Below are 72089 nucleotides of genomic sequence, written 5' to 3' on the forward strand. Positions count from 1 at the left end.
CTTATTCCACAACTAAGCCTAATGTCGAACCCAATTCTATGTCAGTAAGACATTAAGCATTTACTATACACATATATGTACTTATATTATTACAGCATGTTTAGAGTATAGGAATGTAATTTGCACGGTGCAAGATTTGCATATATTTCCTCTTCTAAAATATGTCAGACCAAAACCCATGTATATTTGCGTCCAATGTCACGCAAAAATATAATTGCTACCCTGTTACCCTGTCTGCAATCTTGCAAGAGCAAGCGAATACCCCTAATATTATTTTATTTCAAATTCTTTGTCTATTATTTGACAGTCACAATTGTCCATTAGCTCCAAAAGATTCTAACAGATGGTGGTAATTATTGATTGGATTGAGTAAAAATTTCTTCTTCTTCTTTACTGGCGTAGACACCGCTTACGCGATTATAGCCGAGTTAACAACAGCGCGCCAGTCGTTTCTTCTCTTCGCTACGTGGCGCCAATTGGATATTCCAAGCGAAGCCATGTCCTTCTCCACTTGGTCCTTCCAACGGATTGGAGGTCTTCCTCTTCCTCTGCTTCCCGCGACGGGTACTGCGCCGAATACTATCAGAGCTGGAGTGTTTTCATCCATCCGAACAACATGACCTAGCCAGCGTAGCCGCTGTCTTTTAATTCGCTGAACTACGTCAATGTCGTCGTATATCTCGTACAGCTCATCGTTCCATCGAATGCGATATTCGCCGTGGCCAACGCGAGAGGACCATAAATCTTTCGCAGAACTTTTCTCTCGAAAACTCGCAACGTCGACTCATCGGTTGTTGTCATCGTCCAAGCCTCTGCACAATATAGCAGGACGAGAATTATGAGCGACTTATAGAGTTTGGCTTTTGTTCGTCGAGAGAGGACTTTACTTTTCAATTGCCTACTCAAACCGAAGTAGCACCTGTTGGCAAGAGTGATTCTGCGTTGGATTTCCAGGCTGACATTGTTGGTGGTGTTAATACAGGTTCCTAAATAGACGAAATTATCTACAACTTCAAAGTTATGACTGTCAACAGTGACGTGAGAGCCAAGTCGCGAGTGCGACGACTGTTTGTTTGATGACAGGAGATATTTCGTCTTGCCCTCGTTCACTGCCAGACCCATTTGCGTTGCTTGCTTGTTCAGTCTGGAGAAAGCAGAACTAACACCGCGGGTGTTGAGGCCGATGATATCAATATCATCGGCATACGCCAGCAGCTGTACACTCTTATAAAAGATTGTACCTGCTCGATTAAGTTCTGCGGCTCAAATAATTTTCTCGAGCAGCAGATTGAAGAAGTCGCACGATAGGGAGTCGCCTTGTCGGAAACCTCGTTCGGTATCGAACGGCTCAGAGAGGTCCTTCCAGATCCTGACGGAGCTTTTTGTGCTGCTCAACGTCAGTTTACACAGCCGTATTAGTTTTGCGGGGATACCAAATTCAGACATCGCGGCATAAAGGCAGCTCCTTTTCGTGCTGTTGAAAGCAGCTTTGAAATCGACGAAGAGGTGGTGTGTGTCGATTCTTCTTTCACAGGTCTTTTCCGAGATTTGGCGCATGGTGAATATCTGGTCGGTTGTTGATTTACCAGGTCTAAAGGTACACTGATAAGGTCCAATCAGTTTGTTGACGGTGGGCTTTAATCTTTCACACAATACGCTCGATAGAACCTTATATGCGATGTTGAGGAGGCTTATCCCACGGTAGTTGGCGCAGATTGTGGGGTATCCTTTTTATGGATTGGGCATAGCACACTTAAATTCCAATCGTTGCATATTTTGCAAAGAACCTGATGCATGCACCTTATCAGTTCTTCGCCACCGTGTTTGAATAGCTCGGCTGGCAATCCATCGGCCCCTGCCGCTTTGTTGTTTTTCAGGCGGGCAATTGCTATTCGAACTTCTTCCTGGTTGGGCAATGGAACGTCTGCTCCATCGTCATCGATTGGGGTATCGGGTTCGCCTTCTCCTGGCGTTGTGCGTTCACTACCATTCAGCAGGCTGGAGAAGTGTTCCCTCCATAATTTAAGTATGCTCTGGGCATCGGTGGCTAGATGACCTTGAGGGGTTCTACAAGAGTATGCTCCGGTCTTGAAACCTTCAGTAAGTCGCCGCATCTTTTCGTAGAATTTTCGAGCATTACCCCTGCCGGCCAGCTTATCAAGCTCTTCGTACTCACGCATTTCGGCCTCTTTCTTTTTCTGTCTGCAAATGCAGCACTTCAACTCTCGGTATCTATCCCATTCCGTACGTGTTGTGGTCGATCATAACGTTGCGAGGTAGGCAGCCTGTTTTCTCTCCGCTGCGACACGGCACTCCTCGTCGTACTAGCTGTTCTTTTGCACTTTCCGAAAACCAATGGTTTCGGTTGCAGCTGTACGTAAGTCGTTTGAAATGCTGTCCCACAGTTCCCTTATACCGAGTTGTTGACGAGTGCTCTCAGAGAACAGGAGTACAAGCCGAGTAGAAAATCGTTCGGCTGTCTGTTGTGATTGCAGCTTCTCGACGTCGAACCTTCCTTTTGTTTGTTGGCGTGCGTTTTTTGCTGCACAGAGGCGAGTGCAAATTTTGGCTCTAACAATATAGTGGTCCGAGTCGATATTAGGACCTCGGAGCGCACGCACATCTAAAACACTGGTGATGTGTCTTCCATCTATCACAACATGATCGATCTGGTTGGTGGTTTTTCGATCCGGAGACAGCCAGGTTGCTTGATGTATCTTCTTATGCTGGAATCTAGTACTACAGATAACCATATTTCGGGCCCCGGCGAAGTCGATCAGCCTCAACCCATTTGGGGATGTTTCCTCGTGGAAGCTGAATTTAGCGACCGTAGTGCCAAAGATACCTTCTTTGCCCACCCTGGCGTTGAAGCCGCCAAGCACGATTTTTACATCATAAGTGCGCTCCAAGCACTCATAAAGACATCTTTGGTCACATCGACCTTCTCTTCCGTCGGGGCGTGGGCGCAAATCAGCGATATGTTGAAGAACCTCGCTTTGATGCGGATTGCGGCTAGATGTTCATTCACTGCGGTGAATAGTATATTATAATAGTACTCGGCGACTGAGTCTCTCTCCCACCACGAATCCCACAACAAACTTACGCTCCTTTATATGGCCACTGTAGTAAATGTCACAAGGACCCACTCGTCTCTGTCCTTGTTCCATCCATCGCATTTCTTGAACGGCGGTGATGTCAGCCTTTATTTTCACGATGACATCAACCAGCTGGGCAGCGGCACCTTCCCAATTAAGGGACCGGACATTCCAGGTGCATGCCCTCAAATCATAGTCCTTAATTCGTTTGCCATGGTCGTCATCAAAAGGGGGGTCTCTCATCCGAGGCTGTTGGTGGTTTTTCATTGGGGGTGTTTTTTTACGTGGCGGGTCCCAAACCCAGCGCACAACCCTATGCAGGTGATGTTTCGCCTTCTCACTTTATTGCTGCTCACTTTAGCTCGCCTTCGAATGGATGTTCTTAGGCTTCCCAGAGGATACTTGGTCAAAGACCGGAAGTCGTGAGCTGCTTGAGTCTTATGTAAAAGAATCGTTTCTGGTCACTCCCAAGTGAATGGCGATCTGAGAACTTTCCTCACTTGCGTGAACACGCTCCATCCTCCAATATAATAACTACGTATTTCTAAAACTAAGGTATAAGCTAAATTTAATATGCAAATACAAATACAACTACAAATACAAAATAAATTTAGGATATAAGTATGTACTTTCTACGTTTACATTATTAACATAGCGTCATTTGTTGAGTACTTACTCAATCCAATCCACCATATGTTAGAATCTTTTTCAGCTAATGGATAATTGTGACTTTAAAATAATAGACAAATAATATACAAATAATTTGCAATAATGTAGTAATGCGTTTATAAATTGAGATATATAGCGGGATTCAGTAACCAGTCTCTAGTCTCTATTTGAGTCATTTTGAGGTAAAATCTCAATTTGTGACTAGTTACTATTCACTAAACAGTCTCTAGCGTTAGTCTCAAAATATTGCTTCAAATTTGAGACCTGCTAGTCACAAAGCTAAAAAGAACTCTTGTCTGCCATTTTGAATATACTGAATAGAGATCATCATAGATATTAATTGATTGTCGTTTCTTTATATTATGTAAGCAACTCAAACACGAAAAGGCTAAAAATAAATAAATTTTACATAAATTTCGTAAATATTATGAAACAAAGTCAACATATATTTTTATTGATAATTATGTTTTTTGACTATGTTAAAGAAAATTTAATATTTGTTATCGACATAATTATTTTCATTCAAGTGTAAAAACATCTCTGAATGATGAAATGTAATAGATTTTGTGACTGTCACTTACAGAATAGCTAAATCGTCTCAAGTCTCAAAAATTGTCTCTAACTTAAAATCTCAAATTTAGAGACTTGAGACAGTATCACAGTACAGAATCGCACGGTTAAAATCTCAAATTTAGAGACTTGAGACTGTCTCACATTACAGAATCGCACGGATAAGCTATCCTATCTCTTAAGGTTGATCAAATTCCACAGGGTGTGCAATCAAATTTAAAATCGGTTCAGTAGCTAGGAGTCCATCGTAGACAAACATTTTAATGAAATTGGGAAAGAGTATTTTTCAAATAACATTGTATCTTTGTATATAAAATTATATTAATGGTTTGACATTAAATATAAATTAATTGGCCTGGGTCTAAACCATCAACTCATTATATTAAAGTTAGCCTCTTCAGTTAGGATTACATGTTACATATGTATGTCTCATTTGACGATTTTTAACGTATAATTTTCGCTGAAAGGTACTAAAATAGAGTAATAAAACTAAGTGAGTTTATGACTATCAAAATAAGTTAATATGATACAAAATTAGACTGTAATCCATTCACGACTATTCATCAAGAAAAAAAGTTTGCTCAGCCGTTTTCCTCGACATTTCTAAAGCCTTTTATAAAATTTGCCATGACGGACTTCTAAGCCAATTTGCTTTTACCAAAACACATATTACAGTATCTTAAAATAGGACCGTTTTGTTCTAATCAAACATATAGTGTGTTAGGATCCTTCATCGCCCATCTTTTACCTACTCTTTAAGTGCGATTTACCAAACTGCGGTTTAGTTTGTCGGCAAAACACAGACTGCATCAGTTGCAACAACACATGTGAATGGACAGCTAAATGACGAATAAAATTAAACGAAACTAAAGCTCCATATTCACATTTCACTTACAACAATATTAGATATAAATAGAAAAGAAAAAATGACCAAGTCCGATTTTTGGAAATAAAAAAGACTACCCCCTTTTTTATATATCATATGAAACAACAGCGGTCGATGTAGCCTTAGATGGCTCATTATTTCCCACCGTTTCTACTTTATATCGACCGTGTTTCAATCATTTAATTACTTTTTATGGTCCTAAGAATTTAGGCCGGAACTTCATTCCGTTTCCAAATTGTGTCTTGCTGATTGCAACCAAATTATATATGTTATATTCGATTGCCTCTTTACGTTTCCTATTAAATTACTTCCTATTTTCTTGTTGAATTTTCCACCGCTTACTAACTGCTTCATTCTCTAAAATTTCATTTAAGGCAAAGTCTTCTTTTACCCACATGTAGCAATATGTTAAAATCTTAAATGGGGCCTGTTTTGTATTTCGATTTCGACAATTATTTATAAATTGATGACCGTCCCCGACATATGTACTTGTACCACTGTGAGGTATTTGGATGAGATAATTTAGCTAACATTGGTATAACTACCCTATGTATTCCTTCCACTTGTCCGTTCCTTTTCTTTAATGCGTTGACGATGGCACTTCAAGTTCATAAGAATGATAGCTCTCTTTCGCTGAACTTGTTTTCAGGCTCGCGAATTGCACTGGATGATATGTTTCATCCTTTGATTGCGTGGACTTAAGTGGTCAAAAGCAATCGCTTGCTCTCCCTCCCACTCAAAATGTTGATCTTTTCTCAGAAAATCTCATAATGGCTTAGCCATTAGCGCATAGTTTTGAATAAACCTTCGAAAGTAGGATGTTAACCCTAAAAACTGTTGTATGGTTTTCTTGTCTCTAGGTAGCTTAAAAGCTTTAACTGCTCTGGTTTTATCAACCGACGGACGAATTGTGCTATCTTTTTCCACTTAATTAGTAGTCCAGCATCTGTTGCTACTATAAGAACTTTCTTTACTTTTATTAACCCCTCTTCCTCGTCTATAGATGGAATATTTAAATCATCCATGTAAGTGACTACACTTCCCTTATCTAAAAGTCTTTAAAAATCGCATGGATAAATCTACAGAATACTGCTGGTGAATTCAAGATTCTAAACGGCACAAATTTAAATTCAAATGGATTTTTCTTCGACAGGAACATGCAAAAATTCGTTATCCAAATCTAGTATGATAAAAACTTTATATCCGTGGAGCTTCTCTACTACCTCGTCAATAAATGTCATTGGAAAATTATCGCACAAAATTTCCTCATTTAATTTGCGATAATCGCAACATAACCGCTTCGGTTTATCTTTTTTAGACAAAAATACAATCGGTTACGCGTAATCGGATATACCTGGAGTAATAACATCTTCACCTAGCTATTGCTTTACTTGGGCATCTACGATTAATCGATCTTGACATAATTCTCGCCTAGGTAGCTGACCCACCGGGGTATCGTCCTTTAAAATAATTTTCATTTCTACCGAGGAAATTTTATTCTTTTTGACAAGTATTTGCTTTATCCTTCACCAGAAACCTATCGCTCTCCTCTCTAACCATTAAATCGACTTGCCCCAAAATTGAACGTCCAATTAATGCCGGATATTGAAGATCCCAATTTTTGACAATATCAAATACGATATTTTTCTCAATATCATCTACATTAGCTCTGGTTTCGAAGCTACCTAACGTGACCACTTCTGAGTTACCGATTCCGACCAGCACTCATTTATATTTGTTTGGTTTATCTTTAAGATTAAGTTTTTAAACTGTATCTACCCCGATTAAACACAATCCACTGCCCGTATCAACCAGCGAAAGAAAAATTACGTGCCCTATCTTTACCACTTTCAACTTTAGTCCAAAGTCGGCCTCTGATTTCGGCAATTGTATTCAAATTATCGCTTTCACTTTTCGTTTGAACCGTCGGACATTCGTTGCGTTTATGGCAGACTTTGTTGCACTTGTACGAGTAACTTCTAATTTCTTGGTTTGTGCAATTCTTTGTTATATGCGAAATTTCGCCGCATTTGAAACGTGCGGTTTACAATTAAATGTTGAATATTTTCCTTCCTATCTTCCTTGAATTGACTCCATTTGCAACTTCGACCTTTAGTACTTTCTCATAAATCTTTACTTGCTCTTTTAATTCCCTTATACTTCTTGCTTGTTGAATTTTGAATAAGGAATCCCTAGTATAAATATTCCATTACGCCAGCTTCCTCCAGTTTTTCCCGCTTCCTTATTTACATTAAGGCATCTAAAAATTCAATAAAATTTATTGTTTTGTCTCTTTGGCCAATTCCTTAAAAGTCTAAGTGCCTCAGCTGATGAAAATGATATTTCTAATTTATCAATTAAAGCAGGTTTTAATGATATTCAATCACCAATACCGATTTGGCTTCGAATAAATGCCCTAGCTGCTCCTCTGAGAAGCTGTTTTGCATAAATAAATTTACGAAATTCCGACCAGCCCACTCAGAGAATATAATACATTCTTTGCCCCAACTACTCTCCTCAATAGAACATTTGAACTTAATTTTGTAAAACTCTTAAAGCAACCATGAAATGTATGAAATACTTACAAACTTATGACTTACTTTAGTTCGTTGCTGAACATTGATTGAATTATCCTGAACGCATAATAGCATTACAATATTTAGACAGAAATAATTTTCTTCTGACGATTAGTAGAAATGCGTGGAAAATCCAATTAGCTTTATTGTACTGCAAACATAAGTAATTGAAGAGTGAACGCATATCTATCCTTAAATTATGTTAGTCCCAGAGATAAAGGGTGATTTTTTAAGAGCTTGATAACTTTTTTTAAAAAAAAAACGCATAAAATTTGCAAAATCTCATCGGTTCTTTATTTGAAACGTTAGATTGGTTCATGACATTTACTTTTTGAAGATAATTTCATTTAAATGTTGACCGCGGCTGCGTCTTAGGTGGTCCATTCGGAAAGTCCAATTTTGGGCAACTTTTTCGAGCATTTCGGCCGGAATAGCCCGAATTTCTTCGGAAATGTTGTCTTCCAAAGCTGGAATAGTTGCTGGCTTATTTCTGTAGACTTTAGACTTGACGTAGCCCCACAAAAAATAGTCTAAAGGCGTTAAATCGCATGATCTTGGTGGCCAACTTACGGGTCCATTTCTTGAGATGAATTGTTGTCCGAAGTTTTCCCTCAAAATGGCCATAGAATCGCGAGCTGTGTGGCATGTAGCGCCATCTTGTTGAAACCACATGTCAACCAAGTTCAGTTCTTCCATTTTTGGCAACAAAAAGTTTGTTAGCATCGAACGATAGCGATCGCCATTCACCGTAACGTTGCGTCCAACAGCATCTTTGAAAAAATACGGTCCAATGATTCCACCAGCGTACAAACCACACCAAACAGTGCATTTTTCGGGATGCATGGGCAGTTCTTGAACGGCTTCTGGTTGCTCTTCACCCCAAATGCGGCAATTTTGCTTATTTACGTAGCCATTCAACCAGAAATGAGCCTCATCGCTGAACAAAATTAAAGCGCGAAACACATTTCGAACCGAACACTGATTTTGGTAATAAAATTCAATGATTTGCAAGCGTTGCTCGTTAGTAAGTCTATTCATGATGAAATGTCAAAGCATACTGAGCATCTTTCTCTTTGACACCATGTCTGAAATCCCACGTGATCTGTCAAATACTAATGCATGAAAATCCTAACCTCAAAAAAATCACCCGTTACAACAAAAGCAATTAGTTTCTTGTACCTTATTCCCACATGCAATTTTTATAAAAGTACGGTAATATATAATTAGTTTTAATGTAAAGGGCATCTTATCTATTTATTATGAGCAAAAAATGTACATCTTATTATATATATATGCAACAACATAATGGGTATGGATTTTTTTTAGAGTACGGGGGTAATTGGCTTAACATCGCGAATGTATTCTTCAAAATTTTTATCTTCTTGAAGCGAGGGATCCATTTCATTAATTAATTGTGGAAGCAATGGATTATCTAACATTGACGTATGGTTTCCTTCAATAACTTTTAAAACAATTTTTCCTTTTGTAATTTTTGATAGACAATAATCCTCTTCTATGTCTTGTAGAGATACTTCTGCTGGCCTTATTAAAACTATGGGTGTTGTTAGTATATCACTAGTATTTAGATCATAATTTGCCGTCATTCGTAAACGTCGAAACATTGCATGCACAATGTTTTTTGCATATTCTTCGCTATATAAATCTTGCTTGTTTACATATTCCACAAATTTAAGCATTTTGTTTGTTAGTTCTTCCCGTTCACTGAATTCTAAAGCCACTAATTCTTGGGTTTCTTCCGGAAATATTTGTTTCACAATACTTGAAAGGAGTAAATTATACAAATCGTTATCATTGAAGTCTTCCCCAAGGTGCGCTAGGGTTAATTTTTTTAGGAAATGTGGTGATCCATCGATGAGCAAGAGTTGTCCTCGAAAGCCAGCCTTTTCAAGCATTGCAGCTAATTTTAGTGCAATAAATGATCCAAATGAATATCCAATGATATAAAACGGTTCTGTAGATTTTAATTCTGCTTTTACGTCCTGAAAATAGTAAAACATAGGAAACATTAATAACTTTATCACAGAATAATGAATATTTGCATACTTCAAAACATGCTTCGGCAACTTCCTTAACTGTTGTACATTCACTAAATTTGTGGAGTTGTAAAACATTTGTATTATTCTTAATGTATGATCCGATATTATACCAAGCTTGGCCTGCTGTACCCTCTAAACCTGGTATTATAATGTTTGGCGGCATAGACTGTTTTGTAACATCTGCCGCTGTCTTAAGAGGTATCATAACTTCATTACAACGTGTTTCGTCGCCCAAATTTCTTAATAAGATTTCCATTCCTAAAAGATTAGTGTCTGAAGCAAATATCATTTTAACAGCGTCCGTACTCTCTCTGTCCCGGGCATCTGCATATTCTTGCAGTTTTTGGAATGTAAGGGCACGTAAATCTTGTGGTGTTAATATAAGATCGAAATCTCTCTCCAAAGTTTGCTTTATTTCGACAGCCATGAGGGAGTCCATTCCCATTTCAGAAAGTGTGGTTCCCAATGAAATTGACTTCAAATCTCGTATGCCCATAATATTCATGATTGTATCAAGAATGCTTTCATTACCTAAGCGGCCGGAACGTTTTTCAGCTACTACCATACTAGAAACTACTGCATCTGGGGTAGATAACAATGTGTCCAACTCATATAAGCAAGATGAAAGGCGTTGCTGCAGAGTTCCACCAATTTCCATGTCAATTTTATCTTCAGCCATATCTGCCACTAAACCAACTTCACCAACCGCTCCCCATTGGATTGCTTTTCCGGGATAACCATCTTTAACACGATTTTCAACTATTCGTTCCATGATTGAATTAGCCATGCCGTAATTAGATTGTCCAGCGTTGCCACGCCCGCATGAAACACTCGAAAATACAACAAAATATTCCAAATGCGGACAATGTAATCTAGATAGTTGGTCTAAATTTTTTGTTGCTATTGCTTTCGGAGCTAAGCTTTCTAAAAACTTTTCCTTGGTTTGGTTTGTAAATATTCCGTCTCTCAAAACGACAGCTAAATTGAAAATTCCAGCAACAGGTCCCACGTTTTCAGCAAGATTAAGGAGAGCTATACAGCCCTCAATCGTGCTAATATCAAAAGTGCTAACAATGACTTTACAACCGTAGCTCTCCCATAATCTGATAAAGGAAAAAAATTTAATATTCGAAATCTAATAACAGGAGATAAATATAAATCAACTGGTAACATACGCTATTCTGTAAGCTTGATAGTCTTTCGATATACCCCGACTGGAACTCAGAATCAATTTACGTGCGCCTCGTGTTACCATCCAATCAGCCAACTCTAAGCCAAAACCACCTAAACCACCCGGTATTATATAGCTAACGTCCGGTTTAAAGTAAATCTGTTTTAAGACTTTCACTGGCAGCGTTAGTTTCGATTCGGAACTCTCTCGGACTTGAATTAAAACCTTTCCAATATGTTTCCCTCCTATGAGATGCCTAAACGCTTCTTCAATTTCATGTGCAGGGAAAATCGTACATGGAAGGGGTTGAATAATTCCTTTTTCAATGTCAACATCCACCATATGTTTCAAATACTACAAATATACAAGGCACATGTTTACGGACGAATGTATTGCAATGAATTTAAACTCACTTCAATATCCTCATCTGAAGCAAATTCTAGTCTGTCGGCCAGAACACCATGGAACGTTATCTCTTTGAGGAAGCAGCTCATCCCAAGTTTGGTGTCATTTGACATATCAAACTTTCCAATTTCTAAGAAATGTCCACCATACCCCAAGCAGCGCACTGACGCCAATAATTTATCTTCAGCCAGAGAGTTTAGTACAAAATCAACGCCCTTGCCATTGGTTTCATGTTGTATCATAGTTTCAAAGGATGTATCTCGAGAATTGCCAATGTGACTTTCTAAGTTTTTATCAACATTTTTAGTACTATTTTTATTTGATATAGTTTAACAATTACCTTTTAATTTTGGGAATGTTTTTAACAAAAATTGTTTCTTTAGTTCTGTACTGCAAGTTGTGAATACTTCAAGATTGTATGCCAAGGCGACCCTTATAGCTGCAATGCCTACTCCACCAGTTCCAGCGTGAATAAGTATACTTTTTCCTTTTCGTATATCTGCGGTCATAAAAAACGCATAGTATACCGTAATATAGACAACTGGTACGGTAGCAGCTTCTTGGAGAGTCCAGTTATCTGGAACATCCCAAATGAATTTCGACGGACTTTCGTTATACGATGCAACACCAGCTTTTGCTACCATGCTCATGACACGTCTACCGGTCTTTGTATTTATTCCAGAGAATTCTAAGCCTAATACACATAACTGAGCAAGACGACTACTACCGTACAATTCAACAGCTAATCGACCAGTTGCTAACATAACGTCTCTGAAATTAAGCGATGAATACACAATTCGAACAGAGCATTTATTAATGTCCAAAGGCCCTTCCAACCAGCATAAAGTGGATAAATCACCCCGTTGCATAACGTTTCCGTAAATATGATCAGATCTTGGTTGTGGAGATTCATGACACAACAACTGTAAATGTCTATAAGAACCCCATTGACCCTATTTTCAATAAACATTTATGAAATACATATACGATTTTTTGTGAGAAAAATAAATACCTGATAATATACATTAATGGCAAGTCCTAAGGCGTATTGGCTGTTATAAAACGAATTTGCCAAATCAAAAGCTGGTGCATTATTATCGTCAATATAAAAGCACGAAATTAGATTTCCATCTGGCTCCTTACGTAAGCAGTTCACAAGTCCAATAATACCATTTGAGTTTTGGTTGTAGGAATATAGAACAACTGGTGTTTTGTTAGAAAGACATGTTTGTATATGGGTAATCCATTCAAATTCATTATCTTCTTCAGAAATTTGTATAACTAACGGCTCAAATGTCAGTTTTTTTCCAACCTTTTGCAATAATAACAGTTGCTCATCACCACACAAACGGATATTTGCTATTAGATTGAAATTTTCAAAAGTTGTTGCACTATGAGTAGGCTTGAATTTGTTTTCTCTCGTAACTAAAAAGCCTTTTTCAACTAAACTTTTATATGCTGCTTTTACTGTTGTAACGTTTTCCTCATGGCTTAGACCATTAGCAATTATAAAATGGCAGTTGGTTTGTTTGACAAATTTTGCATTTTCTATATGAACACCGGCTATATCATCAACTTGTTGATCTGTAAAGAGCAGAAAATCCCCTGTTACCAATGGTAAATCTTCAACTGCTTCTACAAATTTCGTTACGACCGGTTCTTTATTCTTCGCGCCTACTTCCACAATTTTTAGTTTTAATACTGGAGTAGTTTCAAGGGCTAACTGGACGCACATACGAACTGCTTCTGTTATATCCAGAGTTGGTGATGGAAAATGTGAAACAAATTGATATCTTTCGAGCACAGGTATTCCGGGAGCTTTACGTCTTTGAACTGGGCTAGCATGTAGTCCAATTAGTTCAATACCACCGGCAACAATGCGATCATATTTAGGCTCAACGTAAACATCAAAAACTCTATTTTCAGGATCCATTTTAGTCATGAGGTCAAAATGGTGAGAGCCATTAATCCTTAATTTCCGAATTTTTGTTGGTATTAGCAAGGCACGTGAATCAGTTCCCAAAATTTCAATTTGTAACATTGCATCCATAAATGTTACCCAATTATATTTCCATTCTACTTTTCCATATAAACCATCTCCACGCGCTAGTGTCACTGCGCGGAAAGCACCATTATAGTGATATCCTCTCAGCCTAAGCTCTTTGTAAAAGTCTTTCTTAGATAACATTGGGAATTCCGAATCCTTATATGGTTCGTGAATATTTGGAATTGCTGGATTTTCAATTTCTCTTATTCGCCCCGTCACTACCAAGTTTCCCGACTCGGTAATCTATAAAAAATAAAATGGGATAAATAAGAAGTAAGTTGGGCTAAGTTCGGATGTAACCGAACATTTTATACTCCATCAAAGCCGTCCCAAATTATCAGGTGTTCGAAAGCTTAATATAAAAAAGTGTTGCGAAAGAAGTCAATCAATCAAAGAAAACGAATACAGTACAATCATATTTAGTGTCTTTTAATTTATAGTAGTATAGTCCTAAGAGTCTAAGGCTTAATGTTCGAAATATTGAAATCAAGCTAATTAACTGAAATGAAATACATATGTACGCTCTGCCCAGAAAGTATCGACCATTCTTCATTTAAAACTCCCGCTTACATGGAAGACAGGTAAATTTTTTTCCTTGGTTTGTACAACTGTCCTTAATTATGATGACATAAACAGCTTCTGTAAACACCCTGGTTGACAGATCGCGCTGGTTTTCGGCGTCATAATTAAGGACAGTTGTACCAACCTATAGAAAAACCCAGTCTTTCATATAAGCAGGAGATGAGAGGGAGAAATGAAGAATTCCTGATACTTTCTTGACAGGGTGTATATGTAATGTAAAATCAAACAAAGAGGATAAATTTAATATTTTGTTAAAATATTTTATTAATATATGAAACATTTGATCATTTTAACGATTTAAGGTCAGATAGAAAGTCTGTATGGATGAAAAATATTATATTGGGTACATTGCATAAATAGGGTTATGGAAAAATCAATTGTTCAAATGTACTTAAGAACATGTTTCCAAGCAATTTTATGATGACAGCTCTCATGCAGAGAAACAATTTGTCGCAAAGTCTTTTAAAATAACGCAATTTATTAATTTATTATTATTCTTCTAATGGTCGAATCACTTCTTAAACTGGATTTTGGGATAGATTTTCGCTCTTTCAGCGATTTTCATCTAAATTTTTTTTCACGAACAATTTACTTGGTCTATTTCTTTTATCAAACAAAAATCGCCAAGCGTAGCAGCTGTTACAGACTTAGGCTCTTCAAACAAGCGAAATTTTTAATTTTAAAGTTAACATCACATTTTCTAAACACACTCCGGGTAACACTCCTACCGTTAATATTGAAGTCCATGGACCTATTTTTCTGTGTGAATTACATCTAAAATAATGCATTTAACCCATATATTTGGCAATAAAATAGTCAGAAATCGTTAAATGATTGACATATTTTGAGACTCGATATCATATTAACCTCAACATGCCCCTTTCTTTTACTAAAATATCAGACAAATATATCAGGTATAAAGTGAACTGGAATGTCGTAAGTCACTATATTTGACATATCAGGCATAGAGAAATCTCAATTCTAGCATATCTATATATTCCATCATTAAATGTAGTATATACATAGGGATTGGGATATTTCGCTGGCTAATTTCAGACATTTTCGGAAATGAAATATCTGTTTAAGATCTAAGATCACCGTGTTCTTTATCTGGGGACATGAAAAGTGGTGAGCGATTTGGATAACTTTCTATGTGGGATGACATATCATAGAAGCACTATTTGTGCAACATTTTTATTACGATACGATTGTCTTATATGGATTAGAAAATATTGATATGTGGGAAGCGGGAATGGTTGTTGTTCGATTTTGCCCATTTCTGAGTGTAACCGGTACCGTTTCCATCCCAGGTGTAAAATGTAATGTCTCCGAAGCATTTATTTAGTGATATATAAATCTTTTAATTGATTTAAGCATGAATGTTATATCGGTAGTGGGCGTGGTTATTTTCAGATCTTACTATTTTCACACTCTGTACAGAGATGCTAATAAAACTTGTCACCAGATATAACAGGAATACTTTCTGGAATATGTGCGTTAAACATATTATAAGGCAAGAACCATTTTTTTATTTTTAAACCACAAAGACTCATTTATACTGTGATTTCCATATGGTGCGAGGAAAAAAAGTAAATACTATTATATACATATGTCAGCCATGCTCTGTATTTAATTCTCACGCAGCAACGAAGGGATTCGAATAATTGAATTTGCCGGTTACAGAAATCAAATAATTTTTTTATATGATTTCGAAACGAAATGAATTGTTATGAAAACCGAATTCACATATGTAAATGTAATTAAAAACGGAAAATTTATATCGAGTGATTTCTTCTCTGCGTACATGACAATAAGAGATATCTAGGCGGCGGAATGTTGGAGGGATAGTTTGATTATATTAACTTTAGCTTCAGGATGATACCAAATCATTAAATTATTTTTCAAGCAGAACTAGCTGCAATTATGGTAGCAGAAGATGTTTTACTTTGAAGCCTCCAGCCTCTTTTAAAAAGGTTAGCATTCCCTCGGACAGCAGAGCGGCAATACCAGCTTTGAGCTCGCTCACTGTGCACTCAAAGTTAGTTAAAAAGTGTTTGCCTTCACTCTCAATAGCATAATTATATTTTATTTTTAGACTCTGTAAAGCCGATGAACTCCTATCAATGGGCATTCTTATCCCAATCTAATCAGAGTCCTTGCGCCGCAGCCTAGTGCTCCAGCACGGGCTCTGGAGACCTTGTGAAAGTTAAGGAAGCGTTGGTTAACAACCATTACCGTGGAAAATTTATATTTAAAAAGTCAATGCAAGTTTTTAAACATCAGATTAGCAACTTCAAATGGATTTGAAAGGCCTTGTTCTAATTTTCTGCAACGCGAAATCATTGTTTTGGAAAAATTAAATTCTTTGAAAAGTAAAACATTTTCAAACGGCAAACAAATGTAATTTGTTTCAAACAGCTGTTTCAATGTGGAATAGAACGCTTCGAAATAAGCAAAATCATTCGGTTTGCAAAATTGAAATCACTCGGTTTGGTAAAAAAACGAAACAACATTTCATTCGGTTTCTGGAACACACCTATATATTTATATATATGAGCAATACTATGTATCAAAATATCATTAAACCTACCTCGAATTGCCCTGTTCCATAGTGAATCATTACATTCAGTTCCACACTTCCATTCAAAGTCATATTTGTCGCACGTATGAATCGTACGTCCTCGAACTCAATCGGAACATCCATGTAGCTTGGACCATGATACATCAAAGAGAATGTTTCCCAAACATATTGAAGGTAGCATGTAGCCGGAATTAGTATTTTCCCATCAATAACATGCCCGCTCATAAATTCCTCATTATCGCTACTTAAGTTTATTTTAAATAAGCGTTCTCCACTCGATTTAGTTTTCATGTTCTCATATTTCGTCACAAACCAGTCTTCACTATGATCCCAGCGAATTAACGAGCTGATTCCAGGAGTACCCTTCGATACTGGGAATTCAATTTTCGAATATAAATTTTCTACCGGGAACGTTACCCCACTGCTAAACAATCTAAAAGCAAATATTTAATAAAATATTATTTATAATTATATATAATTTATGACTTTAGCATGCGAACTAAATATGCGTGTAATAGGTTTCTTTAAAAAAATGCAATTCTTTTTACGGCCTGGGATTAAAAAAACGTTAAGTCAACAATAAGAGTACTTACTTTCCTAATGCCGTGAGGAAAAACAGGGTATTATTGCTGTTGTTCCGTTGTGTGAGCGGAATATGAATACCATTGGGCATTGAACGTTTGAGTATTGCTTGGAGTAATCCGTGGGGTGCAATTTCAATAGTTAAAGAATTTTTGGGTAGCATTTCAAATGTTTCTTCAAATAATACGCTATTCAGAAGATTGTTGGTGTGATACTCTGCTGAACATAGATTACGTCCAAATTGCTCCCAATCTTCTTTAGGTACACTTGTACTCAACCATTTTGAACTTCTTGGTTTTGGATCTGGTATGATTTGTTGTAAATATTTAAACAAATCAGGACCCATATGAGCTATATAACGAGAATGATAAGCAATATTTGAGCAAGGTACTTCTTTCGCAAAAATATTTTTAGCTTTTAACTCTTCCACAAATTTTGCTATATCTTCAGCTGGCCCGGAAATGGTACAAGATTCCGCACTATTCCGACAAGCTACTTCAATGCCATCTGGAATTATATTAATAATCTTCCTATACCCCATTCCCACAGCTGCCATTGATCCTTTTATTTTCTCAATTTCCAGACTGACTTTTCCACGGTAATAAGCAGCTAGAATCATTTGTTCTGCAGTAAAGCATCCATCGGCATAGCCGCAGCCCAACTCACCTACTGAATGACCAATAATGTAGTCGGGCTCTATGTTTAATGAGCGCAAGACATCTACCAATCCGATTTGAATTGCGGCTATTCCTACGAAGGAGTGCATTATATTTTCGAATGTACTGTGATCTGCGGATGTGAGTATGTTCATTAAGTCAAGTCCTTTCGATTGTAGAGTCTTATGGCTCTGCTCAATGGAATGCAAAAATGTAGGAATCTGAAGCAATGATGCTCCCATTTCGGCCCACTGCGAACCCATTCCGCTAAACACCCAGACTATAGGACGTTTTATACCGGTGAAATGGTGTACATCTCTGACCTGTGTTTTCACTAGGTCGGTTCCATTTTTTACAAAAACTGCATATCCTCGAAACACCATGCCAGAAACTTCTTCCTTTTGAATATTATGTAATAAAGCAAAAAATTCGGCATCCAAGGGTTGATTTTCTATAGCGTTGAATACATAATTAACCGAATCCTCAGTCCTTCCAGCCCAAGTTAGTAACCTTGGTATATCATCATTTGGCACTCCGCAATTTATTTTCTTTTTGTCATAACCTTTCAAAAGTACATGGGCATTGGCACCACCGAAACCAAAAGAATTCACAGCTATATATGATTTCTCTAGGTCAACGACATCTTTTACGACAATCAGACGGCCTTCCGATAAAGCAGTAATTTCTGGTTTTACTTCTGTGAAGTTAATATTTGGAGCAATTTTCCCATTTTTAAATGCTAAACATGCCTTCACCAAAGAGCAAACAGCAGAAGCTGCCTCCGAATGACCTATATTTGATTTTACTGAACCAACTAATAGAGGCTTCTCACGCCGACTACATAATATGCTGTCAATTGCTCGGCATTCTTCGGGGTCTCCGACCACAGTTCCAGTACTGTGGGCTTCTAGGTAACCCAAATCATTAGGTTTTATATCAATTTCATTATAAAACTCAGCAATAAGTTGCTCCTGAAGTTTTCCAGACGGGAAGGTAATTCCTTCCGGTTTATACCCGTCGCAATTGGTTTTCGAGTAAACAACGCTAGCATATATACGTTTAGCATCACGTTTACGTTGTAAGAATAGACAACTTATAGCTTCAGATCGCGTATACCCAGATGCATTTTTATCAAAAGGTCGACAATAGCCATTAGGAGCAAGTACACCAAGTCTTAAAAATTAAAAAAAATTATTTAACTAAGTTATATTTACAGTAATATCCGTTGATTAAGAGATTTATGAATACTTTAAATACCGCAAAAATAACAATACAACAATGAATGGAAACACAGGTTCCTCTGCTTATTTACCTGGCAAACTGGAGTGTTACAAATGGGTGCAATATTAAATTTGATCCACCAATAATAGCTGCGTCTATTTCTCCATTACGCAAAGCGGAGAAAGCATTGTCTAAGGCATACATTGAGCTAGAACAAGCTGTATCCAATAAAAAGGATGGGCCTTGTAAGCCTAAGCAATACGAAATTCTATTTGCCATCATTGCTCGACTGCATCCAGTCATACCAAAACCACCAGAAGACACTTTTTCATAAAACCATGTCTTCTCCGATTCAGATATACAGGAACCAATATAAACACCAGTTTTTGTACCGCATAGACTTTTCGGATTTATGCCGGCATCTATTACAGCTTCATATGCAGTCTCGATTAAAATACGTGTTTGAGGATCCATCGTATGGGCTTGTTTAAAATGAACGCCAAAAAATGTTGCGTCAAATTTTTCCAAATTGTAAATTTTTCCTGATCGCTTTGGGATCTCGGGATGGAAATGCCGCCAGCGTCGCTCATCATCATCCACCATATCAATCTGTAAAAAAAAATTATTATAATTTATTAAAACACTAAATATATTTACAATATATATTGTAATTGTAAATGTATGGACATTAACTAATTTTTTTAAAGATAATTGTAACAGACGCAAACTAAAATAAAGCAAAAAAACAAAGTTTAATTATTTCACAAAATATTTTAATATAAAGATTTTCCACAACCTGAAGGAATTTCCCGGACTTTTATTCCAAGTTTGTCCAAGTTTTTTTACAGCAAATGTATAATTATAAATAAATTAATTTAATAGTATAAAAAGTCTATAGCAGGCATTAAATGGAAAAATTAAGCTTGATACAATATAAATATTTTAATTAAGCTAAACTTTCTAACGGGATGTTTGGGGTTTGGTAAAAAAAAACTGATTTCGTTTTTTAGAATGTTAGGATAAACAATTATCAAAAAATTAAAAAAAAATGCAATAGTTATACCGAATCTCTGACCTCTGAATTTATGTTAGAACTTTCTTCCGATAAGTAGTAGTAGTAGCTGTTTTGTTTTTCAAGCATTACTTTTTAACGGTTGTGAAGTATAACTGATATTTAAACATTATTTATGGATCAAATATTCAATAGAAACCAATAAGTTTATGTGTACAAAGTCTTTCGAAAACTCATATATAGTTTTTTAGTTGTTGGTATAAAAACGACTTATTCGTGCATACATTTGTGTTTTGTTTACATCAAACTATAATTTTATAAGAAATTCTTATTCATATGTTATTTTCAAATTCACATCTTAAACTCATGTTAAATTCATGTAATCACATCTTTCATATTATATACGAGTATTTTAATATGTTATGCACCTTATTGTAGAGATTTCGCTCAAACTCCGCAATATTATGAGAGTTTGGAAATTTTCCTGCCATTCCGGAGATAACAATTTCATCGCCTTCAGATTCAGGAAATGATCTTGAATATTTTTTATGTTTTTTTGAAGCTGTTTCCTTAATTAAAGAAAGGTCTAACTTCTGTGTTTCGTTATTACTTGACATGGTTATAAACTGAACACTGGAATACAGCACAGGATTTGAAAATTGTCCTGGTTGAACACACTGTACTTAAAGTTAAGACAAAACCACCGGGCGTATACGCACGACTTGCCAAACGAATAGCAATGGTTTGAGACTTTAAACTTGAAGCTACTTTTATAATAACAACGTCGTGATCTATGGGGCAGGGACAGACGAGTACAGAATATAATTGCTTTGTGCGGATTTCTTCTATCAACAGAATGGGTTCAACATAGCAACATTTTAATCAAAATATATTTATTAGCACATAAATTACTATAAGCATCTGCATAAGACCGAACACAGGGTACACTGATATGTACTTATATGAAAATGATGTTCGTTGTTGCGTTTTCGCAACACAAAAAAATAAAGTAAATAATGTGAACCCTTAATGTATATTTAAAACAGCAGTATGTAAACATTTCCGTTTTAAATATCCAATGGCGTATTACGTATACTTAGTTCATAGAATGTATTGCCTTCACTAAAACTTGTTTCTTTCGCGGAAAAAAAATTCCGGGAGAAAAATTGAAATATTTAGAATCACCTAGGACTTAAATAATATATGACATTTGAAAATATATGCCCATAATCAGGTAAGGAAAATATTTATAAATAATTTCATAGATTATTTAGTTCAATCTTACCTTTAATCTACATTATATTGACCATGATGCCTTTAAAGTAATGTATAGAACATGCATAAAGTTTGATTGATGACTGAATGAGGAAGTGAACATCTCTAATTTTGTTTCTATTTTCACTAAATTAAATTCCATTCATCAGAAATGTATTTAAAATAATGTACATATATGTTTTTTATTAACAAATAAATATGTATAGAGAACTAGAGGTTATTTCCCAGTAGAATTTATATCGCATATTTGAGATTACAAATGATAGTTTTATTGAAGCTTTTAAGGAAATGTTCTGAGAATTGAAAAAATTAATACGCGCAAATAGGTAATTAGTGACGTAATTCAATATCCATAATTATATACATATATTAATGATTATTTTAACATAATTTATCACACCAATGCATTCAATATTCCTGTAAAAACATTGTAAACCAAATATTTCAAATCGATCATACCCCTAATATCAAAATAAATGAATATTTCAAAAGAGAAAGTGCAGTGATTTAATCAAAATAAACATTTAATATATTCAATATACTATGCTGTATTTCATTTAAGACAAATTTTGTGGACATTAACCTGAAATAGGCGTTTTCTTAGTATTTACTTTTTGAACATACTTACTTTAAATTTGAAATGCAGACTTGGGTTTAAAACATATCCTATATGTATATTGAATAACAGAGTTTCGTTAAATTTTAGAAGTTGAAAAAAATGTCGGATATTTACTTATTTCAAAACGAAGTCTAATTACTTTTCACGTCTTCTTGGTACATACATACAAACATATGTAAGTTGATGTTTATATAAAAAGACTTCGCATAAAATAAGTAAGATAATGTGCTGTAAACTTCTAGGAAAGCCTTTCACATTGATTGGCTTATAGAGCCCATACACGACACACGAGTGCGTTCGATCGGTATGTGTACGCATGCGGTTTACTCGTGTATGGGCTTGTGCGCGTACCGATCCATGTTCGCAAAAATGTTTGATTTTTTACGATCGGTGCGCGAACATGTGTGTCGTGTATGGCGTTGTCTGCGCACAAAATCTCATTTCTCTCATGTCGCCGAACAGTGAAGATCGCGGACGAACAATGGTAATGGTGTTAAGGGGAGAGCCTGCTTCAGAGGCTTCAAAAAATCGATTTTTTTCAGGATTTTTTGGGAGGGAAAGAAATAATTGATTCAAGCGAAATTTCTAGGCTTTATAGTTATATATTTGAACATCTTTCACAAATTTTTTGGATACGAAATCTTTGCTATTCTGCCTTTCGGAAGCAATTGCCCTATGCGTCTCGCATGTGCATTTTTCGGACGGCGGGCAGGATGCAGATCGTAATTTCTTTCGGAAAGAAAAAATTCAAAGAGATTCAAATTTTTTAATAATTTATCTTCTAGTTAAACTAACAAAATTCAAAAAAAGTGTAAAGTTTTTCAATTTTTTTAAAAATTGGAAAAAAGTGGTTTTTGACCAAAAAAATTGTACTTTATGTTGTTTAAAAATATGTTCAAACTTGACATTTCTTAGTTTTTTAGTTTAAATAGAAGATAATTTAATGTCAAAGATTATAAACTTTGCCCTAACTCCATACGACGCTAAGTTTTTTTTCTATCCTGCGCGCCAATTAAGAACAATCGTAAAAATGAAAAACCGAGAAATCGAGAAATCAAGCTTCAAAGTTTTCGCTTTTTGCCCAAGCGCTCATATATCTGTTAGGCGCTCGGTCACTATTTAGCTTCGACAGTATTTCGAATTCCATTCTATAACTTTGAGGAAATATTGTTAGATAATTTTTAAAGAGATTTAAGCAAAAAAAAATCGATTGTTTAAAGCTTCTAAGCAGGCTCCTCCCTTAATAAAGATTTCGTATCAGAATTTATTGATCTTATAAAAAATGAAGTGGCAATTTTGCAAACGAAAAGTGATAAATATAATAATAAAACTGAGAAAAATAAAAGTTGGAATAACTTATTAACGAAATACAAAGAAATCGATAAAAGTGCTACATTAGAAATAAATTCTAAGAAATATTCCGCTTGCCTGTGGACATGTTCACTGTGTGAAGAACGAACGCAAAATGGACTTGTGTGTCGTGTATGGGCAAAACGAATTCACACAGATCCAACGCACTTGTGTGTCGTGTATGGGCCCTATTACTAAGTATAAGCATTATAGGTCAGCAGCCATGTGTGTAAACAATAAAAAAAGCGATAAAAACTTACTGCAAGCATTTGCCGCCATTAGTGCATGCATAGTTTACAAATTGGCGATATCGGATTATAAACCCCATACAACTGCTATGTAGGTAAGTAGGTAGACTAGCTGTCTCACGATACACCTGTGCTTTCAGGAGGCCCATCATCAGCGTGAAAAGTTTTATCTGAGCAACCTCCGAGACGTTTTCAAGAAACCTTCGCCTGATAGTTGTGATTATTCTCCTCTTCTTCTATCTCCTTCCACAATAGTCGTTATAAGGCGTTCCTAGTTCTATTAGAATGTCTGCTTAACAGGTCACCGTCTAATACCCCTACTCTTATATCATTCCTTTTAAATATTAATAGTCGCATGTGCGGCTCATATTCCATTCCTGCCGAATTTGCAAAACTTATTGAGCAAGTCAAGGATTGACTCTGCTGAAATTCAGCTAAATTTATAACATACTAGGGGTAATGTCTATTGTTACGAATTTACTCTTTGCTAGTTTTACTTTACTAGGTTCGTATCTCTGGATTGACGAATAAAACAAAAACTGTTTAATTCAATTCAACAACTCTTTATTTTACAACTCGTCTACACTATAACAGTTTACTCTTAGCACTGATTGATTACGTTGGCGCTGCCACGGTTTATATAGCCACGCACTTCTCGCTGATGCCGACGTGTCCTTCTAGAATATTGCGTCTGGAAATTACCAGAACATAATGCTATACGGCGCCAGACGCAAGCAGACAGCCGCGGCGCTAGACTCGGCAATTGTTTAATTAGACAAGCAGACAGTGCGGCGCCAGATGTCTACAACAAGACAAATGCTATTCCATATACCTACAGCTATTGTTCATAATAAGGGATGCATATAGCAATACAAATACAACTTAATACTACTTTTGTAACACTGCCCTCCACTAAAGCCTAATCGTCCCGATTAGGCACAAATCCTCTTGAACCAAATGGGGCGAGCCTCTCCAAATGTACTACTTTCATTTTACATCGTGCTTTTCCATTTCTTTGTATGCGGTATACCACGTCATTAAGTCGTTTCATCACCATATAGGGTCCTTCCCAGGCTGTCTGCAATTTCGGGGACAAGCCTTTCTTTCGAAGTGGATTGTACAACAGGACCAGATCACCTTCTTCGAAACCTTTTGAATTTGCCGCTTGATCGAACCGGTCCTTCATCTTATTGCTCATCAGATGCGTGTGCTGTCTTACCATTAGATGCTATTCATTCATTGTTTCCTTTAAGGCAGAGCAATAATCTCCATCATTTCTTACAGCTGCAGGATTCGTTCGAAACTTAAGATCAGCAGGGAGTCGCAATTCAGATCCGAAAATAATCTTTGCCGGCGTGTAACCAGTTGTCTCGTGCTTCGCTGAACGATACGCCAGCAGGAACATCTGGATGCACTTGTCCCAATTCCGTTGGTCTTTATCAACGATTTTCCGCAGATGTTCCGTTCGGTTGAATCTCTCCACCATTCCATCTGATTGTGGATGTAACGCTGTTGTCCGTGCCTTGTGGATGCCCAATAATGTACAGACTTCTTAGAAAATGGAAGATTCGAAATTCCTGCCTTGATCTGAGTGTAATTCCACGGGCACTCCGAACCTTCTTATCCAATTTTCTACAAACGCTTCGGCTACTGTCTTCGCTTCTTGGTTTGGTAAGGCATATAGTTCTGGCCATTTACTGAAATAGTCCATGACAACCAGTAGATATTTGTTTCCGGCCGTACTGGTTGGGAACGGACCTGCAACATCCATTGCGACTCGTTCAAATGGTGATCCCACGTTGTACTGTTGTAGCCTACCGCGACTTTTGGCTTTAGGACCTTTAGCTGCCATGCACTCTACGCAATTACTTATCCATTCTGCTATGGAATCTCGACAACCGATCCAGTAGAACCGTTGTTTAATCTTCTCTATAGTTTTTGTAATCCCAAGGTGCCCTCCACTAGGTCCATTGTGATATTCTTTCAATACTTTCGGGATCATGGACTTCGGTACTATGATCAGCAGACGAGATGTTTGCCATCTTCGCTTTCCCAGGTACGATGAAGGTATCCATTAACGAGGTTTATGCTGTTCCATTGGGCCCAATATGCTTTTGCAGTTGGACTCTCGCTACTTATTTGTTCCTTTGGTGGTCGTACCCCATTTTCTTTGGCCATTACCAGCTTTGCAAGATCAGGGTCCTCCAGCTGATTGATTCTGATGCGGTGAGGAGTCCAATCATCTTCAGGTTCTATATTCAGTAATCGCACGTCGATTATACCTTCTTTTCCTTCTGATTTGGAGCAATGTTTACATTCCAGTGGACAAGGGCGACGTGATAATGCATCCGCATTTTTGTGGTGAATCCCCTTTCGATGTTCCGTTTCGAAGTCGTAATTCTGTAATCTTTCGATCCATCGTGCAATTTGGCCTTCCGGATTCTTAAACTGTAATAACCATTTTAATGCTGCATGATCAGTCCTCAGCAAGAATCGTTGTCCATACAAATACTTGTGGAAATGTTTTACACATTCCACCACAGCTAGTAGTTCTTTTCGCGTCACACAGTAGTTTTTCTCTGGTTTCCCGAGCACTCTGCTGTAATACCCAATTACTCTTTCTTGTCCGTCGATGAGCTGAGACAGGACACCTCCAATTCCATAAGCGCTCGCATCTGTATCCAGGATGAATTTCTTTCCAGGTATTGGATAAGCTAACATCGGCGCCGTAATTCTTTAAGCTGCTCAAACGCTTTTTCTTTTTCCAACTGCCATACAAACGGGCGATTCTTCTTTGTTAAATCATGTAAACTTCTAGCCACGTTCGCAAATCCAGGTACAAAACGGCGGTAATACGTGCATAAGCCGAGGAAGCTGCGGAGTTCATGTATGTTGGTGGGTTGAGGCCAATCTTTAACTGCTTTTATTTTTCCCTCCTCGGTGTGAATCCCCTCAGTTGACACTTTATGTCCGAGATATTTGACCTGCTTCTTCCATAATGAACACTTTTTGGGATTCAAGCGTAATCCGGCTGATGCTATTCGCTGAAAGACTTCCTCTAGATTTTTCAGATGATCATCAAAACTTTTTCCCATGATGATAATGTCATCAAGATACATCAAACATGTCTTCCAGTTGAGTCCTTTTAACACATGTTCCATCAGTCGCTTGAACGTTGCAGGCGCATTACATAACCCAAATGGCATCACAGAGAATTCCCACAACCCGTCGCCCATACTGAAAGCAGTATTTTCACGGTCACATTCATCGATCTCGACTTGCCAATATCCACTTTGTAGATCTAATGTAGAAAACCATTTCGCTCCAGAAAAGGTGTCTAATGTATCGTCGATTCTTGGTAGAGGATAACTGTCTTTCTTTGTGACATCATTCAACTTCCTATAATCTACGCAGAAACGGGTGCTACCATCTTTCTTTTTAACTAAGACGATAGGTGAGCTCCATGGACTTATTGAAGGTTCGATTACACCGTTTTTGTGCATGTCTTCAATAATTTTGTTAGCATCCTCACGTTTTGCTAGTGGAACCCTACGCGGAGCTTGTCGGATTGGTTTAGCGTCTCCGGTATTTATGCGATGTTTGACAATGCCGGTTCTTCCTGTGTTTCCTTCGTTTGCAAATATGGATGCGTATTTTTCTAATAGTTTTTCTGCTTTTAATTTTTCATTTCCATGCAGTTCGTTCAGCAAATTATTTAGGAGTGTAGGACTTATCTGCTGTGGCTCAATAGTAGGCTTCTGTTGTGACCGTTCGCATCGTGCTATTGCACTTATATTCTGGCACTGTCCAATTACTGCTCCTTTCTTCAGACTTATAGGCGTGTTGAATTCATTCACTACTCTGACCGGAATGGTGGCGTCTTCTCTAGTTTTCACAAGCGTTCTTCCTACCAATATGGGTGTATCTATTTTTGGTGGTTCCACAATCCACAACTCTTCAGTCCCACCTCCTCCATTCACTTTAGCCCATACAATCGCCTCAGATTTTGGTGGAATACTCTGATTATCATCAACAATCACCCTCTTACTTTCAACGTTGGTCACATATCCGGTGTTTATAGGCATCTCCATGTTCTGGCAAAACAGCATTTGCTTGTTTAAATCCAAAGTAACCCCGTCATCAATCATGAAATCTACTCCCATTATAATTTCATCCGTGATTTCTGCTACGATGAAGGTGTGATTAACTTCCAGGGTACCAATCATCACTTCGCAAAACACTTTTCCCGCGACAGCTGCTTCCTCTCCGGTGGCCGTTCGAAGCTTGCAACCGACTAATGGTTCAACCGTTCCTCTTACCACATCCGGTCGGATAATTGAATGTGTGGCACCAGTATCCAAAGTAAGTGTTGACAGTCGTCCATTTACGATACCGTTGATAGTAAGATTGTTGTCATGGCGACCTATTTGTGATATCGAGATGGCGGGGCAAATAGTTGTGGTTGAACTGTTCCGTTTTAGTTTAACGACTTGTGAGATGTGGATGCTCCGTCCTCGTTATCTGATGGTTGTTTCCGTTTTGATGGGTTTACTTTTATATTGCAATTTCGGGCAAAGTGACCCGCTTTTCCACAGTTGAAACATCTGCCCGTTGTATTTACTCGCGGTGCAGCAATTGTCTTCAGAGTCTTCAATATTTCTTCCATCAGCGTCGGTTGTTCCATTTCAACTCTTTGTACTTTGTGTGCTGGTTTACTTAGTAGCGAAGCTGTTTCCTGTGTGAGGGCGTGTGAAACCGTGTTTCAGCAAACGTTCTTTTTGGCAATGCATATGTGGCGCGTTTGGTGTCCACATCACGAATTCCATTTATGAAACTTTGAATTTTCACCCTCTCAATGTAATCCACAGGTGCATCTGCATTTGCCAAATGAGCCAGTCGTTCTATTTCAGTTGCGAACTCTTGCAATGACTCGTTCATCTTCTGACCCCTATTTTGCAGTTCGATCTGGTATATTTGTTTCCGGTGCTCACTACCATATCGTCTTTCTATCGCACCCATCAATGCCTCATAGTTGTCCCGTTCACAGTCTAGAATAGTCTGAAGGATTTCTGCCGCAGGCCCTTTCAATGATACAAACAAAGACGCCACTTTGTCCGCTGCATTCCAGTTATTGGCCATTGCTGTCTTTTCAAACTGAAGTTTGACAATTTGAAATGGAATACTTCCATCGAATGTGGGTGCCTTCAATCTTGGATTATTTCTTGATGGTGCAGGGCCATGCAGTTGCAGTTCTCGCATACGATTACTCAGTTGAAGAAATTGTGATCTTAAATTTTCTTCGTCATTTTTTATTGTGCTTAATTCGTCTTCAAATTTTTAAAATTTCTTTTGCACTTGTGTATTATTTTCTGTAATCTGTTGTACCAAACGCTTTTCTAACTGCATATTATTTTCAGTCATTTGTTGTGTAAAGCAAGACTTTAACTGCGATGTATTTTCAGCTATTGCTGTGCCAGACGATTTCCTGTTTGCACTGCATTTTCTGTATTTTCAGCTATTTTCTGTATAGCCACTAACAGCATGTTCATGTCTACATTTGATGATGTTCGTTGTTCTTCTACTTTTTCTTCTACCTTTGTAGAAGTTTCTGGCCCATCAAATTCGAACTCGTCCATTATTAATTAAATCCGCTTCCATTGCTTCACGTAATCGTGCCTGCAGATCCGCGTTTTGCTCGCTTATCGGCAAATTACGCTCCTCCAGTTCCTTTTTTAAATGCTGAATTCTCAATTCTCCGAATTTGGCCATCTTGAATTTGGATTATTTGACAATCCCACTTCTGACACCAATTGTTACGAATTTACTCTTTGCTAGTTTTACTTTACTAGGTTCGTATCTCTGGATTGACGAATAAAACCAAAAACTGTTTAATTCAATTCAACAACTCTTTATTTTACAACTCGTCTACACTATAACAGTTTACTCTTAGCACTGATTGATTACGTTGGTGCTGCCACGGTTTATATAGCCACGCACTTCTCGCTGATGCCGACGTGTCCTTCTAGAATATTGCGTCTGGAAATTACCAGAACATAATGCTATACGGCGCCAGACTCAGCAATTGTTTAAGTAGACAAGCAGAGTGTGCGGCGCCAGATGTCTACAACAAGACAAATGCTATTCCATATACCTACAGCTATTGTTCATAATAAGGGATGCATATAGCAATACAAATACAACTTAATACTACTTTTGTAACAATATGTTATATTAACTATAGCAGATGGGCTGAAAAATTCGTAAGCTACTACATACATTACAATCCTTATGCTAAATCTACTTAATTTTTAGTCAGAAAAAGAAAAGCGAGGAATGACCGGAGCTGAAGACTTCATCGTCCCCGTTTAAATATTGCAGTGGTCAGTGCAATGCTTCCAGAATATTTGTGTATATCTCAAATTAAAATATACTTATTTATTAACACTGCAGTTATTCCGCTATTCTTTATGTCAGATGTCGCTTTTGGTTTGTTATAAACGCATGTGCGTCCTTTGCCCATAAGCTAGTAAAGTAGCCGGAATCCCTTATCGAAGCAAACGTCAAAAAACTGCTTTGTCCAGTAGCAAATATCAGTATAATCCATATACAATATATATGAGTATAAGTAAAAGAAAATTATAGTTCTCTTCCATTACTTCTTTAGCAGGAACGAATTCGATGAACCCAATTTTTCAGTAGTTTTCCCCACTAAATCAAGTCGTATATTATGAATAGCACGTTCGCTATTGACTCCTAAAGCTTGAAGAAAGCCTGGTTTATTCGCAATAATTCGGTTGTTGCAGATGCTGTGTGGCATGTAGTCCTGCTTTATTCCAACCAAATGTTGTCAAGATCAACTTCTTCCAATTGCGGCCATAAAAAGTTATAATCGATCTATACTGCTCTCCAATGCCAGCGACAGTGTCACCAGGTTCATTTCGAAGTAAGTACGGAACGATGATTCCATCAAATTGTCAATTTAGGTGAATGTAATGGTTGTTCATGGAGGCTGGAGTCATGTGTAGAAGTTCACGTAAGTGAGGAAAGTTTTCTGATCGCCATTCACTTGAGAGTGGCCAGAAACGATGCTTTTACATATGACTCAAGCAGCTCACGAGTTCCTCGTGAAAATAAAGGCTAACATCACCGCAGTCCACGCAATGCGATGGACGAGACAAGGACAGAGACGAGTAGGTCTTTATGGCATTTACTACAGCGGCCATATAAGGGAGCGCAGTACTATCATTCACTCCGGTGAATAAACTCTAGAAACTGATTTGCGCCCACGCCCCGACGGAAGAGAAGGACGACGTGACCAAAGATGCCTTCTATGAGCGCTTGGAGCGCGCCTATGAGAGCTGCCCCCGCCACGATGTCAAAATCGTGCTTGGCGACTTTAACGCCAGGGTGGACAAGGAAGGTATCTTTGGCACTACGGTCGTTAAATTCAGCCTCCACGAGGAAACATCCCCAAATGGGTTAAGGCTGATCGACTTCGCCGGGGCCCGAAATGTGGTTACCTGTAATACTAGATTCCAGCATAAGAAGAGTCATCCATCAAACTACCTGGCTGTCTCCGGATCGAAAAACTATCAACCAGATCGATCATGTTGTGATAGACGGAAGACTCGTTTCCAGTTTTTTAGATGTGCGTGCGCTCCGAGGTCCTAATATCGACTCGGACCACTATATTGTTAGAGCCAAAATTTGCACTCGCCTCTGTGCAGCAAAAAACGCACGCCAACAAACAAAAGGAAGGTTCGACGTCGAGAAGCTGCAATCACAACAGACAGCCGAACGATTTTCTACTCTACTCTCCTGTTCTCTGAGAGCACTCGTCAACAACTCGGTATAAGGGAACTGTGGGACAGCATTTCAAACGACTTACGTACAGCTGCAACCGAAACCATTGGTTTTCGGAAAGTGCAAAAGAACAGCTAGTACGACGAAGAGTGCCGTGTCGCAGCGGAGAGAAAACAAGCTGCCTACCTCGCAACGTTATGATCGACCACAACACGTACGGAATGGGATAGATACCGAGAGTTGAAGTGCTGCATTTGCAGACAGAAAAAGAAAGAGGCCGAAATGCGTGAGTACGAAGAGCTTGATAAGCTGGCCGGCAGGGGTAATGCTCGAAAATTCTACGAAAAGATGCGGCGACTTACTGAAGGTTTCAAGACCGGAGCATACTCTTGTAGAACCCCTCAAGGTCATCTAGCCACCGATGCCCAGAGCATACTTAAATTATGGAGGGAACACTTCTCCAGCCTGCTGAATGGTAGTGAACGCACAACGCCAGGAGAAGGCGAACCCGATACCCCAATCGATGACGATGGAGCAGACGTTCCATTGCCCAACCAGGAAGAAGTTCGAATAGCAATTGCCCGCCTGAAAAACAACAAAGCGGCAGGGGCCGATGGATTGCCAGCCGAGCTATTCAAACACGGCGGCGAAGAACTGATAAGGAGCATGCATCAGCTTCTTTGTAAAATATGGTCGGACGAAAGCATGCCCAACGATTGGAATTTAAGTGTGCTATGCCCAATCCATAAAAAAGGATACCCCACAATCTGCGCCAACTACCGTGGGATAAGCCTCCTCAACATCGCGTACAAGGTTCTATCGAGCGTATTGTGTGAAAGATTAAAGCCCACCGTCAACAAACAGATTGGACTTTATCAGTGCGACTTTAGACCTGGCAAATCAACAACCGACCAGATATTCACCAAATCTTGGCAAAGACCCGTGAAGGAAGAATTGACACACACCACCTCTTCGTCGATTTCAAAGCTGCTTTCGATAGCACGAAAAGGAACTGCCTTTATGCCGCGATATCTGAATTTGGTATCACCGCAAAACTAATACGGCTGTGTAAACTGACGTTGAGCAACATCAAAAGCTCGGCCAGGATCGGGAAGGACCTCTCCGAGCCGTGCGATACCAAATGAGGCTTCAGACAAGGCGACTCCCTATCGAGCGACTTCTTAAATCTGCTGCTGGAGAAAATAATTCGAGCTGCAGAACTAAATCGAGCAGGTACAATTTTTTATAAGAGTGTATAGCTTCTGGTGAATGCCGATGATATTGATATCGCCAAATGGTCCTTTGCGCATGTTCCTTTGCGCATTGGCCACGGCGAATATCGCATTCGATGGAACGATGAGCTGTACGAGCTATACGACGACATTGACATAGTTCAGCGAATTAAAAGACACCGGCTACGCTGGCTAGGTCATGTTGTCCGGGTGGACGAAAACACTTCAGCTCTGAAAGTATTCGACGCAGTACCCGCCGAGGGAAGTAGAGGACGTTGAAAGGACCAAGTGGAGAAGGACCTGGCTTTGCTTGGAATATCCAATTGGCGCCACGTAGCGAAAAGAAGAAACGACTGGAGCGCTGTTGTTAACTCGGCTATAATCTCGTAAGCGTTGTCTACGCCAGTAAAGAAGAAGAAGAATGGCTGTTTATGAAAAATATGTGGCTTTTCTTCGCACCAGAAACGACGGTTTTTTTTATTTACCGCACCACTGAGGGAAAAGTGGGATTTTCTTAGAAAACCAAACCGTCCATTTAGGTGAATGTATGGCTGTTCGTGAATAACTTGAGGAAATTCCTCGCCCCAGAATCGACAATTTTGTTTATTTACCGGATATCTCAGATGAAAGTGAGCCTCATCGAAAAAGTTGATTTTCTTAAAAAACCGTTATTATTAAAAAATTTTTATTAATAATTTTTATATAGAAATAATGGTAGAATTAGTACACATATTTTTTTTGTTTATGTAATTTTACAAGTTGCTCCAAGGTAAATCAGTGAATTCACGACGATTACGGTGGCCCAATGGCTTCAGTTCTTGAGTGAAAATAATTTTATACGGATGTAAGCCCAAACCCTTTCTTAAAATCTGCCAGGCTGTGGTTTGAGACTGTTCCAATTCTTAAGAACGTCTTGGAATTGATAAAATGCGGTCTTCACCAACACTTGCCTGAACGGCAGCATTATTTTAAGATATTCTTTATGCTATTGTCTCTTGAACAATATGTAAAGAAAATGTGCACTTAAAATCTTCAACAATTCGACGAAAACCGAACACAAGTGGATGATTATTACAATCTTAAAATGGCAAAAGCGCACAAAAAGTTGCAATTCGAGAACGATCATTTTGATAATAAAATTTAATAATTTGTAAACATTCTGCTTACATATATATATCTTCCCATGATGAAATTACAAACATTACTGAATGCAATGAAAAAAATTACAAATCAGGACATATTAAAAATGGTCGAAACGACACTCAGAAATCATGTCATCCCTATTGAAAAAGCCGGTATATGTATAAAGATTTATCGATTAGATATCTGCAAGCACCTAGAGCCATAAAAATATCCTCCTTTCCGGAGTCTACTACTTGTTCCGGCTAATTCATCTGCTTCACAGTGTTTTGGAATATATATGTCCTGGGACCCATTGCAGTGAAGTAGGACATTAGATCCACTAAAAGATAAAGGCATTCTTTCACTAACTTAGACGAAACACTTAGAGACTTAAGTGATCTCAAAGCCACCTGTCTCTCTATATATATAGATATATATCCTTGTTAAGAGCACACACCTTCTTAGAACAAGAAGGCTTTCTTTAATTGGTGTTATCTCCACTTGGAAGACACTTCAGAGGTCTGGTAAACGAAAAGCGATTTTGGTATCTAGTTTAACAGAGAAACAACTTTTCCACTCGGTTATCTATTTTGGATCCATCCGTATAGATGCTTAACCCTACGCCCTTGTCTACCCTGCCCTCTTCCACTCCTTTCCTCATATGGGCCACTAAGTCATGACCTGCTATGCAGAGTCAGTGAGCTATCCAAGGCGTTAATACCCATTTGGGCGTCCTAACTAGCTTGTCTTATCTTCTATTACAAACCTGGAACATTTTATTAATGTCGGCACAGTTTCTGGAATGTTGAACAATGCTACCTCGGTCTTGCTAGAATTCAAGTTCAGTCTGCATAATGTTAGCAAGGGTATGCGGGAATTTTCCCTTAACCCAGGGATGGTCATATTACCCCTCAGTGGCATTTTGCCCGTGCGGCCACGAGTGCACATTTTGAGGGCTAGGTGAGGGGATCATCGCGGGCAAACATGAAGAGGGAAGTAAGAGCAACCTATTTTACCACACCATGTTTACAAATGAGAGCGCACGCATATATGGGAAGTTGCACTGTGGATAATAACAGTAAAATTGCCTAATAATTTTAAGTTTCTTTGTAACTACTATAAATTTATAAAATGTAAGACAAATAACAAAAAGTATAATAAATATTTGATTTTAGTAATCATTTTTTTAATATGTCTTTATATCAGCATTTAATTTTGTTTATTTGAAATAATAAATTATATGTTTGGTTTAATGTCATTTGCTATAGCTCCACGCATTATTGTACCAAGTACCAAAATTTAAATCAGATAACCCACTTCTTATTTTATATATAAATTTCGAAGCAAAAAGTTTCATACCAGGTTATTTCTTTAAACTTCCTTATAAAAAGTAATTTCAATAATAACTTCAGTTTATGAACCACTGTTTCTTCAAACACATATGACCAAATGAATCTTATGAGAGCGCAATGTAAATAATTACCCAACAACCCTTCTACCACTCGCCAATCCTAGAATTTCAAACGACTCAGCTGATTGCTCTCTCACACCGCAGGATTGACAGGCTCGATATACTGTAGTAATTACAAAAATTGTCTTCAATATATTTGAAATTCAGAATCGAATGCTATTATTTACAAATATATAAATTAGTTTTAATAGTTTGATTTCAGTTTTGATATTTTTGTTATGAAAAATTATAATTGAAAACTTAGATGTGTACAAAACTACATATGCGTATTGAGTAACGGCAACATTGTTCGAATGAAAACGAGAACAAAACGCTTGCCGCTCGTGGCGAAGTGAGAACATGTTTCTGCCATTAGCGTTTGTATTCTATTTGTGTGCTTAGCCACTCTCAATCAATAATGCCATACCGCGCAAATATTGTATATTTTTATTTGATGATTTCTTATATTTTTGAAAATATGTGTTCCCTTTCTATAGCGCATATTATTATTTTAATACATTTCCAGAGGCAAATTAGATTTTTAAAATTTAACAAAACAATTATAGAAAAAAACCTCAATTCTTTGATTTTGATAAAACAACCAAACTGAAAATATCACAAATCATATATTTATATAAGCATTTTCATTAAATGGAACTGCAATATGTTTAAACACAATATGTAAATATAACGGTCAAAAGTATCTTTTATTTTTTATATATGCAGATATGCTTTTGTACGTATAAAAGCCCACAACTTGAGAAAAGTTTGCCCAATTGTATCTAAAATGAATTTTTACAACTGGCATCACCACCATTAACTGATCTATCACATGTACAGTGGTGTGAAGAAAATAGAAACAAATATAGGTGTTGTGAAGTTTTAAAATATGTTGTTTTCTTATTAAATAAAATTGTTTTTAGATACAAGTATAACTTATATATTTTTTCCTAACAGTGATTAGAATTTCCCACCATGCAAAGGTAAATAAAAACAAATTTTAATGCGAAACTCTAAACCCTGCAAATTATGTTTACCTCTTTTTGTTCACACAACTGTACAATTCCGATATGAAGTAAACTTCCGCTCTTTAATTTGTGTACAATGTCAGTATTGCCGCAACCAGTCCATAAATAAATTGATACGAGACTCTTTGATTCGAGAGAGAGCTGTCAAAACTCGCATTTTTTATAACATTTGTCAGTGATGCCACTGGTGATAAATATTAGATTGGGTATATAATAAATTATACAAAACACACCACTCTGCCATAGATAACTTGATCAGAATCTCTTTTCTTGCTCTCTCGCTTGTCAGCTGGCATTGCACCCTGATCTGTTTTTTGAGCTGGCAACAAAACACAATCAGGGTGACGCCAATCAGCAGTTAGTCAAAAAGGCGGGATGCCAGAAGAGCAGCGCAATAATTACTTGACGAAATTAATGTGAAATGAAATTTCATTGTATTGTGCGAACATAATTTGGCAATATAAATGTTTATGTAAATTAATTAATGATTTTGAATTTTAGCATTTATATATGTATGCATTTTCAAAGTGTTTAATTTAGTGTTTTGTATAATTTATTATATACTCAATCTAAAATTTATCACCAGTGGCATCACTGGCAAATGTTATAAAAAATGCGAGTTTTGACAGCTCTCTCTCGAATCAAAGAGTCTCGTATCAATTTATCTATGACTCTGCGATGAACATTAAGTTACGGAGGAATGTAATTGATTTTTTTCGCAACTTTTCGCAACTTGTTATAAACTGATATTCCCCTCATCTAGCCCCCGTGCGCACTTTGCGTGCTAAAAATGTGCCCATCCCTGCCTTAACCTAAACTGCTACATCGTCAGCAGATAATTCTGTTTCGTGCCACACCAGCAAATGATTTTGTGGGTTGTTTAACACTTTGACCCAGCTCTTTTTGTATCCCTAACCATAGTAAGACTTCGAACACCCAGGTAGGAAGTCTGACCGCAGTTGTAATGTAAAAACCATTAACACGTCATAGAATAATGGCATGTTTATGTGACTCAGTGTTAAAATTACACAGTTACACATAGTTTTATAATGAGCATTAATTTTATTTTTATAATTTGAGACACGTTGTGTTTTAATGAAGTTTGCCAGATACCTTTTTATATCTTTTTCGGTGTAGTTGTTTATTAAAAAAGTAGGATGAGTGTGTGCGTCTTTTGCTAATTGATCGGCGGTTTTGTTACCTGTTATGTTTACATGGGCTGTCGTATATTTTTATGTTTTTGTCTCGTCTCTTTTCTCGGTAAAAACTATCAATATAATTCCTATACATACAATGAAAATAAAAATTACTGTACCCTGTCACTTGTTGTGAGATGTTATTCTGTGTTTTTGTTCCAAAAAAATATTAAAATGATTCTTACATATGTACATACATGAATATTGACTACTTGCTCATGCACATTATTTGAAACATGTTTGCTCGAATTTTTAAATTAAGTTATTCCACTAATTTCCCAAAAAGTATTTCCATCACTATCACATGCACACGCGCGCACACTCTTTGTGTCTTTTTCATACCTTGCCGAATAAAACTTGCGGTAAGAAAGTCATTTCAACTGCAATCCTCTTTTGCGGCTTCGTTTTCATCATCTCTACTGTTTCCAACCACAACTTGAAAAACATAATCTTAAACCCTGCATTCATATTATGACATCGTCTTCTCCTCCAATCTTAGATAATTAAGAAATGTTTTGAAATAGAGTAAAAAATAAGTTAGGGATATAAAAAACTACGTGAAGAATCTCATGTAATAAAAGCCCCTGAAAAAAATAATAACTTGGAATACAATAAGAATGAAGGAAAAAAATGTTTGTTGTTGTTGGTCTAACGGTTATCTAATCCCCGTTAGCATGATAAGGGTTATCTAGGTTATTGTCGACGTCATCTAGCGGGAGGCCTAGGAAACGTGCTGTTTCGACGGGGTTGGACCAAAGGGAAAAGAGTGTTAGATGAGTGGGGTTGGCGGAGCATGCAAAGACGTCGCCAGTGTCATGCGGATACTCATTGCACGCAGGACATATGGCTGGATAAGTAGGAGTTTAACCTGCTACAGTATCCACAACGAAGCAGCTCGTTTTTCGCGGCAACTCGAGCTCTTCGTCTGCAGTGGGTATGATTTGACTCCAAGAACGCCATTCGCTGAAAGGGAGTCGGTAAAGGTGTTGATAGTTCCATTGTTTATGGCGGCCAGTACCTGCCGGAAGTCAGTTGCGTCCGAGATCCGGTCGGCAAACTAAACAGTAGCGGGGAGAGGACACCATCCTGTTTAATCCTTCTCAGCCCACCTCTTCAGCCCAGTAGGGAGCGTAGTTATTTCGGTGTCCTGCAGTAGCATTGTGTGATTGACAGTGTCAAAAACTTTTGACAAGTCCAACGTTATGAGGATAGTATTTTTTTGTCAACAACAATGATGTTAAGGTTCAATGACAGTAATTTTACATAAATTAAGTTAATTGATTTCAACTAAAGGGCAGGGCAAGGAAACTAAGGGTAGATCTAATTGGTGGTATATTTTTAGTCTTCTACGCTGCTGACTATTGTCGATAAGTTGGATCGCAAATCCAAAATCTCGATGGAGGATGTCATTTTTTACACTACAAAGTAAAATCTAGTAATAAGTAACTATAAAATGTGTTTTATTTGAACGGCCCAAAGTGTGAATTCCATAAACCAGATCGGTCTGAATCGAAATTTCAACCATAAGATCAAGTATACCTTCACAAACCTTAACTTGAGGTGGTGCAATCATAGCTTTTGTCTTCGCCTCGTAGAATTCTTCTTCTTCTTAATTGGCGTAGACACCGCTTACGCGATTATAGCAGAGTTAACAACCGCGCGCCAGTCGTTTCTTCTTTTCGCTACGTGGCGCCAATTGGATATTCCAAGCGAAGCCAGGTCCTTCTAGGCTGACATTGTTGGTGGTGTTTACGCTAGTTCCTTGCCCTCGTTCACTGCCAGACCCATTTGTTTTGCTTCCTTGTCCAGTCTGGAGAAAGCAGAAGTAACGGCGCGGGTGTTGAGTCCGATGATATCAATATCATCGGCATACGCCAGCAGTTGTACACTCTTATAGAAGATGGTACCTTCTCTATTTACTTCTGCAGCTCGAACTGTTTTAAATTCCAGTCGTTGGGCATGCTTTCGTCCGACCATATTTTACAAAGAAGTTGATGCATGCTCCTTATCAGTTCTTCGCCGCCGTGTTTGAATAGCTCGACCGGCACTCCGTCGGCCCTTGCCGCTTTGTTGTTCTCCAGGCGGACAATTGCTATTCGAACTTCTTCATGGTCGGGTAATGGAACGTCTGCTCCATCGTCATCGATTGGGGAATCGCGTTCGCCTTCTCCTGGCGTTGCGCGTTCACTGCCATTCAGCAGGCTGGAGAAGTGTTCCCTCCATAATTTAAGTATGCTCTGGGCATCGGTGACTAGATCACCTTTGGGGGTTCTACAAGAGTATGCTCCGGTCTTGAAACCTTCTGTAAGCCGCCGCATTTTTTCATAGAATTTTAGAGCATTACCCCTGCCGGCCAGCTTATCAAGCTCTTCGTACTCACGCATTTCGGTCTCTTTCTTTTTCTGTCTGCAAATACGTCTCGGTATCTACCCCAACTCGCACGTGTTGTGGTCGATCGTAACGTTGCGAGGTAGGCAGCCTGTTTTCTCTCCGCTGCGACACGGCACTCCTCGTCGTGTCAGCTTTTTTCGCACTTTCGGTTGCAGCTGTACGTAAGGCGTTTGAAATGCTGTCCCACAGTTCCCTTATACCGAGTTGTTGACGAGTGCTCTCAGAGAGTGGGAGTGCAAGCCAAGTAGAAAATCGCTCGGCTGTCTGTTGTGATTGCAGCTTCTCGACGTCGAACCCTCCTTGTGTTTGTTGGGGTGCATTTTTAGCTGCACAGAGTCGGGTGCGAATCTTGGTTGCAACAAGATAGTGGTCCGAGTCGATGTTAGGACCTCGGAGCGTACGTGCATCTTAAACACTGGAGACGTGTCTTCCGTCTATCACAACATGATCGATCTGGTTGATAGTTTTTCGATCCGGAGACAGCCAGGTAACTTGACGTATTTTCTTGTGCTGGAATCTAGTATTATAGATAACCATATTTCGGGCCCCGGCGAAGTCGATCAGCCTCAGCCCATTTGGGGATGTTTCCTCGTGGAGGCTGAATTTACCGATCGTAGTGCCAAAGATACCTTCTTTGCCCACCCTGGCATTAAAGTCGCCAAGCACGGTTTTGACATTGTGGCGGGGGCATCTCTCATAAGTGCGCTCCAAGCACTCATAAAAGGTATCTTTGGTCACATCGTCCCTCTCTTCCGTCGGGGCGTGGGCGCTAATCAGCGATATGTTGAAGAATTTCTCTTCGATGTGGATTGTGGCTAGACGTTCATCCACCGGAGTTAATAACAGAACTCGTCGACGGAGTCTCTTTCCCTCAACGAATCGCACCCCAAACTTGCGCTCTTTTATATGGCCACTGTAGTAAATGCCACAAGGACCTACTCGTCCTTGTCCCGTCAATCGAATTTCTTGGATGGCGGTGATGTCAGCCTTTATTTTCACGAGGGCATCAACCAGCTGGGCAGCGGCACCTTCCCAATTAAGGGACCGGACATTCCAGGTGCATGCCTCAAATCATAGTCCTTTTTCGTTTGCCATGGTCGTCATCAAAAGGGGGGTCTCTCATCCGAGGCTGTTGTTGGTTTTTCATTAGAGTGTTTTTTTACGTGGCGGGTCCCAAACCCAGCGTACATCCCTATGCAGCTCACTTCAGCTCGCCTTCAAACGGATGTTCCTAGACTACCATAGGATACTTGGTCAAAGACCGGAAGTCGTTCGACAGCACGAAAAGGAGCTGCCTTTATGCCGCGATGTCTGAATTTGGTATCCCCGCAAAACTAATACGGCTGTATAAACTGACGTTGAGCAACACCAAAAGCTCCGTCGGAATCTCCGAGCCGTTCGATACCAAACGAGTTTCAGGCAAGGCGACTCCCTATCGTGTGACTTCTTCAGTCTGCGGCCGGAGAAAATAATTCGAGCTGCAGACCTTAATCGAGCAGGTACAATCTTCTATAAGAGTGTACAGCTGCTGGCGTATGCCGATGATATTGATTCTGCTGCTTTGGACTGAGTAGGCAGTTGAGAAGTAAAGTCCTCTCTCGACGAACAAAAACTAAACTGTATAAGTTACTCATCATTCCCGTCCGGCTATATGGTGCAGAGGCATGGACGGTGACAACAACTGATAAGTCGACGATGCGAGTTTTCGAGAGAATGGTTCTCAGAAAGATTTATGGTCCTTTGCGCGTTGGTCGCGGCGAATATCGCATTCGATGGGACGATGAGCTGTATGAGATATACGACGACATTGACATAGTTCAGCGAATTAAAAGACAGCGGCTACGCTGGCTAGGTCATGTTGTCCGGATGGACGAAAACACTCCAGCTCTGAAAGTATTCGACGCAGTACCCGGACACGAGGAGGACCTTCACTCCTTTGGAAAGACCAGATGGAGAGGGACCTGGTCTCGCTTGGAATATCCAATTGGCGCCACCTTGCGAAAAGAAGAAACGACTGGCGCGCTATTGTTAACTCGGCTATTAAGGCATAAGCGGTATCTACGCCAGTAAAAAATAAGAAGATACTATATATAATTCATCCACTGACAGACACATAAGGTTTGTTAGAAAAATGTAACTTATGGAAGTTGGGGTAGTATCGACCCGATTTTATCATTTTTCCCAATACCATCTAATATTAACATACCACAGCCTAAAAACCAATCTTATGGAGTAAAGTCCCCCGGAATTTCGAAAATCCTGTTATTAGTCAGATGGGGGATAGGTCAAGTTTTTGCTCAAATTTATCTATTTTAGGCACACAGATACACCGTTATGAGTAAAACACGTTTTCTCAATTTCATTGAGATAGCTCACATATTTGCCGATATATGCAGTACAAAATCACCCGGAAATTCGAAAATCTTTATATTTAAAATATAAAGGCTATGTTAGAAATTTTTGACATACCATTATAAGAGAAGGATAATACCTGAATTTCATATCTCGCACATTGACCGATATTTTTAATCAAAAGTCAACAATAGATACTTGAGTCCAAATATTTCGTGCCTAGGGGCTTGAACAGTTTCTGTTGAATTTGCACAATTTTTGGTCATAAGGTGACACATACTAAACGCATTATTTGTGCAAAGTTTTATCCAAAAAAACGGTGCCCCTTTTTTCAAAAAACGGTGTCCCTCCCATAGCCCAATTTGCACTCCTCCGAAAAAAGCCCCTTATACCATCTCGCGAGTAAAATTTAACATCTCTGACGTAGTTCTTCTTCTTTACCGGCGTGGACACCGCTTACGCGATTATAGCCGAGTCAACAACAGCGCGCCAGTCGTTTCTTCTCTTCGCTACGTGGCGCCAATTGGATATTCCAAGCGAAGCCAGGTCCTTCTCCACTTGGTCCTTCCAACGGAGTGGAGGTCTTCCTCTTGTTGTTTTCTTTCATTGGGGGTGTTTTTCCTTCTCCACTTGGTCCTTCCAACGGAGTGGAGGTCTTCCTCTTGTTGTTTTCTATCATTGGGGGTGTTTTTTTACGTGGCGGGTCCCAAACCCAGCGCACAACCCTAAGTAGGGGATATTTCGCCTTCTCACTTTAGCTCGCCTTCAAACGGATGTTCTTAGGCTACCCAGAGGATACTTGGTCAAAGACCGGTAGTCGTGAGCTGCTTGAGTCATATGTAAAAGAATCATTTCTGGCCACTCCCAAGTGAATGGCGATCAGAGAACTTTCCTCACTTGCGTGGACTTCTACACATGACTCCATCATCCTGAACTTCTACACATGACGTAGTTGCTTATTGATTTATTGCGCTTATTGTAGTTTTTAACCGTACCGTTATATAGAGAGTGAGCGGGGTTATCATCCGATTTCATCCTCTTTCACACCCTTGATAGGTCTTCTTATAGTAGTTGCGCTGGTTGAATTTCTTTGTTGTAGCTTTATTGGCTTAGGATATATGTATGTACATTAAACTTATTCGGGGGCAGGACCACGACTACTTTTTCAAAAGTTTTTACCCACAGGTGCCCCTAGCTACTACGATCCCCCCAAAAAAAAACAAAATTAGAGTTTATATCTTAATTTAGTCCTTAGTTATGGCATCTTATAGGTTAATTCTTTTTGCTACTAATGAACTCGCATACCAAGTTTCATCAAGATATCTCAATTGTTAATCTAGTTACAGCGTGTACGAACGGACGGACATACAGACAGTAACTCGGATTTCAACTTTTCTCGCCATCCGAATCATTTATACATACAATATGTCGGGGTTGTCGACGATATATTTGCCGGTGTGCCAAATAAAATAAAAACTTTTAGAAATTGGGTAACAATAGAAATTTGTATATATATTTGAGAGTGTGTAATATATAATATGAGTGGGTTAGTATGTACAATTGTATATTGTGTACGGATTTATACAATACTATAGTTTAAGAGTTATTTATAAATATATATATAAAATTTTATATGAGACCTGATGTGGTTGATTTTTCCCGCGTTGATACCTTAGATTTCCCACGTTGAGACTTTTTTCTGCTGCTGTTAATACTGCTGATGCTGCTGTGGTTGTTGTTGCTGCTGATATTTCTGCTGCTGCTTAGGCGCCTGAATGTCCGTCCACTGTGGTTATTGGTTTTATTGTGTTATTCTGTTTTTTGGGTTCTTCGCTGTTATGTTGGCGCTGTTGGGTGTTTTTTGCATTGTCCTCTAATTCGTATTTAGACGAGTTAGGAGGACAATGCAGGGATGTGTTCATTTGGTATGAACATCCTGGCCGCCTTGCAGTGTTTGGGGTTTAAATCGCACAAGCACCGGTTAAAGTCTAACCGAGTGCGGTGTTTTGTGCGATCACGGTGCTGTTATCGGGGTTGAATAAGACGGGTTTCATCAATCTTGGGTAGATGTCAGCTCCCAGTTCCAACATGATTTTATCGTCTTATTTTACAAATGGCATATTGACATACATATACATATCGTCGCTCGCATGACCAACTAACGCAGTGGTTCCCAAACTTATTTTGTCTACCGCCCACTTTGAGAATAAATATTTTTTTAGCGCCCCCCTTTTTTCTCCTATTTAAAAACCAATATAATTTCAAATGAATTATTGTGACCTATATACTCATATGTATATTAACAGAGAATTCTAAACGAAACTTTTACTATAACCAGCAACTTGAAACCTGAGCGCAGCACAGTGGGCGATTGGGCCTCGCTAGCGGAATTTAATTCAAATTTTCAAATTTGAAAAAGCGTTAATTTTTTTCACAAATCGATAACAGATGCTTTGATTAGATTTTTGGCGGTTTTTATAAGCTCTACGATCAGCTGATCATCAGCTGTGAGTTGTCAAACACAAAATATGTTTTAGCAAGTGCTTTACAATATTTTTTCTTTGCGCACAACATTGATTTCGAGCTCCTTGGAAATTTACAATTTTTACTTGTTTTATTAAAAGTGTGGCTTTTTATTAACTTCAAGGTATGTATTACATAAAAAATCAGTGTTTGTGACCGGTCTGTAAATGTGTTGTTCATAAAACGTAGTGGTAATTAAGTGTATTAACAACTAACCCGCACTAGCGTGCACCTGTCGTTCGTGGAGTAGAAGTTACAACATTCGCACGGATTAGGTCTAACTCTTTTTTAGCTGGAAGCATGAGTCATTGTGCGTCCAAAATGTGTAATATGAACTGCTATTACCTGCTAACCTTTAAATCATGGCACTTTTTAGGGATAATGTCGGTAGCAAAACGGGTACTTTTTTTAGTATGGCATGAAGAAGCGATCCCAACCAAGAAGTTTCTCACCATGGAAAACTTTGTATTTGGTACTGTTCTCAAAAACGTTAAATATACTCAGGAGGAGCAGTACGAGATTGGCAAAAAGCTGCGAAATTTTACTAGTAAGCTTGTAGAAAAGTGGAAAAACTGTAGAAGAAATAAGGTTTTTTTTGAAAACAAAAACCAGGAATGGTTAGATACGCCGTTAGTATTGATTGAAAGATCATCTTCCGAAATTATTGGACGTCCACAAAAAGATATTTCAGAGTGTTGCAAAAAAACGCAAGTTAAGAAATTGTCAGGCCTTACTGAAGATGTGCCATCAGAAGCATTGTTGGTAGCTGTAAGCTGCAGCTTGTATAAAGGTGGAAAACGTAGTGCTTCACAGGTGGTGTCAATGCTAAACGTCGACGAAGAGTTTAGCGGCAAGATTTTGAAAACTATGAGTACCCCTCAGCGTCTACCGACAAAACTTTCTGATGAAAAAGCACTGGCGCTATTTGTAGATGTTGGACATACCAAGTACACATGGAATTTGTCAAAGAGAGCCACTAAAGGGCAAAACGCCGATATATATCCATGCTACGACAAACTGCGTTGTGCGAAAAAAAAAATGCTATCCTAGTGTCATCACGGTCACTGATCATTTCGCTGAAGTACCATTAAAAAGCTTAGTAGACCATACGATTGCTAGGATTATTGAAGCACACCCAAAAAGTTTTCAAAACCATATTGAAAATAACAATAACACCCAATTAACTGCTTCCTACAAATGGGGTTGTGATGACAGCAGCGGTCATTCTACTTACAGGCAAAAATTTAACGACTTCGATGGAGAGATGATAGATCAATATTTATTTTCAATTTGTATGGTACCATTGATAGTGCAGAAAGGATCGACAGTTTTATGGAAAAACAATCGGCCTTCTTCTACCCAATATTGTCGACCAATTAAATTACTTTGCGAGAAAGAATCGGCAGACTTGTCTCGCAAAGAAATTCAAAACATTAAGAGCCAAATATTAAATATTTTTCCAACATTTGTGAGTACCTGAAGAATTGATCACCAATTTCATATGACCATGCTTGATGGCAAAACGTTCAGTGTCATATCGGAATCAGCTTCGCAAACGTGCGGAATCTGTAGCGCGACTCCCAAAAATATGAACGATCTAAATTTGGTGAAAAGCTTTCCTATTAATGCAAACCTAATTGAATATGGCTTATCAAGTCTCCACGCATGGATTAGGTTTTTCGAGTGTGTTTTGCACATTGCATATAGAATACCAATACAAAAGTGGCAAGCTCATGGTGCTGACAAGGATGTCGTTGAACAAAATAAAAGAAGTATTCAGCAGAAGCTAAGGGAAGAAATGCATTTGTTGGTGGATATACCAATAGCTGGTACTGGCAGCACGTACAACGGAAACACTGCAAGGAGGTTTTTCCAACAACCAAATTTGGCTGCTCGTATAACAGGAGTAAGCTATGATTTAATATATCGATATAGCGTAATCTTACGAGCATTGGCTTGTGGATATGACATAAATTCGGACGCATTCGGATCTTACGCATTGGAAACTGCCGAAATTTTTGTTAAAGCGTACTCCTGGTTTTACATGCCATCGTCTGTTCACAGAATTTTAATTCATGGAGCAGATATAATAAACCATTTTTCCCTTCCGCCCAGGAACAAGGACTATCGAAACATACGCGAGAGCAATACAAGAAAAAATTTCAGGAAAAATACAATGGAAGATATCATAAATGCTTTATTAGTTTCGTCTGACCCTTTGATATCTTCATTGTCAAATGGGTCTTCAATTTCGACTGCAAAAAATATTATTATGGACGATGATGTTAAGAGCTTACTTTTAATGAAGCATCTAGATATGCCTGATTCTGATTCCGAAGATAATTTTGATTTATAAAATTTGTTTATTGAAGGTAAACAAAAATTTTGAAATTAAAAGAAAATAAAAAAAATTTAAAAAATTTTAAAAATTAAAAAAAATAAATTTAAACAAAATTTTTTTTCTTAAAAAATTCTATGACTTTTTTCTGAGCTTTGAAAAAAAACCGTCTGAAGATATTTTTTTTCGTTTAGAAGTTATTAATTAAATGCCGCTAACGAGGCCCAATCGCCCACTGTGCGCAGTAGGTAACATACAACGGCGCTTAGGTCCCAAGTTAACTCTTACGGGCTCCACCTGCCAATAAGAATGATTATTGAAACACAACTTCATAGTATTAAAACAGAGAATCTTTTATTAAAAATAAAACTAAAATAATCGATCCATATATAAAAACTAATGTGAAGGATGAATCTGAGCTGTTTAATAAGTTTGTTAATATCAAGTTCCAATTTACTCAAGAACAGTAGCAAGTCGCCACGTTCGGTAACAAGCAAACGATTTCTATTTTTAGTAAGCAGTGTTGTCACAGCACTAAATCCACGTTTACACAAATATGACGATGGGAATGCTATCAAGAATCGTTGAACGATTGACCACAATCCAGGGTACAATTGCGAGATCGGTTTTTGTAGCCAAAATTCTTGGTAACCATTTTTGAACTTGATTTTTATTTCCTCGTTTGTTGTCAATTCTATAAGTTCTTCTTCCAGCTAAGGTGACATTGCTGTGTTGACATTTGAAAACGGATCCAACCCCAGTTTGGTATTTCCAAGTTCAAAATGTCCTGGTATCGTTCGGTAAAGTCAATGTGGAGATTTTCCACATGTTGGCAGTAGGCAAACAATTCGTCGGTACTGCATGATACTGATAAATTCGGAAAATTGTGAAACTCACGTCTGCCCACATTCGTTTTGTGTAGAAGCAGTTTGGCTGCGAAAGCAGCAACGACGTTTTTTGTTTTAATTAAATTTAGTTTATCGCCTTGCAGTTGGAGATTCAACGACATGATTTATACAGGTATGTCATGTAAGCTATATAATTCTTTGATGTTATGAGCTTGTCTTGAAATTCTGTATCTTTAGTTTCCAAGACGTCTATAACAGAGTCAAAAAGGTTGTAGAATCGCGTCAGACAATTGCCTCTTCATAGCCAACGAACTTCAGTATGAAACAACAAACGGTTGAAATCCTCGTCATTAGTAACGCAAAGCTGATGAAATAATCTATCATTCAAAGAGCTGTTGCGGATTTTATTGACTGCTTTGATGACATATTGCAGTGATTGAAATAGTTTTCACTTAAGTTTCTAGCAACTAAATGTTGTCTATGAATAACGCAATGTACACCAAGGACATCTGGAATTTTATTTTTTAAGTGCGCTATTAAGCCTTTATGGTACCCTATCATAGCCGGAGCGCCATCCGTAACAATTGAAATAATATTTTTCAAAGGAATCTCTTTCTCATCGCAAAACTTTTCCAATACTCGTATATTGAATATGGTTTCGCCTTTTGTATCGGTCTCTAAATTTCTAGCAAATAATAGTTCTTCACATATTTTCTCATCTTTAATAAACCTCACGTAAGACAACAACAATGCTTCATTAGTTGGTAAAGTGGACTCATCATGCTGAATTGAGAATTGGCTTGTCCTCAGGTGATCGCACAATGATTCTTCAATGTTTTCAGCCATTTCATCAATTCGTCTTTGCACAGAATTATTACTCAAAGGCATTTTTCGGATAATATCTGCGGCCGGTTTATGAAGCACGGTAGTTATTACTTCATTTATTGCTGGTAATATTAGTAATATTAACTCTTCTCCGATGTTATGTGGTTTGCCTTTTTGAGCAATTAACAAAGAGATATTGTACGAAGGTCGAAGTCCGTCGTCATCTTGCTTAGCAGCCGCCGAAAATAGTTTTGCTACACTTGGCTGAGTATTATGCTTCTTCTCTAGGTCTTGAAAATATGCTACATTCTTTTCTCTCTTATCTGGATGCATTTTATTCAAATGATCTTGCAGTCTTGAAGGCTTCATTGCTTCATTCGAAAATGTTTTTAGACATAGAAGACACAAAGGCGAGGATGAGTTTGTGGGATTTTCAATGAATCCGAATTTAATATATTCCGCACAGTACTGCCGTCTCTTCTTTTTTACTTCCGACATTGTTTTGCTTTGAGAAATACGTTTAACTTCGCGAGTAATGTAAAGGAGGCGTAAGTAATGCTCATCTATTGCGCGCAAAACCACAAATGAATATAAAATAAATATTACATTGTTTATATAGGAATGCTTAAGCACAATTATTATATAGTAGTCAAAAAATATGAATTCTTATTTTTCCTAGAAATACATTTGTAAAAAAAGGATCTTTATCTTATGATTATATTATGATAGCAAATGCCCGCATACAGATTTGGCAATGGCAATAGCAATACGTTTGACAGTAAGTATTCTATAAATTCTATCCTGTAGAAATGCCCCGTTATGAAACGGAGCGACCGATTGACATGCTTTTCACTTTTTCTATATTCAATAAAGTAGGACAGATATATGAACTACGCGGAGAGAAATATAGAACCGAGTTTGATCAATCTTTTAATTCATATTAGTTGATGTCCACAAGTTGTTGTTGAGAGTCGATAGCTCATGTAGTCGCCGCCCGCCCGGGCCTCTACACAACGCCCCATTTTCTTTCTAGGTCTCTTACCGCCCCCCTTGACACCTGCAGCGCCCACAAGGGGGCGTTATCGCCCACTTTGAGAAACACTGAACTAACGGAACTGACATTTACAAAATTTTACAGGAGAGCAGTTTTAATATTTTTGACCCTTTATTCCATTGTCCCTGTCGGAAGGTATGCATGATATTTTCAGTCTGCTTTTCTAATTATTTACTCTGACGTCTACTCTTCAATATTATTATGGCAAAATGGTATGTTATTGGATTTTAATGCGATTTTTTGATTGCAATGCAGATACGTTACCTTTGTGACATTTTTTTTTGCCTAGTTGCAGATACGTTTTTTTTTTATTAAAAAAAACAGGATTTTGAATTGAATTTTTTTTAATCTTTATTGGACTATAGATGATATGAAATACAAAAATAAAAAAATTTAATGAAAAAAATTTTTGTAATTAATGAGGAAGGAATTTATAAAAATTTGTATGTTCACATAACTTGATTACTGGGGTATCTGCTGTAGTAAGCGATACTAAATCTTCGTATTTATTTTGAGGTATTTTAGGAGGAGTCGTTTTTAATTTTGAAATCTCTCCCGTCAATATACTGGCAACAGAGCGTTTTATAGTCAAGGATCTATAATTGTTGTCTGTATGTTTATTTTTAAAAAACAATTTGAAAGGTTCTCCTTTTTCTACTTTGTACTCAACCATTTCGGTCCAGTTTATTGGTTCTCCTGGGTCGTCTTTTCGAATGGATAATAGTTTAAGATCGGTCGACAATTTCTTGAAATTTAAAAAATCAGAATAATCCATGGTAACTACATCATATGGGTTCTTTATCCGCGCCAGCCTGAATATTGGGTTTAGTTGACTTGGAACATGAACATCGCCACTTTTCTTTAAGGCGTAGGAGATAGCGCTGTGGGCAGAATCTCCTTCGTTTTGTCCATGGCAAGGTACCGATATTCTTAACTCTATTTCTTCAATACTAGTTGAGTTGTCTACTATATATAGTAAAGTAGCAACTGTCACTGAATATTTGTTCTGACCACTACATCCGTCGGCAAACAGACAAACTTTTTTGCAGCCATTATTGTCATACTTCTGAAGAAAATGATAAACAGCAGTAGACACTTCAGATGCGCCTCGTTTGCTAATTCCTTCGTGCCACGTGTAGCAAGAACAAACACCAGATGCAATATTATAGAACTAGCTCTTTACCCGCGGCTTCGCTCGCAGTGAGCCCTTAAATAAGTATGAGAGATAAAGGGTAAGGGTATAATAATAGAAATGAGTCAAAATGATAACTAAATTTTATTGCTTGGCTGAGATCAACAATTTTTAAAAATTACTACAGACAATGAAGTTTCAACACCTTAAAATAGCCGTACTGAAATGCAACAAAAAATGTTAAAATATATTTCACCGTAACAAAAATAAATAATTCTGAATTCTAACAATTTGAAAAAATTAAATTCAGAGTGTTAATCTAGTATATTTTTGTAGACCATGTTATAAGTTTTCCCGTCGGGTGCAAATATGTGCAATCTGGGCATTAGATACACGTGAACAGGCTACATAAGGTTGACCATGAGAGAAGCATGGGTTTTCTAAATGCACTCCTGACCTGTAATGCTTGTCCTTGTGCCTTCTTTACAGTAACAGCAAAGCTAAGCTTGACGGGAAACTGAACCCTTTTAAATTTGAATGGAAAGTCAGTGGGAACAATTGGTATCCGAGGTATTATAACACTATTTCCCTTACCGACACCTGTTAAAATAGTAGCACCAAGTATGTTTTGTCCCAATTTTGTTATCCGAAGCTTTGTTCCATTACATAGCAGAGGAGCATCTAGATTTCGCATAAGCATTACTGGTACATTTAGTTTCAATTGAAGTTTATGTGACGGTACACCCGATAGTTCAAGTGAATTTAAAAACTCCACAGGATATGAAGTACTTAGTTTCGTATCTATAATTACTGTTAATAAATGAAAAATTCTCGGAAAAGGAGTGGCCAGATTGAGTATTTTCTAATTAACAGACCGGGTGTGCCAATACTTTTGTGTCGCAGAAATTGCTTATTTTTATGAATATGAATTAAAAGGTATAATTAAAAATGAATTATTATAAACAAATTAGTGTATGTGGTAGTTAATGAATGGATTTAACAAGGGAAAATATATTTACACTAAAAAACCTATTAGTCTGCTTTTAAAATAGCCGAAAAACACAAATGATTGCTGTGCCAATACTTATGTGCGGCACTGTATATCCTTTGAAAAATATTCCTTAATTTTTCCCTGAACCTCGTTTAAAATATCAGTGTTGATCCTACTAACAATTTCATTTCTTGGTGCTAATATTGCTCTTGCACACAACCACTGATCACTACACAAATTTTGTCGCAATTCCGGAAAAACATTAGTAATGAAATCCACATCACTTTCTACTAAATTACGAATTTCTCTTGACAGTAATATGTAGTCTTCAACGTCAACATCTAAACAACCATCACCAATTTTCAACAACATTTCTGCGTAAAGTCCTGAATCCACGTCGTTATGAAGATGCTCTCTCATATTCGTTTTCAGGCGGAGTTTTTCAACTGTCGACCATAAGCGTGATGATTTAATTCACGCTTGAATTTCATCTGCTGGTGTCCCCCTCTGAATCACTGGGAGGGTTTGACGGAAATCACCAGTCAATAAGCCAGCCATTTTGGATATACCAGATTTCCGCTTCCGTGGCATTTTCTAAGAAAAGCAGAGTAAGAATTAACATCAGCGAGTAAGATCTAAAATAATGAAATTACTGCTAACCAAAAAAATTACGGATTACCTCAAAAATTTGAATAGTTTTATACTGCATGTAACGACAGAAGAAAATAACAATAAATATAGAAAAATTAATATTATTATGTTAATACAACTCTAACAAATAATTTCGACCAAATTAGTTATCACAAAAACGGTAGTCACGGACTTTTTTTTAGATCATTAAAAAAGAAATAATTCTTTCATACTGTTACGATTTTTACTGCTTGCTAGTTGACTTTGCTAGGTTCGTATCTCTGGATTGACGAATAAAACCAAAACTGTTTAATTCAATTCAACAACTCTTTATTTTACAACTTGTCTACACTATAACAGTTTACTCTTAGCACTGATTGATTACGTTGGCGCTGCCACGGCTTATATAGCCACGTACTTCTCGCTGATGCCGACGTGTCCTTCTAGAATATTGCGTCTGGAAATTACGAGAACATAATGCTATACGGCGCCAAGTGCAGACAAGCAGACAGCCGCAGAGCCAGACTCAGCAATTGTTCAAGCAGACGGCTGCGGCGCCAGATGTCTATTGTTTCGACAAGCAGACAGCCGCGGCGCCAGATGTCTACAACAAAACAAATGCTATTCCATATACCTACAGCTATTGTTCATAATAAGGGATGCATATAGCAATACAAATACAACTTAATACTACTTTTGTAACACTGCCCTCCACTAAAGCCTAATCGTCCCGATTAGGCACAAATCCTCTTGAACCAAATGGGGCGAGCCTCTCCAAATGTACTACTTTCATTTTACATCGTGCTTTTCCATTTCTTTGTATGCGGTATACCACGTCATTAAGTCGTTTCATCACCATATAGGGTCCTTCCCAGGCTGTCTGCAATTTCGGGGACAAGCCTTTCTTTCGAAGTGGATTGTACAACAGGACCAGATCACCTTCTTCGAAACCTTTTGAATTTGCCGCTTGATCGAACCGGTCCTTCATCTTATGGCTCATCAGATGCGTGTGCTGTCTTACCATTAGTTGCAATTCATTCATTGTTTCCTTTAAGGCAGAACAATAATCTCCATCATTTTTTACAGCTGTAGGATTCGTTCCAAACTTAAGATCAGCAGGGAGTCGCAGATCAGATCCGAAAATAATCTTTGCCGGCGTGTAACCCGTTGTCTCGTGCTTCGCTGAACGATACGCCAGCAGGAACATCTGGATGCACTTGCCCCAATTCCGTTGATCTTTATCAACGATTTTCCGCAGATGTTCTTCGAGCGTTCGGTTGAATCTCTCCACCATTCCATCTGATTGTGGATGTAACGCTGTTGTCCGTGTCTTGTGGATGCCCAATAATGTACAGACTTCTTAGAAAATGGAAGATTCGAAATTCCTGCCTTGATCTGAGTGTAATTCCACGGGCACTCCGAACCTTGTTATCCAATTTTCTACAAACGCTTCGGCTACTGTCTTCGCTTCTTGGTTTGGTAAGGCATATAGTTCTGGCCATTTACTGAAATAGTCCATGACAACCAGTAGATATTTGTTTCCGGCCGTACTGGTTGGAAACGGACCTGCAACATCCATTGCGACTCGTTCAAATGGTGATCCCACGTTGTACTGTTGTAGCCTACCGCGACTTTTGGCTTTGGGACCTTTAGCTGCCATGCACTCTACGCAATTACTTATCCATTCTGCTATGGAATCTCGACAACCGATCCAGTAGAATCGTTGTTTAATCTTCTCTATAGTTTTTGTAATCCCAAGGTGCCCTCCACTAGGTCCATTGTGATATTCTTTCAATACTTTCGGGATCATGGACTTCGGTACTATGATCAGCAGACGAGATGTTTGCCATCTTCGCTTTCCCAGGTACGATAAAATTATCCATTAACGAGGTTAATGCTGTTCCATTGGGCCCAATATGCTTTTGCAGTTGGACTCTCGCTACTTATTTGTTCCTTTGGTGGTCGTACCCCATTTTCTTTGGCCATTACCAGCTTTGCAAGATCAGGGTCCTCCAGCTGATTGATTCTGATGCGGTGAGGAGTCCAGTCATCTTCAGGTTCTATATTCAGTAATCGCACGTCGATTATACCTTCTTTTCCTTCTGATTTGGAGCAATGTTTACATTCCAGTGGACAAGGGCGACGTGATAATGCATCCGCATTTTTGTGGTGAATCCCCTTTCGATGTTCCGTTTCGAAGTCGTAATTCTGTAATCTTTCGATCCATCGTGCAATTTGGCCTTCCGGATTCTTAAACTGTAATAACCATTTTAATGCTGCATGATCAGTCCTCAGCAAGAATCGTTGTCCATACAAATACTTGTGGAAATGTTTTACACATTCCACCACAGCTAGTAGTTCTTTTCGCGTCACACAGTAGTTTTCTCTGGTTTCCCGAGCACTCTGCTGTAATACCCAATTACTCTTTCTTGTCCGTCGATGAGCTGAGACAGGACACCTCCAATTCCATAAGCGCTCGCATCTGTATCCAGGATGAATTTCTTTCCAGGTATTGGATAAGCTAACATCGGCGCCGTACAAAGTAGTTCTTTAAGCTGCTCAAACGCTTTTTCTTGTTCCAACTGCCATACAAACGGGCGACTCTTCTTTGTTAAATCATGTAAACTTCTAGCCACGTTCGCAAATCCAGGTACAAAACGGCGGTAATACGTGCATAAGCCGAGGAAGCTGCGGAGTTCATGTATGTTGGTGGGTTGAGGCCAATCTTTAACTGCTTTTATTTTTCCCTCCTCGGTGTGAATCCCCTCAGTTGACACTTTATGTCCGAGATATTTGACCTGCTTCTTCCATAATGAACACTTTTTGGGATTCAAGCGTAATCCGGCTGATGCTATTCGCTGAAAGACTTCCTCTAGATTTTTCAGATGATCATCAAAACTTTTTCCCATGATGATAATGTCATCAAGATACATCAAACATGTCTTCCAGTTGAGTCCTTTTAACACATGTTCCATCAGTCGCTTGAACGTTGCAGGCGCATTACATAACCCAAATGGCATCACAGAGAATTCCCACAACCCGTCGCCCATACTGAAAGCGGTATTTTCACGGTCACATTCATCGATCTCGACTTGCCAATATCCACTTTGTAGATCTAATGTAGAAAACCATTTCGCTCCAGAAAAGGTGTCTAATGTATCGTCGATTCTTGGTAGAGGATAACTGTCTTTCTTTGTGACATCATTCAACTTCCTATAATCTACGCAGAAACGGGTGCTACCATCTTTCTTTTTAACTAAGACGATAGGTGAGCTCCATGGACTTATTGAAGGTTCGATTACACCGTTTTTGTGCATGTCTTCAATAATTTTGTTAGCATCCTCACGTTTTGCTAGTGGAACCCTACGCGGAGCTTGTCGGATTGGTTTAGCGTCTCCGGTATTTATGCGATGTTTGACAATGCCGGTTCTTCCTGTGTTTCCTTCGTTTGCAAATATGAATGCGTATTTTTCTAATAGTTTTTCTGCTTTTAATTTTTCATTTCCATGCAGTTCGTTCAGCAAATTATTTAGGAGTGTAGGACTTATCTGCTGTGGCTCAATAGTAGGCTTCTGTTGTGACCGTTCGCATCGTGCTATTGCACTTATATTCTGGCACTGTCCAATTACTGCTCCTTTCTTCAGACTTATAGGCGTGTTGAATTCATTCACTACTCTGACCGGAATGGTGGCGTCTTCTCTAGTTTTCACAAGCGTTCTTCCTACCAATATGGGTGTATCTATTTTTGGTGGTTCCACAATCCACAACTCTTCAGTCCCACCTCCTCCATTCACTTTAGCCCATACAATCGCCTCAGATTTTGGTGGAATACTCTGATTATCATCAACAATCACCCTCTTACTTTCAACGTTGGTCACATATCCGGTGTTTATAGGCATCTCCATGTTCTGGCAAAACAGCATTTGCTTGTTTAAATCCAAAGTAACCCCGTCATCAATCATGAAATCTACTCCCATTATAATTTCATCCGTGATTTCTGCTACGATGAAGGTGTGATTAACTTCCAGGGTACCAATCATCACTTCGCAAAACACTTTTCCCGCGACAGCTGCTTCCTCTCCGGTGGCCGTTCGAAGCTTGCAACCGACTAATGGTTCAACCGTTCCTCTTACCACATCCGGTCGGATAATTGAATGTGTGGCACCAGTATCCAAAGTAAGCGTTGACAGTCGTCCATTTACGATACCGTTGATAGTAAGATTGTTGTCATGGCGACCTATTTGTGATATCGAGATGGCGGGGCAAATAGTTGTGGTTGAACTGTTCCGTTTTAGTTTAACGACTTGTGAGATGTGGATGCTCCGTCCTCGTTATCTGTTGGTTGTTTCCGTTTTGATGGGTTTACTTTTATATTGCAATTTCGGGCAAAGTGACCCGCTTTTCCACAGTTGAAACATCTGCCCGTTGTATTTACTCGCGGTGCAGCAATTGTCTTCAGAGTCTTCAATATTTCTTCCATCAGCGCCGGTTGTTCCATTTCAACCCTTTGTACTTTGTGTGCTGGTTTACTTAGTAGGGAAGCTGTTTCCTGTGTGAGGGCGTGCGAAACCGTTTCAGCAAACGTTCTTTTTGGCAATGCATATGTGGCGCGTTTGGTGTCCACATCACGAATTCCATTTATGAAACATTGAATTTTTACCCTCTCAATGTAATCCACAGTTGCATCTGCATTTGCCAAATGAGCCAGTCGTTCTATTTCAGTTGCAAACTCTTGCAATGACTCGTTCATCTTCTGACCCCTATTTTGCAGTTCGATCTGGTATATTTGTTTCCGGTGCTCACTACCATATCGTCTTTCTATCGCACTCATCAATGCCTCATAGTTGTCCCGATCACAGTCTGGAATAGTCTGAAGGATTTCTGCCGCAGGTCCTTTCAATGATACAAACAAGGACGCCACTTTGTCCGCTGCGTTCCAGTTATTGGCCGTTGCTGTCTTTTCAAACTGAAGTTTGAAAATTTGAATCCATCGAATGTGAGTGCCTTCAATCTTTGATTATTTGTTGATGGTGCAGGGCCATGTAGTTGCAGTTCTCGCACACGATTACTTAATTGAAGAACTTCTGATTTTAAATTTTCTTCGTCATTGTTTAAAGTGCTTAATTCGTCTTCAAATTTTGAAAATTTCTCTTGCACTTGTGTATTATTTTCTGTAATCTGTTGTACCAAACGCTTTTCTAACTGCATATTATTTTCAGTCATTTGTTGTGTAAGGCGAGACTCTAACTGTGATGTATTTTCAGCTATTTGCGTCATTTGCTGTGCCAGACGATTTTCTGTTTGCACTGCATTTTCTGTATTTTCAGCTATTTGCTGTGCCAGACGATTTTCTATTTGCTTAATAGCCACTAACAGCAAGTTCATGTCCACACTTGATGATGTTCGTTGTTCTTCTACTTTTTCTTCTAATTTGGTAGAAGTTTCTGGCCCAACAAATTCGAACTCGTCCACATTAATTCCATCCGCTTCCATTGCTTCACGTAATCGTGCCTGCAGATCCGCCTTTTGCCCGCTTATCGGCAAATTACGCTCCTCCAGTTCCTTTTTTAATTGCTGAATTCTCAATTCTCCGAATTTAACCATCTTGAATTTGGATTATTTGACAATCCCACTTCTGACACCAATTGTTACGATTTTTACTGCTTGCTAGTTGACTTTGCTAGGTTCGTATCTCTGGATTGACGAATAAAACCAAAACTGTTTAATTCAATTCAACAACTCTTTTTTTACAACTTGTCTACACTATAACAGTTTACTCTTAGCACTGATTGATTACGTTGGCGCTGCCACGGCTTATATAGCCACGTACTTCTCGCTGATGCCGACGTGTCCTTCTAGAATATTGCGTCTGGAAATTACGAGAACATAATGCTATACGGCGCCAAATGCAGACAAGCAGACACCCGCGGCGCCAGATGTCTACAAAAAAACAAATGCTATTCCATATACCTACAGCTATTGTTCATAATAAGGGATGCATATAGCAATACAAATACAACTTAATACTACTTTTGTAACAATACATAACTTTTGTGTATCTTGAACCGCTTTCGCAGCGCAAGGAACGGAAGCCCTCAAAGATAAATAATTTCCCCCGTTTTTACACATTTACCACGGTTTCTTCGCTCCTATTGGTCGCAGCGTGATGCTATATAGCCTATAGCCTTTCTCTATAAACGGACTATCCAACACAAAAAGAATTATTCAATTCGAACCAGTAATTTCGGAGATTAGCGCGTTCAAACAAACAAACTCTTCAGCTTTATAGTATTAGTATAGATGTCAAATTATGTACAGAAAGGCATCTCTTATAAAATACAGCATTGTCCATTGAAATTGGAAGACTTATGACTTGCTGCATGTCAAAAGTTGCGCACAGAATTGTCGGGTCTACTTTAGCGGCTTCTTTACATCCATTTCTAATTAGTCGAAATTTGTTTTTTTCCGCTTTGTGTATTTCAAACCGTTTGCTTAAATTATTTTTGACTTCTTCAGTTCCTTTATGATAACTCATACATAGTCCACACTGATCTTTTTTTTGCGAAGGAATGACAAATTTTTTGTTTGAAATATCTTTCGATAAGTCGAAAGGCTGGCAACAGCGCCCTCTCCAATTTCCTTTGGAAACAAACTATAAATTTTTTTTATTGTCAGATCGCCGTTAAGGTACTCTCGAGTCGAGTTGTTACGGCAATAATGAGACTCCACTCGTGGAAATCTATCAATATGGCTTGCCACTTGAAGAGTTATAAGTCGATCTCTTTCGATGTAATTTTGACGACGACCTCCTCATTTATCTTTGTCTACAACTCCTGTTGAGGTAATTTTAAACAACCACATTTAAAGCAGGAACTGATAACATTTCTGCCGCATCCTAGAACTTCACAAGATTGTTCCAATTTTTGCCATGTTTAAGACCTTCACTAAGGAAATTCTACATTAGTTTTTGATTTATTTGTACACTTCTACTTACCTTTTATTATGCCACTATTCCTTCAGATAATAACACTTAAAAGATTTTTTAACTACACGTGTACCAATGAACATTACAATTGATGAGAATCGCACGACATTATAACGGTAAAAATTATGGCACATAATTGTAGTAACATGTGTGTTTGTTCTTCTTCTTCCTTTTGAAATAATTTGGCAATCACTGTTGATATGGCGTTATCACTGACACTGCAAAGCATTGCCATTGCAAGGCGTTAGCAGTGCAAAGCATTGCCACTGCAAACCGTTGCTTTTCGAAATAGTTAAATAATATTAAATTTAATTGTTTAAGCACTTAACAATGATATTCGATAAAATTTAGTATTAATATCCGAACATTTCTGATGACTTCCGAAAACTGGATATTATCCAGGACACTCTAATGTTCATTAGCTAATTTATATTTTTATACCCTACCACTCAGTGGAACAGGGTATTATAAGTTAGTTTTGCCCCAAATGTTTGTAACACCTCGAAATAAGCGAGCTAGACCCACCTTAGGATGCCCGCAGAGTGGACGCTTAAAGCCGAGCCGAGCGGAAATTCGAATGTTGTGTAAATGGCAAAATGCGCTCGGTCCCGCCTTCAAGCGTCCACTCTGCAGGCACCCTTAAAGTATACCGATCGGCTCAGAATCACTACCTGATTCGATTTAAGCATGTCTGTCCGTCCGTCCGTCTATATTATAGTAGGCCACGCCCGACTTTAGCCTTTCCTTACTTGTTTTATAAGAATACTGTAGTTTTGCATGCATTTTGTTGGCATATTAAATAATATCTTGCAATAATATTGGAAAATTTCTTTATAAAGTATAGCAGTAGGTATTAAATTGCAGTTACGTTAGTTAGTGAAAAATTTTTTTGGTCCATCTTCAGATACGTTGAAAATGTTATGGCGTTTTCTGAGATAACGGTACTATATACAATCACATAATTTACACACAAGATGGGACATGCCTAAAGAAGTCCCATAGTGGTCCTAACTCAATTTCGGAAAAAATGTCAGTTCCGTTAGTTGGTCATGCGAGCGACGATATGTATGTACATTAGGGTGTTTTTTCTTTTTTTTTGAACTATTAATTTTTTTTAGTCCCGTCACAAAATTTCCTTGGAAATACCCTAAAAAAATTCCCTGAAAATGTTAGCCCTTAATATTGACATTAAGAACTGGACCAAGGCCTGTAAAAATTCTCCATAGAAAATACACTACTGAGTTTTTATCTTTAAATTCCTACAGATTAGAGGTATTTTATGTCATCGCTTTGACTTTAGACGCACATTTCTGAGAATTGTTCACTCTACATGTGCATCAAAGTTGTAACTCACACCGGTGAGGTAGTACTGGGATCTAAACCCAATTTTTCCAAGAATTTCGCAATTTTTTGTATATATCTCGTAAATGGCAGGAGCTATAGAAAAAAAATTAAATGACAAATTTGTACGAAATTTTATTTGCTTTAAAAAAGCGATAGATAGCGATTTTGACCTCGGATCTTTTTTATAAAATTTTCTACAAATTTGTCATTTAAATTTTTTCTATAGCTCCTGCCATTTACGAGATATATACAAAAAAATTGCGAAATTCTTGGAAAAATCGGGTTTAGAGCCCCGTACTGCCACGCAAGCCACAAAAAAAAATTGGCAAAAAGTGGTGTACCAAAATGGTATATATTTGATTAGTTATTTTTTTGTTATAAAAATAAAAAAGTAAGCTGAAGTTTGATTAGAAACTCGAAAAGACTTTTCGACTACCCAATATTAACACAATGCAGCCCATTTATAACGCACAGACATGCAATTGTCAAGAAGAGATTGTCCCTGAATTTCAGGATTGACCGATTTTACGGTCAAAAGTCAACTATAGAAGTAACTATTGAATAGTTTTTTTGGATTCGAACAATTTTTGGTCACAAGGTGTAATACTTTAATTCGATTATTCGTAAAAATTTTTATTCCGTTATATTATATTCTTATTGATATACATACATATATACCCGATTGTGAAAGAATGAAATGGATTTTAAAATTGTGTTGTTTTGGAAGTACTCGTAGGCGTTTTTGCTGTCCGATTTCGCCCATTTTCACATTGCGACATAAAAATTTTATGTACCGATGTGGTTGAAATTTGCTTCACCGGTTCTAAAATATGTGATTTTACCTAAAAATAGGCGGTCCATCCCCATTGTACAATTTTTACACCGGCTATTTATCTATCTCGCTTAGCTTTAGGTGATATTTGCAACAGAAATAACAGAAATTTTTTGTTTGCACGACTGATACTGAAAAAAATTAAAGCGAAATAGTCATTTATAATAATATAGTTTATATTTAATTTATAATATACATATGTACATCCAAATATCTAATAATATTTGAGTGTGCGGAACAACAACAATTTACCGACTGTTTGTTTGATGACAGGAAATATTTCGTCTTGCCCTCGTTCAGTACCAGTCACATTTTCTTTACTTCCTTACCCAGTCTAATATCAATAGATTGTATCTCTACGGCGCGAAGAGTTCCCTCCCGTTCCTAAAGGAGTTTTCGATATTACCCAACGTCAGTTTACTCAGTCGTGTTAGTTTTGCGAGGATACAAAATTCAGATATAGCGGCAGATTTTCGTGCTGTCAAAAGCAGCTTTGAAGTCGACGAAGAGGTGTTGAGTGTCGATCTTCTTTTCAAGGGTCTTTTCCATGATTTGGCCCATCCTAAATATTTGGTCTGTTGTTGACTTTCCAGGCCTAAAGCCATTCTTATAAGGTCAAATCAATTTGCCGACGGTGTGAGGTATGCAGTCTGTTATCTCTCCACTACGACTCGGCACTCCGCATCTTTCCAGCTATTCTTTTGCATTTTCCGAAAACCAATGGTTTCGTTTGCAGTCTGTTGTGATTGCAGCTTCTCGACAATGAACCTTCCTTGTGTTTGTTGACGTGCGTTTTTTGCTGGGCGCAAATTAGCGATATATTGAAGAACTTCACTTTGATGCGGATTGTGGATAGACGTTCATCCACCGGGATGAATGCTAGGATTCGTCTCAGTTCATTGCACTTCTTGGACGGCGGTGATATCATCCTTTCCTCTTACGAGGATATAAATCACCTGGGCAGCGGCATTTCCCAATTAAGGGACCGGAGGTTCCAGGTGGATGCCCTTAAATCGTAATCCTTAATGCGATGGCCGGGGTCGTCATCAAAAGGAGGTCTCTCATCCGAGGCTGTTGTTTCTTTTTAATTGGGGCGTTTTTTACGTGGAGGGTTCAAACCCAGCGTACAACCCTTTTACTTGGTTTCTGGCCTCTCCCGATTGAATGACCCTCAGAGAACTTTCCCCATTTGCGTGGACTTCTACACATGAAACCATCAACTCTGTGGATGTGCAGACACAAAATTAGTGTTACCGATTTTTGCATAAACTGCGTCTAAAAATTGGCAATACATAGAACGTGAGACATTAATTTGCAACACTGCTATCGTGATTGCCTTCACGAACGCACCCTATATCAATATGTATCTACAGTTAACTGCAGCTTGTTCAAGTTAATATGTTCACTTAATTATGTTCAGATAACTTAGGTATTAACAGCCATATATTATATAACGTCAACTAAAATAACAGATATTTATATTACCTATTTAGCCCACATTATTATTAGAAAAGGATACTCTTAATTCCATGAAGATGTCTCGCAAATTGAACCGTACTTACGATATAAAGTCAGAAGTTTCCACAAATTGCAAAGTCGCCCATTTAATCTAACATAAAAGGACCAGTTTTTATCTAAAACTGTGCGTTGCCACATAAGTACCTTTCATTTACAGGTCCAATATACTATCCTTGCGGTTTAATTTAATACCTTATCTCTTTTGATTGTGAGCCTCTGTAAAATTTGGTGGTTGCAAAGTCTTAATAATTAAATATATAAAACAATATACATATTTCCACAATGATTTTTTATTTTAATATACATAAATACCAAAATTATAATTTTTGATCTCTGTGAGAAAAGTTAACTTACTGTATTATGCATATGTATGTCAATGGTTCTAGATACACATATATACATATGTATTTATTAATAATATATAAATGTACGTGCAATATGCGCATACAAAATAATGTATAAGCTTAAGTAAGTAAGCAGGTATGTGATTTTTCTAAATATAAACAATTAAGTCTTTGCTTTTATCTTTATATCTCTTATTGAAACTGCCTCCGGCATATTTTTTTTTTCTACATTTGTCCTCCTTTACTACTTAAGCTGAAAAAACAAGCATATTCATATATATATACTATATATTATATGTATGTTTGTATGGTTGTATGTATGTGCTATAAAGATAGAATTTAAATAGTAAATATGTACGTATACACATACACGATTTCGGGCACTATTCTTGCTTAAGGTTAGTCTACATCAATTTTAATTAGGCACTAAAAGCGATCAACGCTCGCATTATTTTCGATAACTTATGTTACTTTCATTTCAGATGCAGTTTACTAAAATGTAAAACATACTCAAATAATAATAATTCCTAACTATCGTAAGTATTTTAATCACAGGACTTTCCTATCTTAATTTTTTTGTGGCTTTCCTTAATTAATTCCATGTATATGACAATGTTCTCCATTTAAATCTATTGCATACGCATGTCCTTGTAACAGCTGGATCATTCCATAATTCGTAATTGCGTCAGTGTCGATAACGGCAATAGCAAACAAATTGACTATATTATGCTATATTATGATATAGTCGTTGTGTAACGATGTACCACTTCCGTTTTTTAATAAAGGGTTCGTACTTATTTAAGATGAATTTGAAATTTCTGTGATTTTTGATTTCAAATTTGGTAGCAATAGGATGTCACCGCTGTGTAAAAAATATTTCAAGCCAGCAAGGGCATTTCATAATATTTTGCCGTTTGTAGTGTTTACCCCAACCTTTAACGAAACTAATGCAGATACTTCGCGTATTTACTGGACCCAGTTCTGCGCCAGGAAATTGTGAAGAACAAATCAGCGATTGAGCCCTGGTAAAAAAATGAATATGTAAGATAGAAATTTCAAATGCCACAATATGTTTTAAAATATTTACCTTTTATTATCGAAAGCTTTAAGGCAATCTCCTGGTGGCACCTTATAAACGCATGACAAGCTTTCATTCAAGGTTGGTGATAAAATAAAAACGGGTGCCATAGAGCGGTTGTAAAGCCAAATTCCATCTGTCTCTTGACTTAATATAAGACCTATAAAATATGTGAAACCACAATATACAAATAAGCTAGAACTAGATTATAGTAAAGGAATATATGTAGTTCCTACTTACCAAAACCAATTTTTTGACGCGTACATTCAACATCCTCTCGAGGTGGCGTGGTCTTATCTGCAGTCAAATCTCTTAAACAAAAATCCTGACTGCCGTTATTATTTCCCCTTCCATCTGTATAAATGTTCAAAAAAGGTTTATGAACAGAACAACGATTTCCAACGCGTTCATTTAGCTCCCAGTATGCTACCTGGCACCAAGAGTTTTGATCTGTAATATTAAATTAAAAAGCAATGTCAAAAACTAACTGAATTTACTGAATATAAATAATAAAATAATTTAATGCGAAATTTTGTATTTTTTCTCGTTTGGTGTGCATTGAAATAAACCGAAAAAAGAAGTAAACGAATATTTTCAATAATTAGAGTTTTGTGAACGAAATGAAAGAAATAAAAGAGACGGATGAACAGTACAATCAGAAGCGTGATTCAGAAAATATTACTGCACATTTGATTTCTGAACTGAGAATGCATCCGAGAAAATTCCAAATTTCACAAGGATGCAGGTGTTATCAACATTCGAATATTTGCTGTCTTTAATAAAACATTTAATTTTTAAGCAAATTACAAACTACAGCAAAATCATAACTCCTGTAAATAGATTAGTTATAACATTTGCCGTGTTTTTCTGTGTTGTCATTTCGGTATCTTTCGGTGTTCGGTGTATTGATCGGTAACTAGGACGGTTTTGTCGCATTTGGTGTGCGTTGAAAGTTCGACAACAGCTCTTCAACCAAGTCAAAGCTCGAACATGCGTTTTCGTTTCGTCCTGTTCGGTGTGGGTTGTCACATATGAAGCTATGAGCAGTTGTCGTATAAGACAAGAAAAACTGTTTTGACTAAGCCGGTGTGGGTTCAGCCTAACCCTAAAATAAAAGCAAAGCTGACAGTTAATAGCCAAAATTGCCGCCTTCTGAGATCCCAAATGAGATTTTCTAAAAGCAAATATCTATGTTTGTACTTCCACAACATGTCACTGATTGGTGAAGATCTTGGGCTGGAGGCAAAAGTGGACCATACTTTTTTATAACGTTTTTATTAGTTCTCTCTGTATGTATGCATGTATAGTATCTTTGTAATATGTAAGTAAACATTGAGATATTTTGTTGAAACTTGCTGTGAATGTTTCCGTATTCAAGATGCCGGTATTGCAGATAGGCGTAATCGGACCACTGTCACGCTCTCAAAACTTTTTTAAAAGAAAACTTATATGGTGCCATTACTAAGCACTAAATTTAGATACCGAACTCATATTTCTGTGTGTTGACTTTTTTAACAATCGGTGTGGTCCCACCCTCAAAATGGTTTACAGTACATATCTTCCAAACCACTAAAACTATTTCGACCAAACTTGGTTTTTTTTTAATTTCTTCACACTTTGTACACATGGGTAACATCAGATAATAACCTCGCCCACTAACCATATAACGGTTATGTTGAAAACTAATGAAAGTGTGATAACTAGGGCAACCCAAAAAATGCATTTGCAAGTTGTTTGTCGTGATCGCAATTCTAATGCCGGTTAATTAGAAATACGTTTTGTAAATTTCTCTTTAATTTAAACTAAACTTGTTGTTGCAATTTTTTTCAATTTTAGCAATAAATGCAATATTTTGCAAAAATGACTTTTTAGTGTCAATTTTGCAAATAAATACAATTTTATGAAGCAATTTGAACAATAAATGCAATTTTATGCAAAAATGCAATTTCAAGTAGCCATTTTCATAATTTCGATTACATTTGAAAAATTATCGATACACAAATTATCATATGTCACATCTCTGTGAACAGATGTTTTGAAGTTTACCATATCTAACATAAAGTTATATAGCGTGGCCGGTCATGCAGCTAATTTTTAGTTGCAGAATCGAGTGAGGTAAATTTATATAATTTCAATTAAACAAAGTGATTTATTTATTTTATTCTATAATTTAGATAATGCCGAAAGCAAAACAGCGAAAAACGAACAAATTATCTTCTTATGCCGCGAAATATCCTATTTTTAAAACTGATGGCGTCGTATTGTTTTGCAAAGCTTGCAACAAGCCTGTGTAGTCAGAAAGATTATACTCTTTGCAATCGCATGTTGCAAGTTTGGCACATAGTGAAGCGGAATAAAAATTATCAACAAGTACGCCGCCATTATCAACTCAAACCACAAGTTCCAATCAAAATCAGTTCGCGCAAGATTTATGCAAAGCATTAGTTGCATCGGACATTCCACTTTATAAATTAAGGAATGAAAACCTAAAAAGTTTTTTTGGAAAATATGAAGATTTAACTATTCCTTCTGAAACCTCCATGCGTAGAATTGTTGGTGAAATTTACAACGAAACTCTTGAAACCATAAGAGTGCAAATAAAAAACAAATATTTGTGGATATCGATTGACGAGACAACCGACTCGTCTGGGAGATACATTGCTAACGTCGTCTGTGGCATATTGGATACGGATCCCGAAGAGGCCAGAGAGAGAAACCCGATCACGCTGCTATTGCTAGATGTTTTGACGATGCAATTAAATTGTTGGCCCAAAATTTGACAAAACTCGTATTCTTTTATTTCTCACAGACGCTATATGGTGAAAGCCGCGACTGCTTTGAAGATTTTCTATCCAAAGATGACGCATTTAACATGTCTCACTCATGGCCACAGAGTATGCGAAAAGATTCGCCAGAGCTCGAATTGCCTCCACAGCCTATATCACTCGATGGGGTACTTGGCTGGAGGCAGCTTTTTATTATGCGAAAAATTTCGAAAAAATTAAAGGCATACTTTTGTTGCTCGATAAAACTGAATCAAAATTTATACAAATTGCCATTGATATTCTAAACGATGATGACGTCCGCCTCAACTTAATTTCTATCTCAAATAATTTCGGGTTTATACACAAATCAATTAAAACTTTGGAATCAAACGGATTAGCTCTGCATACTCAACTTAGAGTAATATTGGAGGCCAAAGAATTACTTCAACAAAGTGGTAACGATATTATAGTACGAAAATTTAATTCGATTTTAACAAAAAACAAAGGTTTTCCAATAATAAAAGAAATATCGAATCAAATTTCTGGAGAGAAGATTGGTGCTACGTTAAATTACGACATTGCGCTTTTGATTGCGCTTTTAGATTCGCACCCCTGACTTCGGTTGAAGTGAAAGATCGTTTTCGATGTATAAATCTATTTTTCGCGACAATCGGCAAAGTTTTTTATTAAGTAATTTAATGCAAATGCTTGTGATTTATTCAAACAATAAGTCAAAAAATTAAAATATTTCTATTTCATTTTTTAATTCACAAGAAAAATCTGTGGTACTATGAATAAGTACTTTTTTAAGTTTATTTTTCTTTTTTGGAGCAATTTTATTGCGCCAAAAATGAAGTTTTTGGGTTGCTCTGGTGATAACTCACTGAATAAATTCGACACAAGCCTTCAACTTCTCAACCCAAATGGTGGTGAAGAGGATAAGGTGGAAAAATTTAATAATGGGTGTGGCACCGAAATCCTATATGAGCAATAACTACCTGACCATACTCAACCGTTCCTATCACACAATGTGAAAATCGAACAACAATTACATATCTTCACATACATATAACACAAATTTAAATTACATCTGATTCTTTCGCTGCCATTATCAAATCAAACACTGGCAGGACGTGAATAATGAGTGACTTATAGAGTTTAGTCTTTGTTTGTCGAGAGAGGACTTTACTTCTCAATTGACTACTCGGTCCGAAGTATTAGCAAGCGTTATTCTGTGTTAGATTTCGAATCTGACATTGTTGTTGAGGTTAGTACTGGTTCAAAAGTAGATGAAATTATCTACGACTTCAAAATTATGACTGTCAACAGTGACAGGAGTGCCAAGTCGCGAGTGCGACGATTGTCCAGTCTGGAGAAAGTAGAACTAACGATGCGGGTGTTTAGGCCGATGATATCAATATCATCGGCTTACGCCAGCAGTTGTACACTCTTATAAAAGATTGTACCTGCTCGAATAAGTTCTGCAGCTCGAATAATTTTCTCCAGCAGCAGATTGAAGAAGTCGCACGATAGGCAGTCACCTTGTCTGAAACCTCGTTTGGTATCAAACTGCTTGGAGAGGTTTTTCCCTATACTGAGCTTTTGATATTACTCAACGACAGTTTACACAGAGTGGATACCCAATTCAGAAATAGCGGCAAAAAGGCGGCTCCTTTTCTCCCTGTCAAAATCAGCTTTAAAATCGACGAGGAGGTGGTATGTGTCTTTTCCAAGATTTGGCGCATGGTGAATATCTGGAAAATTTCTGGTTATTTAGGCCTAAATCCACAATGATAAGGTCTAATCAGTTTGTTGACGGAGGGTTTTAATCTTTTACACAGTGTGCACGATAGAATCTTATATGCGATGTTGAGAAGGCTTATCCCACGGTAGTTGACGCAGATTGTGGGGTATCTCTTTTTGTGGATTGGGCGAAGCACACTTAAATTCCAATCGTTGGGCATGCTCCCGTACGACCATATTCTACAAAGATGCTGACGCATGCTCCTTATTACTTCTTCGCCGCCGTATTTGAATAGCTCGACCCGCAATCAATCGAGTTCAACATCTCCTGGTGTTATGCTTTCACTGCCATTTATCAGGTTGGAGATAATTTAAGTATGCTCTGGACATCCGTGACTAGCTCAGGTCTGGTGGTTCCACAAGAGTATGCTCCGGTCCTGAAATTTTCTGTTAGACGACACATTTTTTCGTAGAATTTTTGAGCATGACCCCTGTCGGCCAGTTTGTCAGGCTCTTCATACTCACGCATTTCTGCCTCCTTCTTTTTTGTCTGCAAATGCGTCTCACTTTCTCTCTTCAACTCTCGGTACCTATTCCATCTCGCACATGTTGTGGTTGATCGTAACGTTGCGAAGTAGGCAGTCTGTTTTCTCTCCGCTGCGACACTCCTCGTCGTATCAGCTGTTCTTTTGCGTTTTCCAAAAACCAATGGTTTCAGATGGAGTTTGAAATGCCCTCCCTTATACCGAGTTGTTGACGAATGCTCTCAGAGAGCAGAAGTGCTAGTCAAGTAGAAAATCGTTCGACTGTCTGTTGTTATTGCAGCTCGACACCGAATCTTCCTTGTGTTTGTTGACGTGCGTTTTCGCTGCACAGAGCTGGGTGCGAATCTTGGCTGAAACAATATAGTGGTCCGAGTCGATGTTAGGACCTCGGAGCGCACGCACATCTAAAACACTGGTGATGTGTCTTCCGTCTATCACAACATGATCGATCTGGTTGGTGGTTTTTTGATCCGGAGACAACCAGGTGCCTTGATGAATTTTCTTGTGCTTGAATCTAGTACTACAGATAACAATATTTCGGGCCCCAGTGAAGTCGATCAGCCTCAATCCATTTGGAGATGTTTCATCGTGGAGGCTGAATTTAACGACCGTAGTGCCAAAGATACCTTCTTTCCTTACGCTGGCGTTAAAGTCGCCAAGCACGATTTTGATATCGTGGCGGGGGCAGCTCTCATAGGTGTGCTGCAAGCGCTCATAGAAGGCATCTTTGGTCACATCGTTCTTCTCTTCCGTCGGGACGTGAGCGCAAATCAGCGATATGTTGAAAAACTTCGCTTTGATGCGGATATTGGCTAGACGTTCGACCCCCCTGGTGAATAACAGTACTCAGCGACGGAGTATTTCTCCCACAACGAATTTCCCATCGAACTTACGCTCCTTTATATACCCACTGTAGTAAATGCCACAAGGAACTACTCGCCCCAGTCCTTGTCCCGTCCATTGCATTTCTTGGCCTTGTCAGCATTTATCCTGACGAAGACAGCAACCAGGTGGGCAACGGAAACTTCCCAATTAAGGGACCGGACATTTCAGGTGCATGCCCTCAAATCATAATACTTAACACGTTTGCAGGGGTCGTCATCAAAAGGGGGGTCACCTGTTGTTTCCTTTCCATTGGCAGGGTTTTTTGCGTGGCGGGTCCCAAACCCCGTTTCGCCTTCTCTGTTTAGCTCGCCGTCAAACGAATGTATTTTGGCTACCCAGAGGATACTTGATCTAAGGCAGGAAGTCGTGAGCTGCTTGAGCCATATGTAAAAGAATCGTTTCTAGCCACTACCAAGTGAATGGCGGTCAGAGAAATTACCTTACTTGCGCGAACTTCTACATATGGCTGCAGGACATTCTATATTGCTAATTTTAAATTCACTTGCAAAGCTTATTACCAAGTAGAGACATTATATTAGATAGTGTGATAGTTAATTTTATTCGGTTTGATAATTACTTAATTAATTTTTTCAATCATGACATAATTTTTTAAAACATTAGAATAAGCTTATACAATGTTGTTGTTTGTCTCATTGTTAGTGTAATTTAATTTTTATAACCCAGTTTCCAAACTGTTTTTTGGCTAAAGGTTAGGTTCCAGCTCTCAAGTAAATGCTCAAGAAAAAAATTCCTTATTTCTTGAGCTGCAGTCAAGTAAATTTGACAGCAGAAAAACAAACAAAGAAAATATACTAATGTGTGTAAGTATATAAACATTTTCCTTGCGATTTAAGGAATGTGGTTGATGATTGGTAAGTTTTATACAACATTTCAAAATGAACTATATTTCATAATAATGATTTTGACTAATTTATGATGAATTTAACGATTACTTTAAATTTCCTTCAAGAAACAATTGTTGATTTCATGTTTCTACGCAAAACCAGCGTTGCCATATTCGCATTTTATTGAAAAAATGTATTAAAATTTAGTACTAGGTTTCTTTAGAGCTGCATACTAGCACAAGAAAATTTCCTGCGGTAATTTTCTTAACCCTTTCTTTTTTATATGAAGTTATTACATTTCTTGAGAGCTGGAAACTATCCTTAAGAGCACAGTTTTTTTCTTCCTGAAATTTCTCAAAACTTATATATTGAGTAATTGGATGCATCAAACTACTTATGTGTTTCGTATTTTTATGGATCAATAAGTTTTAGTATGCATAACTTCCTGATACCGATAACAACAAATAGTTATTAGTTTGACAACTTTTCTCTCCTCTATATTTGTTACTTAAATGATTGAGCGCTAAATAGATCACTAATGAGAATTTTTTATTAGTCTGGTTTTAACATTCCTTACTTTATGACCGAATGTAAAATTATTATTTATTTTCTTCAAAGAAGTAAATAGAATCATAAATACCTTTTATCATCACTCTATATGGTCGATCGTATTTAGTTTTAATCGTGT

The 72089-nt window shown here is 37.9% G+C and overlaps 2 protein-coding genes across 17 annotated transcripts in view; both read right to left on the reverse strand.

Annotated features, from left to right (window-relative positions):
- Positions 1-9019: 9019 nt before the first annotated feature.
- On the reverse strand, positions 9020-20861 carry LOC105226031 (fatty acid synthase). Its single transcript, XM_011204772.4, has 10 exons — positions 20539-20861; positions 19190-19707; positions 17233-19050; positions 16649-17072; positions 12442-13719; positions 11770-12382; positions 11438-11712; positions 11029-11378; positions 9861-10956; positions 9020-9796 (listed from the first exon to the last, which is right to left on the reverse strand). The coding sequence occupies exons 1-10, from the start codon at positions 20725-20727 to the stop codon at positions 9119-9121; spliced, it is 7239 nt and encodes a 2412-aa protein (XP_011203074.2). The 5' UTR covers positions 20728-20861; the 3' UTR covers positions 9020-9118.
- A 42603-nt stretch (positions 20862-63464) lies between these two features.
- LOC105229221 (mothers against decapentaplegic homolog 6) overlaps positions 63465-72089 on the reverse strand; it is an 87218-nt gene continuing 78593 nt past the window's right edge. For all 16 annotated transcript variants that reach the window (XM_049450032.1, XM_049450040.1, XM_049450038.1 and 13 more), the window contains 3 exons: positions 64859-65068; positions 64628-64778; positions 63465-64562 (listed from right to left, as the gene is read on the reverse strand). In XM_049450032.1, coding sequence (XP_049305989.1) covers positions 64397-64562; positions 64628-64778; positions 64859-65068 — 527 coding nt within the window. In that variant the 3' untranslated portion in view covers positions 63465-64396. The remainder of the gene's footprint in view (positions 64563-64627; positions 64779-64858; positions 65069-72089) is intronic.

This window comes from Bactrocera dorsalis, chromosome 2 (assembly GCF_023373825.1).
Source record: "Bactrocera dorsalis isolate Fly_Bdor chromosome 2, ASM2337382v1, whole genome shotgun sequence".
NCBI lineage: Eukaryota > Metazoa > Arthropoda > Insecta > Diptera > Tephritidae > Bactrocera > Bactrocera dorsalis.

Coding starts and splice junctions, on each gene's coding strand:
- LOC105226031 (XM_011204772.4), bottom strand. CDS start 20,727: ATGTCAAGTAATAACGAAACACAGAAGTTAGACCTTTCTTTAATTAAG. Junction 19,708..20,538: donor AGCGAAATCTCTACAATAAG/GTGCATAACATA, acceptor TTTTTTTTACAG/ATTGATATGGTGGATGATGA. Junction 11,379..11,437: donor CTTCAGATGAGGATATTGAA/GTGAGTTTAAAT, acceptor GTATATTTGTAG/TATTTGAAACATATGGTGGA.